The 72,089-nt window shown below is 41.5% G+C and overlaps 1 protein-coding gene and 1 pseudogene across 1 annotated transcript; one reads left to right on the top strand and one right to left on the bottom strand.

Annotated features, from left to right (window-relative positions):
* Positions 1 to 35,559: 35,559 nt before the first annotated feature.
* Positions 35,560 to 36,831, top strand: LOC129402003 (transmembrane protein 184C-like). Its single transcript, XM_055125943.1, has one exon. The coding sequence runs from the start codon at positions 35,560 to 35,562 to the stop codon at positions 36,829 to 36,831; it is 1,272 nt and encodes a 423-aa protein (XP_054981918.1).
* Positions 36,832 to 41,866: 5,035 nt separating this feature from the next.
* LOC129402001 (40S ribosomal protein S4-like) lies at positions 41,867 to 68,504 on the bottom strand (annotated as a pseudogene).
* Between the last annotated feature and the right edge of the window lie 3,585 nt (positions 68,505 to 72,089).

The following is a 72,089-nucleotide window of genomic DNA, read 5'->3' as shown; positions in this document are numbered from 1 at the left end:
ATCAAAAGGGACAGCAAAGGTCATTTTCTGTTTATCAAGGGATATGTACAACAGGAAGAAATCACACTCTTAAACGTATATGCTCCTAATGAATGACCGGCTAAATATTTAAAACAACTCCTAACAGACTTCAAAGAGGATATCACTAACAGCACAATTGTAGTCGGAGACTTCAATACGGCCTTATCGCCTCTAGATAGATCCACAAGAACAAAACTCAACAAGGAAACACTGACTCTGAAAGAAGAAATAGAAGAGAGAGGCCTAATAGACCTATACAGGGTCTTACACCCCAAAAAGAAAGAATACACATTCTTTTCCAGTGCACATGGAACATTTTCTAAAATAGACCATGTACTGGGCCCCAGAACATACCTCAATAGAATCGGAAAAATAGAAATTGTATCAACCATCTTTTCAGACCACGATGCGCTGAAGATAGAAGCTAACCACTCACAAACACGGAAAATCAAATCAAACACCTGGAAATTAAACAATTCAATGTTGAACAATGAGTGGGTCAGGAAGGAAATCAAGGAAGAAATCAAAAGATACTTAGAAACAAATGAGAATGAAGACACGAGCTACCAAAACCTATGGGACGCAGCTAAAGCCGTGTTAAGGGGAAAATTTATAGCTCTCCAAGCATTCCTCAGGAAGGAAGAAAGGACCCACATAGATAGCTTGACTTCACGACTCAAGACCTTAGAAAAGGACCAGAAAAAGGACTCCAAACCAGACCGAAGGAAAGAAATAATAAAAATTAGAGCAGAAATTAATGACATCGAAACCAAAAAAACAATCCGAAAGATCAATGAAACAAAGAGTTGGTTCTTTGAGAAAATAAATAAGATTGATAAACCGCTAGCAAGACTCACAAAGAAAGAAAGAGAGAAAACTCTAATAAATCGAATCAGAAATGAAAAGGGGGACATCATAACAGAAACCAGTGAGATTCAAAAGATCATTAGAGACTACTTTGAAGGTCTTTACGCCACAAAAAAGGAGAACCTAAAAGAAATGGATGGATTCCTTGATTCCTACAATCTCCCAACACTGAAGAAAGAAGACCTGGAATACCTGAATAGACCCATCAATGTTAAGGAAATTGAAACGGTAATCAAAAACCTCCCCAAAAACAAAAGCCCAGGCCCAGATGGTTTCACTGGCGAATTCTTCCAAACATTTAAAGAAGACCTATGGCCTGTTTTCCTCAAACTTTTCCAGGAAATTGAAAAAACAGGAACTCTCCCAAACAGTTTCTACGAAGCACATATCTCCCTAATACCAAAAGCAAACAAAGACACCACTAAGAAAGAAAATTACAGACCAATTCCAATTCTTTTTATATGGTTCAATATTAAATTCCAAAAAGGATTCACAGAGAATGGGTAGATTCTTCAAAGTTTCAGTTAATCATCATGAGAATGTTCTTATAGTACCAATTAGCAGACAGAGGACTTTAAAGACATTTAGAAGATTTGTGTCATGGGATACAGAAAATACAGTGTTGGGGCCGAAGTAATAGTAAAATAGTAAAAAGTGTAGGACTTTTGCCTTGCACACGGCTGACCTGGGTTCAATCTCCAGCATCCCATATGGTCCCCTGCTCCTGTCAGTGGTGATCCCTGAGCACAGAGCCAGGAGTAAGCCCTGAGCACTGCCAGGTGTGGCCTAAACACCCCCTCCCCAAAGTAACTAAATCCTACCCACACCAATGTAATTTATTAATGCTCTGTGAAGTAAAGTGAAAATTTAGATATCTTATTGTGTCTAATAAAACTGCACTGCACTGTCGCACTGTCATCCTGTTGTTCATAAATTTGCTCGAGCGGACACCAGTAATATCTCCATTGTGAGACTTGTCGTTACTGTTTTTGGCATATCGAATACGCCATGGGGAGCTTGCCAGGCTCTGTCGTACGGATGGGATACCCTCGGTAGCTTGCTGGGCTCTCTGAGAGGGACGGAGGAATTGAACCTGGGTCGGCCGAGTTCAAGGCAAACACCCCACCCGCTGTGCTAGAGGATAAATATTTGGGGCCTATGAACAATCATAAATTTGGGGGCAGTTATATTAATTTTTCTCTACCATTATATATGGCAGAGTTTATAACATTTATCCCTTTTCTGTGAGTTAAAAATTAGAAAGAGCTCTCTTGATGATCTGTCACTGTCATTGTCACTGTCATCCCGTTGCTCATCGATTTGCTCAAGTGGGGACCAATAACTGAGATTAAAATATGAAGTAAACTATCTCTGCAGTCTCTGAAAGCCACATCTGCACCCCAGACACACTGTTTGCTCCTTCATTCCCCAGGTGAGGTTGACCCCCTGGGTGACACCTTAGGGGTCTTTTTCAGAACTGGAAATCGATTCCCTTCCCTCCCACCTCACATCCTAGTAGCCCCTATGCCTGCCCTCTGCAGCCCCACATCCACACCCCACACATGTAACTCAACTCTCTGCTTCTGCACCTGGTGGCTGTGCACAGCAGATTCCCTCATCACACCTTACACTGTACATACTTACCCTCCTGTTGCCAGAAGAGGACTAGCAGGAAAGGAACACAGCAACAGCCAGCCTAACCCTCACAGATTCCCATGAGGGTGGACTATAGAGATTCACCCTCATAGCACAGCAGACACAGTGCAGAAGCTGTGTGGAAACCCACCAGGCCCGTTAAGTGAAGGGAATAGCATAGGAATCTCTGCCAGTACCTGTAGGATAACATGGGGTTTGTCCTTTTAGCCTTGCCACAGGGAACTTAGTTTACCTTAAAGCAATGTCCTTTCTGTATGGACACAGGAAGACAGTTAATAATATGCTTTGTAACTTGGGAGCTGATTGACTCCAATAATATTTACTCCTGGGCATCTGCTTTCTTCACTCAGTTGCCCTTAGTTCCTAGCACCCCAAAAGCAGTGTCCCAACAAGGGACAGGATGGATCCAGGGCAAGCTGTGAGCTACCCTGGTATAGAAATGGGCCAGGCCAAAACACCACAATACTCAACTATAAATTGAGAGCATGGCCATAGACAAATGCTGTCATGATCCAAAAGTAACAACGAGACTAGGACCCTGCTGGGGTTAGGAAGACTAACCTGGCCTGAGAGCTGTGGTCTAGAATATATAGTGAATGTCTTCAGGAAGAACCAAACTTTAAGTCTGATATATCTCTTACTGTGCTCATACAGAATGACATTGCTAGAAATATTAGAAGTAAATTTACTATAACTATTTAAGCAGATTACTAGCTCACACCCTGACACACCTTTGTTTGGACCCCACCCTTGAGTGGATCTCCTTAGATGAGATTTCCTTAGATTAGATTCTATTAATCTCCTCGAGAAATGATCTTACCCTTCTTTGTTGATTTGTTGATGTTCAACCCACCTTTGTGTCACCACCTTATGTAATATGCTATATAAACTGAGACTATGGGAAGACAGAAGGAGAGACAGAAGAAGAAGAGGACACAAGACACAAAAGGCACGAGGAAAGACACAGAAGCGAAGGAGACAACACAGACAGAAGAAGACACTGAAGCAGAGAGAGGTTGGAAGAGACCAGAGGAGAGACTACAGAGACAGAGACAGAGAGACAGATAGAAGAGAGCACAGCGGCACACACAGAAGCAGAGCAAAAGGAGGAGCCATTCCCATCCAGTCCTTACACAGCGGCTTGAGAACACCAAACGCGAGCCGCACATGCGAGAGAGAACTGCCCCGAGGGCCCTCGGACAACAGAATAACACCACACATCATTGCGTCTCCCTCACCCGCGCGCGCGCCACCCTTGAGATTTTTTACAAGTACCAACCAGCTCTATAACCATTCAGAGTCACCATGGTGAGGATGTTTATGGATTGTATTTTGGTTTTTTGGTTTGTTTGGGGGCCGGATCTGACTGTGCTCAGGGCTTACTCCTGATCTCTGCTCAGGGATCCTTCCTGGAAGAGTTTACAGGATCATAGATGGTGCTGGAAATCAAATCAGAGTCAGACATATACAAAGCAAGTGTCTTAATCCCTGGACTATCTCTTTGGCCCCAGTGAGGGTGTTCGATGAGCTCAAAGAAATTATGGTTCAGGGAAATATGAGAGTAAAAATTGAGAAAACTGCAATCAGAAGAGAGAACTGGAGTATAGTCGGTGAAATTTAAGACTCAAAAGATCAGCAGCAAACAGCAGCTAAGGAAAATCTCAATGAGCTACAAGATGAGGCTCAGGAAACCTCTACAAAACAAAAGAATATGGAAGAATGTTTGAAAAGAATGAACTATGGAATTAGTTCAAGAGGACCAATGTGAGATTCACTGGAGTCATCCCTGAATAGTTAAATTAATCTCAGATGAGAATACCCTTGAGTGGTTAATGAGTGCAAGCAGCCCTATTCAAGGGACCCAAAGGGCACCAGTAATAATAAATGCAAATAGAAAAATTTTAAGATATATTGTAATAAGAATGACCAAAACCAAGACAGAAACAGAACACTGATAGCAGCAAGATCAAAAAAAGGAAATATATACAAAGGGACTCCCATAGAATTTATAGCAAATCTATCAAATGAGACTCAAGGGGCCAGAAAAAAATGATAGGATAAAACTCAATGAAATGAACATTCTACTGAGAACACCCTATCCAGCTAGATTATTCATATTTTAAGTAATAATTAAAATCTTTATGGACAAGCAATAGCTTAGGGTATTTATAGCATTGAAGCCAGGTTTGCAAGAGCATTAAAGGGTAACCTTTCACTATTTGTATTGCAAACCATAAAGTTCAGAAGGTGGAGAGAAAGAGGGAGAGAAAGAAATACAGAGAGTGAGGGGGGAGAGAGAGAATGAAAGAGAGAGAGATAATAAGAAAAATGTTTGCCATAGAAGCAGGCGGGCAGCAGGGTGTGGGAGGGAAACTAGGGGCATCGTAGTGGGAAATATACACTGGTGAAGGGATAGGTGTTAGAATACTATATGACTGAAGCCAAATCATGAACAACTTTGTAACTATGTATCTCACTGTGATTCATTTTTTTAAAAAAAGAAAGCTTAAAAAAGTGGAGCCTTAGCTAAAAGGCAAAATAGGTAAGGAAGAAGTTTAATATAAGTGTGTGAACCTATATGGGGAAAAGTAATGACACACTGTATTATACTTAAAAGAGTCAGTAAAACAGAAAAAGATAAAATGGGGACTGTAGGGATAATAGGGAGTTGCAGGAGAGAAGTCACTAAGATGGTGAAATGATAGAATCACTGAGGAAAGAGCAAGCCTCAAGGAAGAGCACGCTCAATTAGCTCAGTCACAGGAGAAAAAGAAGAACATATAGAGACAAATAAAGGAAAATAAGAAGTAATGGGGCACTTGGAAATTCTCTTTTGGTTGTCTTATTTCTCGAAGAAACAAAGTGCAAGTTCCTTTGCTGAGATAGACCTGATGGATTCCATGTTAGAGATTTGATGTAAAAGAATGGGGTAACAGCCCCTTAGGAGAACGGGAGCATGACCAGATTTGGGAAATATGAAGCGAATGTTGCAGCCTCTGGAGCGCTCTGGGGGATTCAAAGTGAGGCAGGGCAGGATGGTTGTAGGCTTTTACTCCAGCTGCATTCAGAGTGTAGGGGCAGGTACGCTAGAAGAGAAAGACTGGATCTGAAGGATGTGGTGTCATGGGGAATGACAATGCAAGGGTGGTGCATGTTTGCCTGTTGATTGTGATGAATGTAGATTCCATTTGTGTGTGGAGCATAAAGAAATATTCAATAGAAGTACCTTATAATTTTTTGTTCTGCATACTGAAATAGTGATTTTAAAAGCTGTGCATATCATATATATGTATTTATGATTTATTATTAGAAAAACTTGACAAGAAGGGGGTGTCATGTTTTCAGATTACACTAAAATTTTTTTTGAAAATATGTGGACAAGTCTGCATCCCAATAGAAGTGAAAATGGTCTGATTACTTTAATGGTAGAATTTCTTTTCTTTGTATTGATGCTCAATTCATATCATTAAATATTGATTGAGTGGTGATGGGGGGTGTTTAAATCTATGACTGCTATTATGTTACTGTCAATATCTTCCTTTAGTTCCATTAGCAATTGTTTCAAATATTTTATCTCTAGGTGCATATGTATTTAGGAGTGTCAGTTTTTTTTCAAGTGCTTATTAAAAAGTCATGATTTACAAAGTTACTGGTAGTTGTGGTTTAGGCATACCATAATTAAACACCAATCTCTACCCGTGCCAAGTTCCCTCCACTAGTGTTTCCAGATTCCCTTCACCCAACCCCCCTACACTCCCACCTGTCAGCCTGATAGGCTCGTTACAAACTTTCAATACTTGCTGCTTAGATCTCATGTTTTCAGTTCTGTTGAATCTGTGGTTTGGGCATATGACTATACCCCCCCCTCATATCACTGTGAGGTGTAAATGAAGCCCAATGCCTGTTAACTCATTACTTCTTGTTCTCTTCTTCTTCTTGATTTCTTTCCTTCTCTCTTTCTCCTCTCTAAATTCTGGGCTCAAGGGTAATCTAAGCATCTTCCCTTTATTAAAATACATTTCCTTATCCAATATTTTGTATTCCATACATAAGTGAGATGATCCTGTGTTTGACTTTCTTCTTCTAGCTTACTTTCTCAGCCTGATAGCTTCCAGTTCCAACTAAGTTTCGGTAAATTCCATGAATTCATTATTCCTTGCAATTGCATAGTATTCCATTGTGTATTACACCACATCTTAATAATCCATTCATCTGTCTTTAGACACCTTGGCTGATTCCATATTTTAGCTATAGTACTGAGTGCAGGAATGAATAATGGTATGCATATGTCCTTTTTGATTATGCATGTACATATGTCCTTCTGAGAGACTAGTTTTGTTTGTTTTACTGGTTTAGAGGTCACACCTTGCAGTTCTTAGGATTTACTTCTGGTTCTGTGCTCAGGAATTTCTTCTGGCACTGCTCAGGGAACTATATAGGATGCCGGAGATTGAACCTGGGTTGGCTATGTGGCGGCAAGCATCCAACTCACTGTATTATTTCTCCAGCCCCAAGATAAAATGAGTTTTATCATAACGCAAAGTATCTGTCCCCATAATTCATCATCATAACTATATGTGCATACGATTGTATGCAAAGAGAGCTAAAAGACCCATTGTAAAGCCAATGAATATTATTAACAGAATATTACCAATGAAAGTACTACTCAAGCACTTTGTGGCAGGATCATGTTTTCAGATATCAACTAATGTCCTCAGCCCCCTGCCCATTAGCTATTTTCCCCCCTTAGTGGAGAGTGCTTGAAAATAATGCTTCTTCCTGCATTTTCACTATAAGAGCACATGGGTTCTGAGATGGGAGAAGACAGTTGAGAAGGCAAACAGAAGTCCCCACTGCTCCATGAGACTGGGTGGGAAAGAGGTGGGGAAGAATACATGGTCACTGAAGACAGCAGGAAGAGCCTGGGGTTGGGAGTCAGGAGTAGGGGCTTTGCAGACTTGGTTTGGGGACCTAGCAGCTAGTTGGAAAACAGAGGGTGAATATGGCTCATCACTTAGGTGTGGGGCAAGACCAGTTAATCTATGTATTGGAATCTGTGAAGCCTTTGGGCTGGAGTGATAGCACAGTGGGTAAGGCATTTGCCTTGCACGCGGCTGACCTGGGTTCGATTCCTCCGCCCCTCTTGGAGAGCCTGGCAAGCTACCGAGAGTATCCCACCTGTACGGCAGAGCCTGGCAAGCTCCCCATGGTATATTCGATATGCCAAAAACAGTAACAACAAGTCTCACAGTGGAGACGTTACTGGTGCTCGTTCAAGCAAATCAATGAGCAATGGGTCGACAGTGCTACAGTGCTTCACTAAGGCATTGGAGGAGGGGGAAAGTGAAGCAGGCTGAAAGGCTGGAGAAAAACTGGGGATATTGATGGAGAGTAGTGAGCACTGGTGAAGAGACAGGTGTTGGAACAATATACATCTGAAACTCAATAAAAAATATATCTTTGTAAGGGCCAGAGAGATAGCACAGCTGGGTTTTTCCCCTTGTACGCAGCTAGTCAGAGATGGATCTTTAGCATCCCATATGATATTCTGACTACAGCCAGAAGCCCTGAGCTCAGAGTTAGGAGTAAGCCCTGAGCAGCACTGGATGTGGCCCATAAATTATATCAAACAAAAAATGTATACATTTTTGTAACTTTGTATATCATGGTGATCAAATAAAAATAACAAACTTTTCATTTCTTCGCATCCATTCAATAAAAAAATAACAAACTTTTAATTTCTTGTCACACTGAGATGACTTAGGAGATACCAATGGCCATCCATACTTGTTAAAAAAAAAACAGCGTATACTTATAATAACATATCTTGGATCACACTAAATATGGCATAAGTATTAAACTTTTTGTTTTGGGGGGCCACATCTGATGATGATCAGGCTTTACTGCTTTTCCTGTCCTGAGAGATCATTCCTGGCTCTGTACTCCAGGTACCATATGCAGTGTCAGGGTTTAAATTTATGTCATTTGTGTGTAAGACAGGCAGCTTAACTATGCAATATTTCACTCCCAGTATTAAACTTCTAAATAAAATATTTTATGGTTCATGAGAAACTTGAGTTTGCATCTAACAAACTTGAAATTTTTATTGAAGTATATTTTATATAAACAGCTATACCTATTTAAAGTGTGCCGTTTGATGACTTTTTAACAAATTGATACATCATTTCTCTTAAACATCAAAATTTCTTTTTCAAATCCCATGGAAATTTCTTGTGATAATATTGATAGATTTAAATAATAGATTAAATCAAAGAAAATGACATTACTAGATTATTGTTGGCCTTAAAATATTAATTTCCTATGGTTCATCCTCACAGAACTGAATGATGTCTGATTAAATGCTTCAGAAAAATTCTGAAACTTTTAATTCTAACATGTATAGATGATAAAATAGTAGTCATGTTTTGTTTTGCTCATTGGGTAGTTCAAGGGCTAGTGGGTAGCTCAGATGCTACTTTCAGCTCTGTGCTTGGGGTTAGTTCCTGGTGGTGGCCAGGAGACTTTGTGATGCCAGGGATTATACCCAGGCCTCAGAAAAACAAAACATGAGCTCAGTCCAAGGTTCTATCTCTCTCAGATCCTAAAGTAATATTGATTGTGTCCCATATAAGCCATTTTGTTTCATTTCACTAAAGACCTTTGCTTTAATTCTATCACACTTATTTATATATACTTACAACACACAAATGCACACAATGTGTATTTTTTTTAATTTTATTGAATCACTGAGATAGTTAAAGCTTTCATGTTTGAGTTACAATCTCACAATGATCAAACACCCATCCCTCCACCAGTGCACATTCCCCACCACCAATATCACGGGTATACCCCCCCTTTCCCACCCTCCCCCTGCCTCCATGGCAGACAATATTCCCCATACTCTATCTCTACTTTTGGGCATTATGGCTTGCAACACAGACACTGAGAGGTCGTCATGTTTGGTTCATTATCTACTTTCAGCACACATCTCCCATCCCGACTGATTACTCCAGCCATCATTTTCTTAGTGATCCCTTCTCTATTCCACCTGCTTCTCCCCTTTGCTCATGAAGCAGGCTTCCAGCTATGAGGCAGTCCTCCTGGCCCTTATGTCTACTGTCCTTGGGTGTCAGCCTCATGTGATGTTATTCTATAATCCACAAATGAGTGCAGTCCTTCTGTGTCTGTCCCTCTCTTTCTGACTCATGTCACTTAGCATGATACTTTACATGTCTATTCATTTATAAACAAATTTCATGACTTCATCTTTCCTAGCAGCTGTATAATATTCCAGTGTGTAGATGCACCAAAGTTTCTTTAACCAGTCATCTGTTCAAGGGCACTTGGGTTGTTTCCAGATTTTGGTTATTGTGAACAGTGATGTAATGAACATACAGGTACAGATGTCATGTCTATTGTGCTTTTTTGTATCCTTGGGATATATTCACAGTAATGGTATTGCGGGGTCATATGGAAGCTCAATTTCTAGTTTTTGAATGACTGCCCATATGGTTTTCCAGAAAGGTTGGACCAGTCGGCATTCCCACCAACAGTGAAAGAGCATCCCTTTTTCCCCACATCCAAGCCAGTACTAGTTGCTTTTGTTCTTTTGAATGTGTGCCAGTCTCTCTGGTATAAGATGATATCTCATTGTTATTTTTAAATAAAAATAACATTATTTCTAAATAAAAATAGCATCTCCCTGATGACTAGCGATGCGGGGCATTTTCTCATGTGCCTTCTGGCAATTTTTATTTCTTGTTTTGAGGAAAATTCTGTTAATTTCTTCTCCCCAATTTTTGGTGGGGTTGGAGGTTTTTTCTTGTACAATTCTACTAGTGTCTTGTATATCCTGGATATTAATCCCTTATCATATGTGTAATGGGTAAAGATTCTTTCCCATTCTGTGGGCTCTTTCTGTATTTTGGTCACTGTTTCTTTTGAAGTGCAGAAGCTTCTTAGTTTTATGTAGTCCCATTTGTTTATGCTTGCTTCCACTTGCTTGGTCAGTGCTGTTTCATCCTTAAAGATGCTCTTAGCTTCAATGTCATGGAGAGTTCTGCCTACATTTTCCTCTATATGCCTTATAGATTCATGTCTGATATTGAAATGTTTACTCCACTTGGATCTGACTTTTGTGCCTGGCATTAGACAGAGGTCAGAGTTCTTTCCCAGCACCACTTGTTGAAGAGGCTTTCCTTGTTCCACTTCACATTTCTTGCTCCTTTGTCAAAGATTAAGTGGCCATATATTTGGGGGTGTGTGACAGGATATTCAACTCTGTTCCATTGGTCTGCAGGTCTGTTTTTATCCCAATACCATGCTGTTTTAATTACTACTGCTTTGCTGTAGAGTTTGAAGTTGGGGAAAGTGATGCCATACATCTTCTTTCTCCCAAGGATTGCTTTAGCTATTCGTGGGGGTTTATTGTTCCTTATGAATTTAAGGAGTGTTTTGTCTATTTCTTTGAAAAATGTCATGGGTATCCTCATAGGGACCACATTAAATTTGTATAGTGCTTTGGGCAGTATTGGCATTTTGATAATGTTAATTCTCCCTACCCATGAGCAGGGGATGTGTCTCCATTTCCTAGTGTCCTCTTTTATTTCTTGAAGTAGTGGTTTGTAATTTTCCTTGTATAGGTCCTTCACATCTTTGGTTAAGCTGATTCCAAGGTACTTGATTTTTTTGAGGTACTATTGTGAACTGGATTGTTTAATGTCTCTTTCTTCTCTTTCATTATTTTTATATAAGAAAGCCATGGACTTTTGGGTGTTGATTTTGTAGCCTGCCACTTTACTATATTGACCTATTGTTTCTAGCAGCTTTTCTGCAGACTCGTTAGGGTTTTCTAAGTATAGTATCATATTGTCTGCAAAAAGTTATAGCTTAACCTCTTCCTTTCCTATCTGTATGCCCTTGATATCCTTTTCTTATCTAACTGCTATGGCCAAGAATTCCAGTACCATATTGAATAGGAATGGTGAAAGCCGGCAACCTTTTCTTGTGCCTGATCTTAGAGGGAAGGCTTTTAGTTTTTCCCCATTGAGAATGATGTTTACAGTGGGCTTGTGGTAGATGGCTTTGACTATACTGAGGAAAGTTTCTTCGATGCCCTTTTTGCTGAGAGTTTTCATCATAAACGGGTGTTGGATCTTGTCAAATGCTATCTCTGCATCTATTGTATGATTTTTATCATATCATTTTTATATTGATATGGTTTTATTATTACTTTTATTGATATGATGAATTATGTTGATTGACTTGTGAATGTTAAGCTATCCTTGCATCCCTGGGTTGAATCCTACTTGGTCATGGTGTATGATCTTTTTGATAAGTCATTGGATTCTATTTGCTAAAATTTTGTTGAGGATCTTTGCTTATTGAGGATCTGTGTTTATTAGGGATATCGGACTGTATTTCTCTTTCTCTGTGGTATCTCTGTTTACTTTTGGTACAGGGTGATATTTGCTTCATAGAAACTGTTCGGAAGTGTTTCTGATGCTTCAATTTCCTGAAAAAGCTTAACGAGGACTGGGAATAAGTCTTCTTTAAAGATTTGGAAGAATTCAGTAGTGAATCCAGCTGGGCCAGGGCTTTTGTACTTGGGGAGACTTTTTATTACCATTTCAATTACCTTGATGGTGATAGGTCTGTTCAGGTATTCCAGGTCTTTTTGGCTCAGCCTTGGGAGGATATAGGAATCTAGGAATTTTCCATTTCCTGGAGGTTTTCATGCTTCGTGGCATAAAGCTTCTCAAAGTAATCTCTGAGGAACCTTTGTATTTCTGTAGTTTCTGTTGTAATGTCCCCCTTTTTATTTCTGATTCGGTTTATTAGGGTTTTCTATTTCCCTTTTTTTTGTGAGTCTTGTAGAGGTTTATTGATCTTGTTCATTTTCTCAAAGAACCAGCTCTTGGTTTTATTGATCTTTCAGATTGTTTTTTGGATTTCCATCTTGTTAATTTCTGCTCTGAGTTTTATTATTTCCTTCCTCCTGTTCGGATTGGGCTCCCTTTGTTGGCCATTCTCCATGCTCATAAGCTGTGAGGTTAGATTACTTATGTGGGCTAGCTCCTCCTTCCTGAGAAATGCTTGTGGAGCTATAAACTTTCCTTTTAACACAGCTTTTGCTGTGTCCCATAAGTTTTGGTAATTGGTGTCCTCATTTTCATTCATTTCCAGGAATCTTTGATTTCCTTTTTGATTTTCTTTCTAAGCCACTCGTTGTCCAATAGTCAGCTGTTGAATTTCCAGGTGTTTGATTTAGTTTTCTGTTTTTGTGTGTGACTTACTTCTAATTTCAGCACATCGTGGTCTGAGATGATCGTTGATACAATCTCTATCTTCTTAATTTTATGGAGGTATGTTTTGTGGCTCAGCATGTGGTCTATCTTGGAGAATGTTCCATGTACACTTGAGAAGAATGTGTAATCAGGTTTTTGAGGATGAAGTGTCCTGTATATATCTACTAAGTCCCTTTCTTCCATTTCTTCCCTCAGATGAAATATGTCCTTGCTAAACTTGAGTCTGGTTGATCTATCAAGAGGTGATAAAGCGGTGTTGAAGTCTCTGCTATCAATGTCTTTCTTTGAGTCTATGAGTAGTTGTTTTAAGTACTCTGCTGGTCCCTCATTCGGTGTATATACATTTAGTATTGTAAGTTCTTCCTGTTTTATAGATCCCTTGATCAATAAGAAATGACCTTCACTGTCTCTTGTCACCTTCTTCAGTCTGAAATCAATGTGGTCTGATACTAGGATGGCTACCCCAGATTTTTTATGGGAGTTGTTTGCCTGTAGGTTTGTTTTCCAGCCTTTGACTTTGAGCCTGTGTTTTCTCTGTCTGTTGAGATGTGTTTCTTGCAGGCAGCAGAATGTTCGGTTCAATTTTCTAATCCATCCTACTACTCTGTGTCTTTTAATTGGTGCATATAGCCCATTGATGTTGAGAGAAATTATTGTTACGGGGTTTTGTCCCATTTTTCTGCTGAAATTTGGTGTATTTGAGTGTCCTATCTTGTCTTAAAGTACCCCATTCAGTTGTTCTTGTAACCATAGTTTTGAGTCTATGAAGTTCCTGAGCTGTTGCTTATCTGTGAAACTGTGTGTTGTTCCTTCTGTTATGTATGAGAATCTAGCTGGGTAAAGTGTTTTAGGTGAGGCATTTATTTCACTGAGTTTCTTTTTTTTTTAAATAAAAATTTTATTTTATTAAATCACCATGTGGAAGATTACAATGCTTTCAGGCTTAGGTCTCAGTTATACAATGCTGAAACAACCATCCCTTCACCAGTGCCCATATACCACCACCACCAACAAAAAAAACATACAGTACACCTCCCATCCCGTCCCCCCACCCCCCACCTTGTAACCGATAAGTTTCATTTTACTTTCTGTTTACTTTGGTTAAATTCAATATTTCAACACAAACATCACTATTGTTGTTAGGAGTACTCCACAAGATTCAGACCTACTGTGAAGACAAATGAGGTCGCGCGGCCGCTAGTGCTGGTTTTGAATTTCCATACTTTAACAACTAAGTCCAGGGAGATTTCTTCCAGATATTGGATCATTGCAGGCTTGAAAATCCAATCTGTGGTCGTCTTAATATGGCGGACACCGCGCCCTTCATCCCCGGAGAGAAAGAGGCGAGAGAGCGAAATACCTTTCCCCTCCTGGGCGGGCACGGGGCCGAGGCTTAGTTCTCAGGCTGGAGACATTCTGCGAGGAGTTGCCTATGCCGAAAGAAATTTTGCTGGGTCTGGATTCACACTTGTGCAGCTGCGGAGAGGCCACACATGCGTGCGGCCCCCGGGATCACATCTTGGCGGTGGGCTCACTGAGTTTCTTTTACTATATCCCATCACTGTTTTCAGGCCGTGAGGGTTTCCTCAGACAAGTCAGCTGTGAATCTTAAGGATGCTCCTTTACAGGCCATTTCTTTCTTTGATTTTGATGCTTTCAGGCTTTTGTCTCTATCTAAGGTTTTGGTAATTTTGATCAGGATATGTCTTGGGGTATTTGTATTTGTATTTCTTCTAGCTGGTACCCTTCGGGCTTCCTGAATGTGATTGAGTGTTTTCTTCAGCTCTGGGAACATTGTAGCAGTGATGTCTTTGAAAGTTTCTTCCTCATCAGGATTTTCTTCCTGTCTTTCTGGACTCCAATAATTCTTATGTTACTCCTCTTGGCTTCATCACAATCTTCTCTTGCCATCTGTTCCGGGATTGTAAGTCTCTTTTCCATTTTCTGCTCTTTTCTAGAGAGTCTCTGGACTTCATCTTCGAGTTCACTGATTCTGTCTTCAGCAGCTGTTACTCTGCTGCTGAGGCCTTCCACTGAGGAAGTTTTTCAATTTTTGAAAAAATTTTTTTTCAATTTTTTGAAAAAACATTGAATTGTTTTGAATTTTTTTGAGTTTTTCAATTTGCCTACAAGGTTTTTCAGGTCTGACATTTCTGTTTGTAATTTTGTTTGCATTTTCACATTTCTATTTTCAAATCCTCTTGTATTTTATTGGCATTGCTTTCCATTGTTTTTTTTAGCTCCCTAATCATCCTCAGTAGCTCCCCTCTAAATTCCTTGTCAGAGAGGTTGTCTAGGACTTCATTGAAAATGTGTTTAAAATGTGTTTTACGTTTCAAACGTTTTGCACACTTTAGAATTTAAAACATTTTCAATATAATCTTTAGGTATACGAAAGTAAGGAAGCTATTTTAATTAAAATAGGAATATCCTTTAACAAATCTGCAGGCTGAGAATATTTGCAGAGTAAAAGTCATTTTAATTCAAGCATTCTTTTACTTTGAATGCCAACACACTTTGATATAAAAAGTGTGGTACTTGTTCTCATGCTTCCCTGAAGGCTGGAGCCACTCAATGGTTTAGGAGTGTGATTGTATGATCATATATTGAGGGGTTTGTATTCTTCTAGATTCGTTATAGATTCCTTACTCACAATTAAATTCAGAGCTCTAAACATTTACATATGAGATGAGAATTTCTCTCTGCATGAAACCAAGATTTCAGATAAAATTTGTGATGTGTAGAGCCTCATGAGTGCACAAATACTTGCAATGTTTTCATCACATTTCATCACAAAATCTTAATTTGTTACCTCAATGATCCATCAGCAGTCATCTTGAGATAGCAGGAGCAGAAGGGTGGCACGCCAGATGAATTTAGCCCTCACTTTAAATCCCACCCTTGGAACAGGTAACCAATTAGAGTAGATAATGTGATGACTGGGGGTAGGATATGGCAACAATAAGAGGATGACCCCAGTCCCATCTCTCTGTCTTCTTGCTCCCTCACAGACCATCCCTCTCTTCAGTGTGCAATATCAGTAGACTGAGCGCCCGGACAGATGCCCCAAAATGCTCAGAATCAGGCAGGGCTCAGACACCCAAGTAGTGACAAAGTGCTAAGCACAGGAATCTCGCCCACGAGCACATGGCCATGGCTGGAGACTCAGAATAGCATTCCTGGGATAGAGAGTGATGCAGGGATGAGACCTGGCGTTTACTTCTGGGAGGCGAGTAGACTCCATGGGACAAGACAGGGAGGTCATTCATGGGATGGGACAGTGTCAGGAATAGGACAGGTGAGATAATTCATGGGTAAAGGAGGGATAAAGGAGATGTCTGAACATCTGGTGGGGGGGGGGGACCTGGACCCATATGCTTTAACATACAACTTTAATTTCCTGAGTTGTTACGGAAATCATTCATACAATTTCCAAGAGCCCACCAGCCTAGGAAAAGCCACTTTGAGGCTAACAGTCTGATATGATGCTTTGCAGAACAAATAGTTTACTCCAAGTATTTTATTCGAGCCATCTAATACAGCTGACTGACACAGTTACTAATAGCTGCAGTTATATCAGTCAATTGATAAACTGAATGAGTATTTTTTCATGATATGGAATGCCTTCTGTATGTATCATTATAGAATCATATAATGATATTTTAAAGAGTAGCGTAAATTAACTTACCATTTTTCTTTTCAGTGGTCCATTTAGGCTGTCTCTATGCAAGGAGATAAAAGAACAGTTCTGAATTTGTGTGATGTGAGGTATTTAAGTTTTTCTAACTTTGTAACCAGTATTCTGCTCGTGTCACCAATCTTATGCAAGAACCCTACTTTTAATTCTTTTTACAATAATCCTAGAAATAATTGAAATATGCAACATATTCTATTTAGTAGTAGATGTTGGGCTGCGGTGGTATTGCAAGCAAGCAAGCAATAGAGACTCTGTCTAATTCTCTATATATTTATTTCTTAGATACTCTCATTCTCACTGGGTTTTGCTCTGCATCTCAATCCTCAGGGATGCTTTCATTTACTATGTGTTTAATGTTCAAACTTATCTAGCTATGGATGGAAGGAAAAGAGCAAATACTAAACCCTCCTTAGAGATTCCTGAACTTTTTCATACAGTCCCCTACAGGTGGATGTTTGATGATTATCTTGAAGTTTTACAAGAATGGACTACCATTTCTTAGGGATATATTAAACCACCGAGTAAAAGGTATCCAACAAAAGCCTCTGGAAACTGAACCCACTTTCACCTGATCCATACCAGATTTTTATTTTCACTTATTTTTTCCAACCATCATAAAACACTAATCCCACACTGGGAGTAAGCTGGTTTGGGTGGAGAAGAATTCCACCATATTCTAAGATTGCTTGTATATAAATAAATCAAGGATATTTTTGGCACAAACTTTTGTCTTTAAAATTTTGACTTTCAAGCTGAGAGCAGCCACATTTGGGTGTAGTAATATTGTTATTTGCATGGAGGTATTATTTCAGTTGCGGATTCTAAAAATGAGATTTAAGTTAAACTGAAGAAGAAAACACTAGGCAGACAAATCCAAATTTGAGGAATTCATAATGAATTTCTAATTTGTGACCCTGAATTTTTATTGCTGTTTTTTATGAATTAAGAGCTTTTTAAAATTTAACTCAAGGCAAAAGTATGTTCTAGAAATAAATATGTCTAAAATTTATACATATAAAAATGGAATTAGATGCAAGTATGATTTAATTATATCTTTTGACCAATATTGTTATAGATTAAATTTCCTCTTTAGAATGTTTTAAAACAAATTGTGGGGAAGAATCTGGGGACATGGTAGAGGAGAAAGTACAAGAAATCTCTCTGCACAGATAATTGCATTGATAGATTCTGTTTGGTGTAGCTATTTTGGAACTCTAAGTTCTGTGGAGTTGTTTTTCAACTTACAGAGGAAATTTGGGCATAAAATCCTAAGTTTCAGTCAATTTTAGTCAGTTTAAGTATAATATTTGCATTCCTATCCCTTTTTGTTTGAGGAAGTCCTATTGACAGAGTTTGACAGAGTCCTTTGACATTTTTCAGAACTTGCAGGACCCAGTATGAGAAATACTGATCCTGTACTAAAATATCATTGATATGTGCCCTTTTTGTTAATTTGTGATTTTTCTCACAGAAATATGGACAAGGAGGTGGTGACATTTTTTAAATTGAATCACTGTGAGATATATTTACAAGGTTGTTCATGATTGCGTCTCAGCCATACAATGTTCCACCACCCATCCCTTCACCAGTGTACATTTCCTACCACCAATGTCCTCTGTTTCTTTCCCCCACCCCAGACTACCTCTATGGCAGGCACTTTCCTTCTCTCTCTCTCTCTTTCTCTCTCTCTCTCTTTCTCTCTCTCCCCCACCCTCTTTCCTTTTAGGAGTTATGGTTTATAATACAGGTTCTGAAAGGTTATCATGTTTCTCCCTTTACCTCCTTTCAGCACTCAGTTCTTATCCAGAGTAATCATTTCTAACTATCATTGTCATAGTGGTCCCTTCCCTATCCTAACCTACCCCCACCACCACTTTAGGCAGGCTTCCAACCATGGACCATTCCTCCTGACTCTTGTTTCTACTGTCCTTGGGTATTAGTCTCATATTATGCTTTTTTTATATCTCACTATTGAGTGCAGTCATTCTATGTCTGTCTCTCTCCTTCTGACTCTTTTCATTCTCCATCTCCATTCATTTATACATGAACCTCATGACTTCATTTTTCCTAACAGCTACATAGTGTTTCATTGTGTAGATGTACCAGAGTTTCTTTATCCTGTCATCTGTTCTCAGAAGGCACTCTGGATTTTTACAGATTCTGGCTATTGTGAATAGTGCTGCAATTAACATAGAAGTTCAGATGGTTTTCTGAGTGTGTTTTTGGGCCCCCAGGGTATATTACCAGAAATGGTTATTGCTGGGTTGCATGAAAACTCAATTTCTAGCCTTTTCAGGAATTCCCATATTGTTTTCAAAAAGGCTAGACCAGTCCACATCCAGAGGTGGTCACTTCTGTTGTATTTCTTCATTCTTACCAGCTGCTCACCTCTAGTCAAAGTGAGTTCAAGGAGATTGAGAGAATCAACACCAAAGTAGATAATGGACTTGGACCAAACATGATGACCTCTCAGTGTCTGTATTGCAAGCCATAATGCCCAAAAGTAGAGATAGAGTATGGGGAATATTGTCTGCCATGGAGGCAGGGGGAGGGTGGGAAAGGGGAGGTATACCCGTGATATTGGTGGTGGGGAATGTGCACTGGTGGAGGGATGGGTGTTTGATCATTGTGAGATTGTAACTCAAACATGAAAGCTTGTAACTATCTCACAGTGATTCAATAAAATTTTAAAAAAAGAATCAGCACCTCCCTTTTGTTCTCTCTCCTCATTTTTCTTTTTCCCCTTTTAGGGGCCAGCCAAGAATATTTGAATATTTTAAAAGTACAACCATATATGGGGCTGGAAAGATAGCACAGCGGGTAGGGCATTTGCCTTGCACACAGCTGACCCGGGTTCGATTCCCAGCATCCCATATGGTTCCCGGAACACCGCTAAGAGTAATTCCTGAGTGCCTGAGCCAGGAGTAACCCCTGTGTATCACCGGGTGTAACCCAAAAAGCAAAAAAAAAAAGTACAACCATATATTTAAAAAATAAGAAAGTTTTGTACTGTGCATGCCCACAGAAAAACAACTCAGGGAAAAACCTGAGATTTCAATTTACATGTTAAGCTGATCCTTTCAGAAATACAAAAGAAAGAATAGAAACAAAGCCCTGCAGAAAGCTGTAACTCCAACTGCATACCTCAGCCCCAGCATTTCTGGGCCCATGTGAGGGGCAGGTCTCCCCAGTAATTGATTTTTTTGCCAATATGAGCACCAAATCCTTTCTGGCCACCTCCCACCGCTACCCCACCATCCCGAATCTGAACCCCCAGTTGCATGATCTGCTTTGTGAAGACTCTGTCCCCCTAACATGGACACACTCTCACATCCTACTGGAAGCCCACAGTACTCACTGTGACGTGATGCCCATAGCTCCTCCACCATTAGACCACCAGACTTCATTCTGCCCCTGTTGCTTTCTGAGGAGAACTTAGTACAAAGCAGCAATTGCACACAAATAGCAACAGAGACATAATTGATGGTTCATACTCATCAACAGAAAATCTGATTACTACTCAGATCCTCTAGAATTCAAATTCTCACTCTTAGTATTTAGGAAGCTTAAAGAACAGTTCTTCTCCAGTGTCTAAAACAGCATGATGTGAGCCTGCTCCTCGGACCTGGAGCACGCCAGCCATCCCGTCCACCCTCCCCACCGAACTGCCGCCCCCAAGCACCGCAGCCATTCTGTCATCCGGCACAGGTGTGTGCTATTGTGGGGGAAGGGGCGTGGCCTAATTGCAAGGGGCGTGGCCGAGGCAAAGTGGGCATGGCCTCTTTTGGGGCTGCAGATATTCTCCTAAAACCCATCAATATGTTGTTTCATCTCAGCCTTCATTACCTATGTCATGGCCAAGAGTAGCATCCTAGCTATCCATAAACAGTAGGACAATAAAACGCAAGACTTCGCATAAGGATTGAAGGAACATCTGAGTGGGAGGCCATGTTCTACAAGGGGAAAACAAAAAGGCAAGCACCATTGACCGAGCCCATCCAGAATTCTTTTTCGCAACAAGAGGGAACAGGGATACTGATCTTGAAGGTCCCTCTTCTATACCACCACAACAACATGAAGAAACAGCGCAAACCCCCACCACAAGGAGAGGACGATAAAAGGAGTCCAGAAATCTCAATAGGCGTTTCCTGCAAACTTGAGCTCTCTGATAAAGAATTCAGAGTTGAAATCCTCAAAATGTTTAATGAATTCAATGGAAACATTGACAGGTTAAAGGAGGACCTGACAGAAATGATGCAACAGACATCCGAGAAATTATGAGAAGAAATGAGAGCAGAAATAAATAACCTACAAAAAGAAATGAAGGACTCAGTAGATTAAATAAAAGAACTCTGTGGCTGCCCTCAACAATAGAATGACTACAGCAGAAGAAAGAATCAGTGAGCTTGAAGATGAGCTGGAAGAAGCTTACAGGCAACAACAAACAATGGGAAGAAACCTCAAAATAGCTCTAGGGTGACTCAGAGTCCTAGGGGATGATTTCAAAAGGAACAACATAAGAATCATTGGAGTACCAGAAGACAGGAAACCAACCCTAACTAAAAAGCCACAGTCAAACAAATCATTGCTGAAAAGTTCCCAGAGCTGGAGAATGCAGGCATCCAGATTCAAGGCACCCAAAGGGTGCCAGCTAAAAGAGACCCTAACAGAAAAACCCCAAGACATATCATAGTTACAATGATGGACATCATGGATAGAAACACAATACTGCAAGCAGCAAGGTGGAAGAAGGAAATTGCATACAAAGGAGCACCCCTCAGATTCACAGCAGACCTATCAGAGGAAACCCTCCAGGCCCGAAGGCAGTGGTGGGATATAGTGAAAAAACTCACTGAAATGAACACTTCACCAAGAATACTTTATCCGGCTAAACTCTCATTCAAACTCGAAGGAATGATACACTATTTGGGGGATAAACAACAGCACAGGAACTTCATAGACTCAAAACCAAACCTAAAAGAAGCACTAAAGGGGCTATTGTAAGACAAGAACCCCAACAAGCACAACAAACCCTTATAGAAAGATGGCACAAAATCCCATAACAATAATCTCTCTTAATGTCAATGGTCTAAATTCACCAATTAAGAGACATAGAGTGGCAAAATGGATTCAGAGACTGAACCCAACATTTTGCTACCTGCAAGAAACGCATCTGAATAACCAGGACAAACACAGACTCAAAGTCAAAGGATGAAAAACAATCCTGCAAGCAAACAACTCTCTCAAAAAAAGCTGCGCTGGCCTTACTAGTATCAGACAACATAGATTTCAGGTTGAAAAAGATTAGAAAGGATAGGGAAGGTCATTTTTTATTAATCAAGGGATATGTACAGCAGGAAGAAATCACACTCCTAAACGTGTATGCACCCAATGACGGACCAGCCAAATTCCTACAACAGCTGCTAACACCTTAAGAAGGACATCTCGAGCAACACAATAGTAATTGGAGACTTCAACACTGCCCTATCACCCCTGGACAGATCAAGAAGATTAAAACCCACCAAGGAAATACTGGCTTTGAAGGAAGAAATAGAAGAGCGAGGGCTAATAGATCTATACATGGCCTTATATCCCCAAAAATGGGAATACACATTCTTTTCCAGTGCACATGGAACATTTTCCAGATAGACCATGCGCTGGGTCACACAACATACCTCAACAGAAGCAGGAAGATAGACATTGTATCAGCTATATTTTCAGACCATGATGCACTGAAGATAGAAGTTAATTACACACGGACACAGAAAACCAAATCAAACACCTGGAAATTAAACAACTCGATGTTGAATAATGAGTGGGTCAGGCAGGAAATCAAGAAAGAAATCAAAAAGTACCTGAAAACAAATGAGAATGAAGACACGAGCTACCAGAACCTGTGAGACACAGCTAAAGCCATGTTAAGGGGAAAATTTATAGCTCTCCAAGCATTCCTCAGGAAGGAAGAAAGGGCCCACATAAATTACTTGACCTCACAGCTTAAGATTTTATAAAACAACCAAAAAAAGGAGCCCAAACCAGGCAGAAGAAAAGAGATAATAAAACTTAGGGCAGAAATCAACGACATGGAAAACCAAAAGACAATCTGAAAGATCAATGAAACCAAGAGCTGGTTCTTCGAGAAAGTAAACAAGATTGATAAACCATTAGCAAAACTCACAAAGAAAAAGAGAGAGAACTCTTATTAACAGAATCAGAAATGAAAAAGGGGACATAACAACAGAAACCAAAGAAATTCAAAAGATTATCAGAGACTACTTTGAAAAGCTGTATGCCACAAAAAAAGAGAACCTAGAAGAAATGGATAAATTCCTGGATTCCTACAATCTCCCAAGGCTGAACCAAGAAGACCAGGAATACCAGAACAGTCCTATTAATATCAAGGAAATTGAAATTGTAATCAAAAGTCTTCCCAAAAACAAAAGCTCAGGTCCAGATGGATTCACTAGTGAATTCTTCCAAACATTTAAAGAGGACCTGTTGCCAGTTCTCTTCAAGTTTTCCAGGAAATTGAAAAAGTAGAAACCCTCCAAACAATTTCTACGAGGCTTATATCTCTCTAATACCAAAAGCAAACAAAGACACCACAAAAGTAAGAAAACTACAGGCCAGTATCCTTGATAAACACAAATGCAAAGATTCTCAACAAAATTTTAGCAAATAGAATTCAACAACTCATCAAAAAGATCATATACCACGACCCAGTGGGATTCATCCCAGGGATGCAAAGATGGTTTAACATTCAGAAATCAATCAACATAATCCATCATATCAACAAAAGAAAAGATAAGAACCATATGACTATATCAATAAATGATAAGGGGTTCAAGGATATCAAGGATATACAAGGATATCAAGGATATACAAGGCACTGGTTGAACTCCACAAAAAGAAAACATCCAACCCCATCAAAAATGGGGTGATGAAATGAACAGAAACTTTTCGAATGAATGAACAGAAGAAACCCGAATGGCTGAGAGGCACATGAGAAAATGCTCGACATCACTAATCATCAGGGAGATGTAGATCAAAACAACAATGACATATCATCTCACACCACAGAGACTGGCCCACATCCAAAAAAACAAAAGCGACTGGTGTTGGCGCGGATGGGGGAGGAAAGGTACTCTCCTGCACTGCTGGTGGGAATGCCGACTGGTTCAGCCCTTTTGGAAAACAATATGGACGATTCTCAAAAAATTAGAAATTCAACTCTCATTTGACCCAGCAATACCATTCCTGGGAATATATCCCTGAGAGGCAAAAATGTATAGTAGAAATGACATTTGCATTTGTATGTTCATTGCAGCACTGTTTACAATAGCCAAAATCTGGAAAAAAACAGAGTGCCCCAAAACAGAGGACTGGTTAAAGAAACTTTGGTACATCTACCAAATGGAATACTATGCAGCTGTTAGAAAGCATGAAGTCATGAAATTTTCATATAAGTGGATCAACATTTAAACTATCATGTTGAGTGAAATGAGTCAGAAAGAAAGAGACAGACATAGAAAAATTGCACTTATATGTGGAATATAATGTAGCAGAGAGGTACGAGCTAGCAATGATGCAACTTCTGGCAGAAATTTCTCTGGACTTAGTTACTAAAATACTAAAATACAGAAATCCAAAACCTCACGGTCTCTATTGTGGCCACACGACCTCATATCTCTTCATTCTCAGCAATGGAAAACAAATTATCAAATTCTTCCTTTCCAGCAGGTCTGACTTTGGGGTGGGGGAATCTCCAAACAATAATAGTGAGTTTTTTGTTGAAATATTGACTGTAATCAAAGTAAAGAGAAAGTAAAGTGAAATTTATCAGCTACACAGGCGGGTTGGGGAGCTCGGGGGCAGAGTGGTGGGTGGGAGGTTTGTTTACTGTGGTTCTTGGTGGTGGAATATGGGCACTGGTGAAGGGATTGGTGTATGAGCATTGTGTAACTGACACTTAAGCCTGAAAGTTTTGTAACTTTCCACATGGTTATTCAATAATAAATAAATAAATAAATGAAACACCATGATCTGATCAATGCCTTCTCATCTTGGTCAATCCAATGATGTCATTCTTGATCTTCTGTGTTTGCAGTATCAGGTCTTCTATGGATGCTTCCAATGTCAGTGTATGTGCATTAAAAGTGAAGACAGTCATTTTAGTCCTTCTTTGTTTTGAAAGCCTAGGTCGGCCCTGAGATTTTAGCAGTCTCTCCTTGTTCATCCTTCTCAATGCTGCCGTATTGGGGACTCTTCCAGAGTCAGGGGAATGAGGCCCATTTTTGTTACTGTTTTGGCATATTGAATATGCCATAGGTAGCTTGCCAGGCTCTCCACGCTAGTGGCATGTTGTAATCATATATTGCTAAAATATCTAAAATCATATCTAAAGGTTGCTTATGCTGCAGATAATTAATAGGACAGGACCCTTCAGAATAATGGTTCCATTAACTAATGATCAAATAAAAACTTTCTGAAAATTAGATGAAGATTGGCAAATTACCTGTATAAGTTACTTGGGAAGAATTCATAACACCTTTCCTAAGAATAGGAAAAAAGATGCTTCTATTTCTAAAATTTGCAAATCATGACACTTAAAGATATGCTCATTAAACAAAAAGGGGGAGTATATAGTACTGGTAAAAAAATCTTTAAATTTGATTGGATGAAACTCAAACAGCTGCTGAGTTACATATGGACAGTCACAAAATTCAAGAAAAGAATAGAAATCCCCCTTATTTGAGGGAAGGTCCCTCTGAGAATTACAGAGTGGCACAATATAAGGATCTTGTAACTCATGAACAGGTCCCTGTGAATGTCATACACTGGGGAAGAGGCTTTGTTTTGTTTCCACAGATAAATAAACATTTTGGTGCAATTCAAAAAAGGGCTCAAACTGATCAACAATGCAGGTAAGTCCATCAACAATTAACATGGCATACTGGGCTTACATTCCTAAACCCCATTACTATGGGGAATATCCTGGCAGGAGGAAATGATACTTGTTTATAATAATGAAACCTCTTGGCTGCTTGGCCCATATGACAATCACAAGCTGCTAAAACATGAGGAAGAAGGAACAATTCTTTTCTGAATATGAGCCAGGAAATGAGGGAGTTCCTATTTGCATTGGAGCAGGAAACCATTGTCTGCAATTGACTAATAAGATCTGGCTGGTGTCATATTCCTTCAATAATAAGCTTGGGCAATGTAGACTTTTAATGCTTTCAGCCACAGGCTTCAGCACTGTTGGATTGGCTACTAATATATCCATCCCAACCATACCTCCATGCAGACTGGAGGCAGTACAAGACTTGTATCATTGGGTCTCTTGGCAAATTTATAGAGAACCAGTTGTAGACATTTATATTGATGATTCTGTTCAAATTATAGATTGGAGTCCCGAAAGTTATGCTATTCAGAAGAACAAGAGATGAACAAAAAGAAACCTGAAATGGGGATTCAAGGGTGATCAATGTATGGATGCTGTATCACAAGACACCATGTATTGGGAAAATGTGGTATTTGCCCCTCCAGCACTCTTTAAGCCAGGATTTGCAAAATAAATTCATCTTTGAAAAATTGGTTCTGCTCTATATGAGAGCTTGCATCTTGGCAGGGCAGTCAAGGTAAAAATGGCACTACTGAGGTGATGTATTTCAACCGAAATTTAACCTGCCCTGTCTTAGCTTGTGTGCCTCTTCCTTATGTGATCTTAAAAGGAAAAATTAATTGGGATAAATATGAAGGAATTATTTTCTGCAGACAGTGTACCATGCATACTTGTAGTAACCCCTCTATGAGACTCCTTGAGGGAGAAAATTTTTATTTCCTCAGAGCCCGAATGGGAGTCTGGATGCCGGTGAGTCTCCACGGACCATGGGAGGAGAATCTGACCATGGGAGTGCTTCATTAACTGCTTGTCCATATGTTCCGACAGACCAAGAGATTTCTGGGCCTGCTTATTGCTGCTGTCCTGGGGTTCATTGCTGTGACAGTGACGGCGGCTGAGGCAGGCATGACTCTGAAGCAAGGGACACAGACTGCAGAATTCGCCCAGGAGTGGCACGAGAACTCTGAGAAATTATGGACTGCCCAAAGGCCAATTGACTCTGAACTCCAGGCCAAATGGCTGATGTGACTCAAACTGTTACTTTGCTTGGAGACCAGTTGGCTAGTCTCCGCCAACAACTGTCTTTAAAATGTGATTAGAATACTACTTCATTTTCTGTAACACATTTACCATATAGTGAGACTGAATTTCCATGGGTGTAGGATAACATAGCCTCAGGTAGTTTAGGTTTATTGAGTTACTCCCGTTACAGTGTTCCTATTCCTCTTTGTTTATTTATACCTTCTTTCTTAGTGTTCTGTTGACTTGTATATATTGTTTTTCTCTTCTCCTTGAGTCCTTTGCATAGTTTATTCAGAGCCATGTCCTTTTTGTATGGACACAGGAAGACTTAGCAAATGCCATGTTTTTGTAACCTGGAAGTCATTTGACTCTACATGATATTTTCCTCCTGGGCATCTGTTCTCTTGACCTAAGCCTCAGCTGCCCTTACTTCCTAGCACCCCCAAAATCAGGGTCCCGACGAGGGACGAGACGGACCCAGGGCAAGCGGTGAGTTGTGTGCTACACTGGCATCGAGATGGGCCTGGCCAAAGTGCCTAATGCTTAACTATAAGTTATGAGCTTGGTCATGGACAAATGCTGTCATGATCCAAACAGTGATAACTAGATTTGGACCCTGCTGGGGTGAGGAATGATTAATCTGGCCTGAATGCTGTAGTTGAGTCTGGCAAGACTGTCTTTTCTTTCTTTCTTTCTTTCTTTCTTTCTTTCTTTCTTTCTTTCTTTCTTTCTTTCTTTCTTTCTTTCTTTCTTTCTTTCTTTCTTTCTTTCTTTCTTTCTTTCTTTCTCTCTCTCTCTCTTTCTTTCCTTCCTTCCTTCCTTTCTTTCTTTGTTTCTTTCTTTCTTTCTTTCTCTCTCCTTCCTTCCTTCCTTCCTTCCTTCCTTCCTTCCTTCCTTTCTTTCTTTCTTTCTTTCTTTCTTTCTTTCTTTCTTTCTTTCTTTCTTTCTTTCTTTCTTTCTTTCTTTCTTTCTTTCTTTCTTTCTTTCTTTCTGTCTTTTCTTTCTGTCTTTTCTTTTCTTCTTTCTCTTTGTCTCATGGTACATTTAAAGATCATCTCCCTACTCTGGTGTCTCCAGAAGTATGGCAAGGAATTTCTGATGGTTTAAGTTCACTCAACCCTAGGACCAACATTACTGGGAGGATCTATGGGAATGGGTGCTCTGCTCTTGTTTGTGCCCAGTCTTATATTTTAAGTTTAAGTGATACAAAGTTAAGACCCAGCAAAGAAAAGCAACTCAAGTTGTTGAATGGCTAAAATCTGTCATAAACAAAAAGGGAAAACATATTGGGGACCAACCAGACTGTCAGGATAAGCCCGTGGGGACTGACCCACACACGGACAAGAGCGCAGGGACCCATGAAAATGGGCGAGTCTTGACTCCTGTGTCCAGACTGGACTGAACAGGGTTAGCATCTCTCCCTTTGTCTGCCTTTTAGCTCTGAGTATCACATAGAAGCAATCTTCCCTTTCTCACAGATCCCTAACCCAGCTCTGCTTTGGAATGCAGACATTCTTTCACACTCTCTTATTGCCCCAGGTGCTGGGCTATAACCCTTGGTGTCACTTTGGTTTTGCATTCCCCTCCTGAGTTTGTTGACTATTTGGATTACAGATTCAGCAGGACAAAATATTCCTTGATGTTTTATTGTCCCTCCTCTAAACTCCTCCCCCCCTTTAATGATTTCTCTGTAGTGAGTGTATTAGATGTGTATAATAGGATAGTAAATAAAAGAGGCCGAGGGATGTTTCTCACAGCTATTCTTGCCAGAATGAACTGATTAGCCCTCCAGATTAATTAATAATTCTTCTCGAGGTTCTACCTCTGCGCCTCTGACCAAAAGAATATTCACACAACACTTTCCCCTTCTCTCTCCCTGTCTCTGTGTCTGTCTGTCTCTCCCTTTTGGTGTATTGTGCTTTGTAATACAGGTACTGAGAGGTTATCATGATTGTTTCTTTACCTATTTTCATCACACAGTTCTTTTTTAAAAACATTTTTATAAGTGAATCACCATGAGGTACAGTTTCAAACTTATGAACTTTTGTGTTCGCATTTCAGTCATACAGTGAGTGTTTACCCATCCACCACCATTCTCCTCCATCAGTCTTCCCAGGATGCTTCCCACCACCCCCACCTCAACCCCCACCACCCCACCCTGCCTCTGTAGCAGGGTATTCCCTTTTGTTCTCTCTCCTGTTGGGTGTTGTAGGTTGCAGTAGAGGTATTGAGTGGCCATCATGTTCGGTCTATAGTCTACTTTCGGCACACATCTTTCAGCCCGAATGGGTCCTCCCAACATCCTCTACTAGGTGTTCCCTTCTCTATCTGAGCTGCCTTTTCCCCCTGCATGTGAGGCCAGTTTCAAAGATGTGGGGCAGACCTGGTTCTTACCTCTAATACTCTTGAGTGTTAGTCTCCCATTCTGTTACTTTATATTCCACAGATGAATGCAATCTTTTTATGTCTATCTGTCTCTCTCTTTCTGACTCATTTCACTCAACATGATACTTTCCATGTTGATCCACTTATATGCAAATTTCATGACTTCATCTTTTCTAACAGCTGCAAAGTATTCTATTGTGTAGATGTACCAAAGTTTCTTTTTATTTATTTATTTTTTTATTAGTGAATCACCATGAGTTACAGTTACAAACTGGTGAATTTTCATGTTTGCACTTTGTTTATACCCATCCACCAGTGCCAACTCCCCTCCAACAATGTTCCCAGTATCCCTTCAACCATCCACCCCATGCCCCCACCCTACCCCACCTTTGTGGCAGGGTATTCCCCCATGTTATCTCTCTCTCCTTTTGGATGTTGTGGTTTCCAACAGAGGTACTACATGGCCATCGTGTTTTGTCTATATTCTACTCTCAGAGTGCATCTCCCATCCCGTGCAGGTCCTCAAACTACACTTTAACTGGTGTTCTGTTCTCTATGCGAGCTGCCCCTTCCTCCAGCATGTGGGGCCAGCTTCCAAGACTTGGAGCCAACCTCCTGGTACTTATCTCTACTATTCTTGGGTGGTAATCTCCTAGTCTGTTATTTAATTTTATATCCCACAGATGAGTGCAATCTTTCTATGTCTGTCTCTCTCTTTCTGACTCATTTCACTTAGCACCATACTTTCCTATTGATCCACATATATGCAAATTTCATGACTTCATCTTTTCTAACAGCATCATAGTATTCCATTGTGTAGCTATACCAAAGTTTCTTTAACCAGTCATCTACTTTTGGGCACTCTGGTTTCTTCCAGATTGTGGCTATTGTAAACAGTGCTGCAATGAACATACAAATGCAGATGTCATTTCTACTATACCTTTTTGCCTCTCCAGGATATATTCCCAGGAGTGGTATTCCTGGATGAAATGGGAGCACAATTTCTAATTTTTTGAGAATCGTCCATATTGATTTCCAAAAGGGCTGAACCAGTCGGCATTCCCACCAGCAGTGCAGGAGAGTCCCTTTCCCCCCACATCCGTGCCAACACCGGTTGCTTTTGCTCTTTTGGATGTGGGCCAGTCTTTGTGGTGTGAGATGATATCTCATTGTTTTGATCTGCATCTCCCTGATGATTAGTGATGTCGAGCATTTTCTCATGTGCCTCTCAGCCATTCGGGTTTCTTCTTTGAGAAAGGTTCTGTTCATTTCATCACTCCATTTTTGATGGGGTTGGATGTTTTCTTTTTGTGGAGTTCAACCAGTGCCTTGTATATCCTTTATATCAACCCCTTATTGGGTGGGAATTGGGTAAATATCCTTTCCCATTCTGTAGATTGTCTTTGTATTTTGTTCACTGTTTCTTTTGAGTTGCAGAAGCTTCTTTGTTTAAGGTAGTCCCATTTGTTTATCTCTGTTTTCACTTGCTTGGCCAGTGGTGTGTCATCTTTGAAGATACCATTAGCTTCAACGCCAAGGAGGGTTTTGCTAACCTTGTCTTCAATGTATCTTAGGGACATTCTGGTCTGATGTGGAGGTCTTTAATCCATTTTGATCTGACTTTTGTACATGGTGGTAGGTAGATATCTGAGCCCATTTTTTTGCATGTAGCTGTACAGTTTTGCCAGCACAGTTTGTTAAAAATGCTTTCCTTGGTCCACTTCACATTTCTTGCTCCCTTATCAAAGATTAGATGATCATATATTTGGGGGGGTGTATCAGAATATTCAATCCTATTCCATTGGTCTGTGGCTCTGCCTTTGTTCCACTACCATGCTATTTTAATTATTACCGCTTTGTAGTAGAGTTTGAAGTTGGTGAGGTTGATTCCTTCCGTTTTCTTTTTCCCAAGAATTGCTTTAGCTTATTGTTTCATATGAATTTCAGGAGTGTTTGCTCCATGTCTTTGAAGAATGTCATGGGTATCCTTATAGGGATCGCATTGAATTTGTACAATGCTTTGGGGAGTATTGCCATTTTGACAATGTTAATTCTTCCAATCCATGAGCAGGGGATAACTTTCCATTTCCTCGTGTCCTCTTTTATTTCCTAATGTAGCATTTTGTAGTTTTCTTTGTACAAGTCCTTTACCTCCTCAGTTAAACTTATTCTAAGGTACTTGATATTTTGAGGTACAATTGTAACGGGATTGCTCTTTTCATGTCGCTTTCTTCTCTCTCATTATTTGCGTATAGGAAAGCCATGGACTTTGGGTATTGATTTTATAGCCTGCAACATTACTATACAAGTCTATTATTTCTAGGAGTTTCTTGGTAGAGGTTTCAGGGTTCTCTCTATGTAGTATCATATCATCTTCAAATAGTGAGAGCTTTATTTCTTCCTTTCCTATCTGGATGGCCTTAATATCTTTTTCTTGCCTAACCGCTATTACAAGTACTTCAAGCACTATATTGAGCAGAAGTTGAGAGAGCAGGCATCCTTGTCTCATCCAGGATCTTTGAGGGAAGGCTCTTATTTTTCCCCATTGAGGATGACAGCACACAGTTCCTATCCAGAGTGATCATTTCCAACTATCTGCCATGGTGGTCCTTTCTCTACCCCAACTGCCGTCTCCCTCAGTGTTTGAGATAGGTGTTCAACCGTGGACTAATTGTCCTGGCCCTTATTTCTACTATCATTGGGTATAGGTCTCATATTATAGCTTTTTTATACCCCACAAATGAGTCCGATTATTTTACATGTATCCCTCTCCTTCTGACTCTTTTCACTCAGCATGATATTCTCCATGTCTATCCATTTATAAGCAAATTTCATAACTGTATTTTCCTAAAAACTTCATGGTATTCCATTGTGTAGATACATCATAGATTCTTTAACCAGTCATCTGTTCTCAGGGAATTGGGCTGATTATCCATATTAAGCTATTATATATATTCAATGTAGTACCCATCCAAATTCAGATGACATCCTTCCAGCAACTAGAGAAATCAGTTATAAAGCTTGTATAGAACCAGAAAAGACCACAAATAGTCAGAACAATAATGAAAAAGAATAAATTGAGAGTTATTTCATTACCTAATTTGGAACTGTTTCATAAAGCTATAGTGATAAAAACGGCATGGTACTGGAATAAAGATAGATTCTCCAACCAATAGGTCTGACAAGAGTACCCTATGACAAAACCTCACACATATGGGTAGTTAATTTTTGATAAAGGAGTTGAGAACATGAAGTAGAGTAAAAATAATCTCTTCACAAATGGTCTGGGAAAATTGATAATTGCATGTAAGAAATTAAAGATGGATCCATATCTTATACCTCACACAAAAGTTTATTCAAAGTGATCAAAGACCTTGACATCTGACCAGAAACGACAGTACATTAAAGAAAAATAAGCAGAACACTTCCTGAGGAAATTTGGTATGTTTGTCTTGCCTTAGAGTCGCCCTTTCAGTTTGGTTTTGAGTCTATAGAGTTCCTGAGCTGTTGTTTGCCCGTGAAGTGATGTCTCTTTCCTTCATATCTAACTGAGAGTCTAGCTACATACGGTATTCTTTTTCTTTGTATCTGATACAGCATCCCTTTCCCTGAGTTTTTTTTTTTCCAGTATGTGCGTATGGGATATGCCAAAAACAGTAACAATAAGTCTCTCAATGAGAGACGTTGCTGGTTCCCGCTCAATTATGATACAGTGATATCCCACTACTGTTTTCAGGCCTGGAGGGTTTTGTCACCTGCTTTTTAGGTCTAAGAGATGCTCCTTTGTATGTGATTTCCTTCTTTGGTCTTGCAGTATTGTGCCTCTATGTTATTTGTCGTTCTGAATCTGATATGTCCTGGACTGTTTTTCTTAGTGTCTCTTTTAGCTTTGGGCTTCTTAGGTCTGGATGCTTGAATTCTTCAGCTCTGGGAACTTCTCAGCAATGATGTCTTTAACTGTTACTACTTCTTTGGCGTTGCCTCCCTTTCCTTCTGGCACTGTGAAGTATCATATTGTTTCTCTTGAATTCATCCCATAAGTTTCTTACCTGCCTTTGAGCTATTTTGAGGTCTTTTTCCATGTCTGTTGTTGCTCTTTGCTTTCTGCAGCTCATCTTTAAGCTCACTGATTCTGTCTCCAGCTGTTGTCATTCTACCGTTGAGGGCACGCACTGAGATTTTAAATTCAACTACCGAATGTTTCCTAAGTGCCATATCTGTTGGTAGCTTTCTCGTTTCTGTTCTAATTTCTTCCTGAATTTTGTTGGCTGTCCATTCCACTGCTTCATTCATATCCTCCTACATTCTATTGGATGTCCATTACTCTGTTTCCTTGAGCTCATTTAAATTCCTCACCGTTTCTTCTCTGAATTTTTTTTTTATCAGAGGGAATATGGATGTGTGTATTCCCTGGAGAGGCTTCAGGGCTCTTTCCTTCATCCACTCCTCGTGGTGGGGATCTGTACTGTTTCCTCACGATGCTGTAGCAGTTGCAAGTGAATCCCTCTAGTTCACTCTCAGTGTCCCCTTATCACCGCCAGGGAGGAGTCTGCGTAAGCTCGTTTGACAGTGGTCTCCTCTTTCCTCTTCAAGGATGTTACCTTCTTCTTTGGTGCTCCTTTGTGCCCTTTGTCTTGAGATTATGTGGGGCCTCTAGCTCTGTTTTAGGGGAATGTGTTCTTTTCGGTTGTTTGTACAAATTCTTGTGTTCACCATAATTTTGGTGAGTTTGGGGGGCATTTTGATTGGAATAGGTTAGTGGACTATTGGCCTGATATGGTTGGGGTAGACAGGCTGCCCGGGTTGGGTACAGGAGGCTGAGCTGGGGAACCAATGCACTAGGAAAGGGAAAACGAACTGGCAGCCCTGTGAGTTGCTGCCTCCATGGTGGCCATGCCCCTGCCACCAGTATACCTGTTGGGGGAGAGTCACTGTTTTGACACAGATGCTGGGTTACAGATCGAGTTTCACTTCCTGCACAGTTGTAAAACCGCAGGTGTCACCTCTCACCGACGCTGCCATTTGGGCACAGGTGGCCGTGGAAAGGCCTCCCTGTTTGCTGTTGCAGCTCAGTCAGGCGCCCCAAATTGTGGTTGAACTCTAGTGGTATTAAATGTAGATTATTTGAGGGGCTGGAGCGATAGCACAGCGGGTAGGGCGTTTGCCTTGCACGCTGCCAACCCGGGTTCGAATCCCAGCATCCCATATGGTCCCCTGAGCACCGCCAAGGGCAATTCCTGAGTGCATGAGCCAGGAATGACCCCTGTGCATTGCCGGGTGTGACCCAAAAAGCAAAAAATATATATATATATATATATAGATTATTTGAATATGGGTGATTGGTAAGGGAACATTGCTTCATTTTGATTCTTGACGTAATTTAGTAATTGGATTTTGAGGATTGAGTTTTCTCTTAACAGGCTCCTTACATGATTTTTAAAAAGTTTTCACCTTGAAAGTGAAGTTTTAGGTGAACGCAAGACTTGATGCTGCACATAGGGCAGAGCCTGTGGGCTTCAACATAGCTGTCAGCCGCACTGGTCTTTTGTGTCCACATGTTTACATTCTTATATTGGTAATTTTGGGGTTCTTCCATATTGTTTGGAAAATTTCTGCCTGTCTAATAATAGCTGCATAATAATACCTAGGTTTTGTTTCACCTGATTTACCCCAAATTTTCTGGCCTTTATCGTGACTGAAGTGCTTAGTACTATGTAGGACATCCTTTCCCCACGTGTTTCTATTTATTTGTAGGATATATCTCATCTGCTTACATATTAGACAAATGTGTAATCATGTTAGTGCATCAGGTGTTAAATGATGTCTACTTGACTTCCAGTTTTCAAAATAGATGTGCTTAATGAGGCAGGAACCCCGTACGTAGGTAGATGATTCCACAGAAACGCGAGGCCGGGAAAGCAGATGTACCCAGGCACGGGGCAACCAGGGCGCTCTCCCCTGATGAACCGGGCTCCGAGTTTGTGGGTCCAGGCAGAGTAAAGCCCGGGATTTCCTTAGAGCCCCGCAGAAGCAGCTCCAGAATCTCCAAAGAGCCCGGGGAGGTGCCAGGGAGTGAGGGGCCCTCTTGGGTCTCACCCCTGTCTACCAGCAAGATTAGACCCAAGAGCCCCGCCAGCAGCCAGGGTGGACGCCTGGCCCTGAGAGAAGGGGTCGCGGCCATTGAATGCAGGGCACTGCTCTCCTCCCAAGGCCAGACAGAGCGCAGGGGCTCAGGGGGCAAGGCTTCGCCAGGGGTGCCAGGACTTGGCAAGGGGCCAGGTGCGGGCAAGCAGCGAGGATGACGCGGACGAGCAGCGCCCCCGGCGGCCGCAAGTGGAAACGCGGGGGCGGCGCCCAGCACTAGCCCTGACGTCACACAACGGCTTTGTTCTGTGGCCTGCGCGTCCACCGCCACCTGGCGGAGCTCAGCGCAGGGGCCTCAGAGACTTTCTGCGCTCTTACCCTTGCCACTCGGAGAAATGCTCGACGCGTGCGTGCTCACACTTAAGAACTGGAGGCGTTGGATCCGGCCCCTGGTGCTGACCCTCTACCTGCTGGGCGTGGTCGTGACCGTCCCCCTGGGTGTGTGGTACCTGCGGAAGCAGGAAGTCAGTGTCCACACCAAGGTGTGGTTCATCGCCGGCATCTTCGTGCTGTTCACCATCCCCGTGACCCTCTGGGAGATTCTGCAGCACCTGGTGCACTACACGAGGCCGGAGCTCCAGAGGCCCATCATGCGGATCCTCTGGATGGTGCCCGTGTACAGCATCGACAGCTGGGTGGCTCTGAAGTATCCGTCCATCGCCATCTACGTGGACACCTTCCGGGAGTGTTATGAGGCGTATGTCCTCTACAATTTTATGAGCTTCCTGTTCAACTACCTGAAGAGCCAGTACCCCAACCTGGACGCCATGATGGAGGCCAAGGAGAAGCAGCGGCCCCCGATACCCTTCTGCTGGTGCCCTCCCTGCCCCATGGGCGAGGTCTTGCTGTACCGGTGCAAGCTGGGCGTGCTGCAGTACATCACCCTCAGGCTGATCACCACCTACATCGCTGTGATGTGTGAGATCTTCCAAGTCTACAACGAAGGGATCTTCAACTGGAACAGGGCTTGGATGTACCTGGTCATCATCAACAACCTGTCCCAGTTCTTTGCCATGTATAGCCTCCTGGTATTCTATAAAGCCCTGAAGGAGGAGCTGAGGCCCATCCAGGCCATGGGCAAGTTACTTTGCGTGAAGCTTGTGGTTTTTGTTACATTCTGGCAAGCAGTGGTGATTGCTTTGTTGGTGAAATTTGGTGTGATTTCCCAGGACTCCACCTGGGAGTGGCAGACAGCAGAGTCAGTGGCCACCGGGCTGCAGGACTTTATCATCTGCATAGAAATGTTCATTGCTGCCATCCTCCACCACTACACCTTCTCCTATACCCCTTATATGGGAGATGAACAACTGGGAACATGCTTCTCGTTGTTCCTCGAGATATGGGATATCTCTGACATCGGAAGTGACATTACCAGGCAGGCTAAGAACATTAAGAAAACTCTAGGGGGGAAACGAAAGAAGAAAAGTGTTCCAAAGATCGAAGATGTTCCTGAGCAATTCAACCTGTTGTCTTCATCATCAGACACACAGTCGGCCGCTTCTTCCACCTCATGGCCGCACATTGGCAGTCATCAAGAAGAGCTTGGAGACACAGCCATACCACAGAATGCGCCTTGTACAGTTATACAGATGCCTGAAGACCTGTAAAAGGACACAGACGAACACATGGAAGAAGCCGAGCCTTCAGCATCCACGGTCCAGGGCTGCACTGTGCTGCATTCCTCTGCCGGAGCCGAGGGCCCTGGGTCGGACAGCCAATCTATGGAGAAGACTTCAGACAGAAAGGACGGTCAGTTCCAGGTACATGGTCCAGTTCTGCCCAGACTCGTTAGGCTCACCTTGACCTGCCTCCACGAGGCGCCCACAATCCTGGGCAAGCAGACAGGGAGTGTCCCAGTGTCTGCCCACAGGAGCTGAGCGGGGGAGGTCTCTTTCTTTCTTTCTTTCTTTCTTTCTTTCTTTCTTTCTTTCTTTCTTTCTTTCTTTCTTTCTTTCTTTCTTTCTTTCTTTCTTTCTTTCTTTCTTCCTTTTTTTCTTTCTTTCTTTCTTTCTTTCTTTTTTCTTTCTTTCTTCCTCTCTTTCTTTTCTGTCTTTTTCTTTCTGTCTTTCTGTCTGTCTTTCTTTTCTTTCTGTCTTTTCTTTCTGTTTTCTTTACTTCTTTCTCTTTGTCTTGTTCTTTCTTGCTTTCTGTCTTTCTGTCTTTTCTTTCTGTTTTCTTTTCTTCTTTCTCTTTGTCTTGTTCTTTCTTTCTTTCTTTCTTTCTGTCTCTTTTCTTTCTCTTTTCTTTTCTTCTTTCTCTTTGTCTTGTTCTTTCTTTCTGTCTTTCTTTCTTTATTTCTGTCTGTCTTTTCTTTCTCTTTTCTTTCTTTCTGTCTTTCTGTCTGTCTGTCTTTCTTTCTGTCTTTCTGTTTTTCTTTCTTCCTTTCTTTTTTTTTTTTACATTTGTGTTAATTTCTTTATTTCTGGAATGATGTTTCAATGCAACAGTAGATTAGCCGTCTTGAGAAAACAGGACAATAACCATGGGAAGAAGACTGTCCCAAAGGAATGATTTGTTGTTATGTCAGAAAAATAAATCCCTATTTGATAGACTAATAAATATTGGAAGTAGGTGAGGAATATGAGATAAAGGAAAAGCAAGACTAGGAACATAAATGAAATAGAACTAAGAATGTGCTTAGCACAGAGAAAATATACAAATGGTCTGCTCTTTCTAAGGATAGCTCATAGAATGGCATCTAGATATCTATGAGACAAGAGGAGAGGCAAAGTGGTCAATTACATATTTTTGTGCTAGGGAGAAAATGTCCTTAGAAGAAAATTTTTTTTCTTAATTACAAGAAAAGATAGATATTTCTTACTTCTTCTACAGGGACAGCATTACATGGTAAAAAAATGTCTTTGTTAACATTCTTTTTTTCTCGTTCTTTTTTTCTTTCATTCTTCCTTCTTTCTCTCTCCCTTGTTTCTTTCTTTTCCTTCCTTCCTTTCTTTCATCCTTCTTTCCCTCCCTTTCTTTCTTTCTTTCTTTCTCTTTCTTTTCTTTTTCTTTCTCTTTCTTTCTGTCCTTCATAATTTCTTCCTTTCTTTCTTTCATATTTCTTCTTTCCTTCCTTTCTTAATTTTTCTTTCTGTCCTTTATTCCTTCTATCCTTTCTTTCTTTCTTTCTTTTTCTTTCTCTCTCTCTTTCTTTCTGTCCTTCTTAATTTCTTCCTTCCTTTCTTTCTTTCATATTTCTTCTTTCCTTCCTTTCTTAATTTTTCTTTCTGTCCTTTATTCCTTCTATTCTTTATTTCTTTTTCTTTCTTTCTCTCTCTTTCTTTCTGTCCTTCTTAATTTCTTCCTTCCTTTCTTTCTTTCATATTTCTTCTTTCCTTCCTTTCTTAATTTTTCTTTCTGTCCTTTATTCCTTCTATCCTTTCTTTCTCTCTCTTTCTTTCTCTCTCTTTCTGTCCTTTTTAATTTCTTCCTTCCTTTTTTTCTTTCTTTCATATTTCTTCTTTCCTTCCTTTCTTAATTTTTTTCTGTCCTTTATTTTTTCCTTCTATCCTCCCTTTCTTCCTTTATTTCTTCTTTCTTTAATACTTTCTTTCTTTTCTTTTCTTTTTCTTTCTTTCTCTTTCTTTCTTTCTTTCTGTCTTTCTTTCTTTCTGTCTTTCTTTGTTTCTTTTCTTCTTTCTCTTGTTCTTTCTTTCTGTCTGTCTTACTGTCTGTCTTTCTCTTTTCTTTCTGTCTTTATTTCTTTCTTTTCTCTTCTCTTTCTTTGTTTCTTTCTGTCTGTCTTTCTGTCTGTCTGTCTTTTCTTTGTCTTTTCTTTCTGTCTTTATTTCTTTCTTTTCTCTTTCTTTGTTTCTTTCTGTCTGTCTTTCTGTCTGTCTGTCTTTTCTTTCTCTCTTCTTTGTCTTTATTTCTGTCCTTTCTCTTTTACTTTGTTTCTTTCTGTCTTTCTGTTTTTCTTTCTTCCTTCCTTTCTTTCTTTTATTTGACATTTGTGTTATTTTCTTTATTTCTGGAATGATGTTTCAATGCAACAGTAGATTAGCCGTCTTGCGAGAACAGGACAATAGCCATGGGAAGAAAAGACTGTTCCAAAGGAACGTTTTGTTATTATGTCAGAAAAATAAATCCCTATTTGATAGACTAATAAATATTGGAAGTAGGTGAGGAGTATGAGATAAAGGAAAAGCAAGACTAGGCACATAAATAAAATAGAAGTGAGAATGTACTTAGCACAGAGAAAATATTCAAATGGTCTGCTCTTTCTAAGGATAGCTCATAGAATGGCATCTAGATATCTATGAGACAAGAGGAGAGGCAAAGTGGTCAATTACATATTTTTGTGTTAGGGAGAAAATTTCCTCAGAAGAAAAAATTTTTTTTCTTAATTACAAGAAAAGATAGATATTTCTTACTTTTACAGGGACAGCATTACATGGTAAGAATGTCTTTGTTAACATTCTTTTTTTCTCTTTCTCTTCTTTCTTTCTTTCATCCTTCCTTTCTTTTTTCTCTCTTTCTCTCTTATTTCTTTCTTTTTCTTCCTTCCTTTCATCCTGCCCTTCCTTCCTTTCTTCCTTTCTCTCATATTTCTTTCTCTCATCTTTCTTTCTTTTCTTTAATTCTTTTCTTTCTTTTCTTCCTTTCCTTTAATTCTTTTCTTTCTTTCTATTTCTTTCTTTCTTTCTTTTTCTTTTTGTCTGTCTTTCTCTTTTGTCTGTCTTTCTGTCATTTTCTTTTTTCCTGTCGTTTCTTTCCTTCTCTTTCTTTTTCTTTTGTTTTCTCTTTCTTTCATTCATTCATTCTTTCTGTCTTTCTGTCTTTCTTTTCCTTCCTTTCTTTCTTTTTCTATTTTTCTCTTTCTTTGTTCTTTCTTTGTTCTCTTTCTTTCATCCTTCCTTCTTTCTCTCTTTTCCCTGATTTCTTTCTTTTCCTTCCTTCCTTCCTTAGTTCCTAGCTTCACTTCTTTCTTTCTTTCTTTCTTTCTTTCTTTCTTTCTTTCTTTCTTTCTTTCTTTCTTTCTTTCTTTCTTTCTTCCTTCCTTCCTTCCTTCCCTTCCTTCCCTTCCTTTCCTTCCTTACTTCTTTTCTTTCTTCCTTCCTTCCCTCCCTTCCCTTCCCTTCCCTTCCCTTCCCCTTTCCTTCCTTCCTTCCTTCCTTCCTTCCTTCCTTCCTTCCTTCCTTCCTTCCTTCCTTCCTTTCTTTCATCCTTACCTTCCTTCCTTCTTTCCTTCCTTCCTTCCTTCCTTCCTTCCTTTCTTCTTTCTTTCTTTCTTTCTTTCTTTCTTTCTTTCTTTCTTTCTTTCTTTCTTTCCTTCTTTCTTTCTCCCTTCCCTTCCCTTCCCTTCCCTTCCCTTCCCTTCCCTTCCCTTCCCTCCCTTTCCCTTCCCTTCACTCCCCTTCCCTTCTTCCCTCCCTCCCTTTCTCTCTTTCTCTCTTTCTTTCTTCCTTCCTTCCTTTCTTTCTTTCTTTCTTTCTTTCTTTCTTTCCTTCTCTCTTTCTCCCTTCCCTTCCCTTCCCTTCACTCCCCTTCCCTTCCCTTCACTCCCCTTCCCTTCACTCCCCTCCCTTCCCTCCCTCCCTTTCTCTCTTTCTCTCTTTCTTTCTTTCTTTCTTTAATTAAGTTAGCTTACTGTAGAGAAAAAATGGTTCCATGTCCTTCCCTAAATTCCCAAGCCTCACCTTTACCTGTGAGCAATGAACAGGTCCTATCCATGACACTGCCTGGACCTGTGAACGACTCCCCTGTCCTGTCCCTGTGCTGCTCTCTACCCATCTAAGCTTTCCTCTGTCTCCAGCCACAGCCGCCCAGGCAGATGAGATCCCTGTGCTCTGATCCCTGTGGAGACCATCCAAGGGCCTCCCAGCTCTACCCCAGCAGTTCTCGTTGTCTAGTCCTTGTTTGCCTACTCTCCGGCCATGTCCACGTGTGCGTCGGTGAGAGTCTTGTGCTCAGTGCCTTGTAACTACAGGGCATCTGATCCCAACCTGGGCCTGAACCCCCGTCTCTGACCTTGGGAAAGAGGAGAGTCCAGAGAGTGTGTGCTCAAGAGAAGGAGAGAGAGAGAGCGCGCAAGCTAGAGAGCTGGGGGTGGGGGCTTCCTTTTATCTACTGCCAAGTCCCACCTCAAGCCGTCCTATTCTATGTTCTGATTGTCTTACCTGGTCCATAGGCAGAGATTGAAAGTGACCTAGCACTCTACACCTCAGCTTCCGCTACAGCATTTCCCTGTCAGGAGTGATTACCCGAAATTCTTTTAGGAATGGGGCCAAAAGCCCATCTTCTGATGAACGTGTGGCTGCTGGTCTCTTTGGACCCCTAGGATGTTCCAGAACTGGAGCTGTGGTGAAGGAGCCAGTTTCTATGATGTTGGTCGAATCATCATTGGGGTCATTGATCCCAAACCATAAAACTCTGGAGAGGCAGACACGGTTAGAAAGACCGGGTAGGAAAGACTCTGTGAAACGTACAGCAAGTTTATTATCATCCAAGCTGGTTTGTATAGTCTTATTTTAGCAATAGTCAGCAGGTTTAAAAAGCTGTGTAAACAATATTAACTAGGCTGCGTAAGCAATTTTATTTTGTAAGTTTTACTTATTTTCTGTTCCTCATCTCAGCATTGACAAACAGGAATGGAGATGTGGCCTTGGGCCTGACCAAGGCAGATAGGGGCTAGCCTTCCCTTCAGCCTCCTATCAAGTCCAGTCGCCAGAGCATGGTGGCCCTTCGGCTCTTCTCTCGAGTCTGGTCGCCAGAGCATGGTGGCCCTTCGACCTCCAGGCTGGCTGCCAGAGCGTGGTGGTCCTTTGGCCCTCTGTCAAGGTCGGCCGTCAGACCACGGCTCACCCTCACGCCAAGTTTCTCCACACCCAGTCCCTGTTTCCAGGGACAAAGGCAGGGAGTGCCTGGGCCCGTCCCCAACATCTCTCCCTTTCCTTTTTCAAAGTTGAATGGGTTGCTCAGGCCTGAGGGGCAGCACATGTGTGTAAAAACCATAATATTTTGACATTTGAAACAACATCTTTTAAGCAAACGAAGTAGAACAATAAGAAAAATGTAAAGAATAATCATCACAACATTGCCCAATCCTATCAATGAGTGAAGTACACAGTTGGGATTTATAACTTTTGAAAAGCCAGCAAAAAATAAGACACTATGCCCTCTTCGTTTTTTGGTAGGTCAAGACCCTCGTGGTGTCATTGTAATAAATAGAAGCTAGTATTTGCTTAATGCCAAAGACCAAGCACATGATTCTTAATTTTCCCCTGGGATATTGAGTATCATTATACTTGGATGAGTAACACAAATCCATAAATATTATTATGACCTTTGAATACCTTGTTTTAACTTTCAACACAAGCACTTTGTCTCCAATGAGTTGTACGCTATCCCATGGTGTGGGAAGTCTTTCTTCCATTTTTCCATCTATGTTTTCCTGTATTTCCAATGCCTTGCCAATAGTTCTATTCTAGCAATAAACATACCGATAAATCTTCTTTCCTTACTCAATACTTTGGTAATGTCCTTCCATAATTGTACCCCGCTCTCATCTACCCAATCCTCAGAGAGTGGGGATGAACAGAAAAGTTGGTTGATGGACAAGCAGAACTTGATTCTCTGGCCCTATGCCTGTACCTAATTGGTCAAGGTACAATTTTGACAAGCAATCTTCCATCCATGATACTGATATTTATCTTACCAATCATTATTCCATAAAGGAACACATGCTTTTAGAGATCCCCCCAAATGACGGTCAGTCCCATTAACAGACACCTGGACATTGACTTCTCTCTCCCCATCTGGTTCAAAGTTGTCCCGGTTGTCAGGAAGGGAAGACTTAGCTTAGTCATGGCCAATGTCCAAATATTCTGTTTCAGTCCTTCACCAAGCACCCCTCAAGGGGAGTTAGTTGTCCAAAAGTAGCCACTGCCAAACTGTCCATCTCCCCGGAGATGCCAAGGAACCCATGTGATGTCTTTGATCTTATAGACGGTTGCATGTGGCTCAGCAACAAGGCAAGGTAGGCATCCTGTGACAGCACTTTGTGTCCTGGTTTCTTGGTCAATGTCCTCAAAGGTCTTTGCCTTTTTCTTTTCCACTGGCCAGACCAGTCTCTCCAGACTCCATCTCGCTTCATGCGGGGACCTAGAAAACATACAAACGTGTCCCCTGTCCCAGGTGAGTAAAGGGTCAGGGACATTCCATTGATTAGTTATAGGATCCTTCCAGAGGAACTCAGGCATTTGACATTGACCCGGGGAGTGTATCCAGAGCTTATCTATTGGTGATAGGCCATTTTGACCCAAATTAAAAATATTCAGTGTTAAAAAGACATGATTTATCAGATTGTGCAGCATAGGCCTGTAATTCATCACCATCTCCCCCTTTTCTCTTTTTAATTTTTGTAACATAATCTTGAGGGAGCGATTGGTACCCGGACAGTTGCTTGTCCTTGAGGATTGTCAGGAATATGGGCAATATGTTTGGCACCAAAGGTTTCACAAAAGTTTGCAAATGCTTTATGAACATAGGCAGGACCATTGTCGGTTTAAATTGGTGTGGTACTCAAGAGAAGGCATATTGAGCTATGCAATGGCATGCAACATCTTTAAATGCTTACCCTGTTTGCAAAGTAGTGAGGCGTGTCTGTACCTCCTGGCAGCATAGGCTGCCTGGATATACAGAGAAAGTTTCAAATATTAGGCTTGATTCCAGAGGTTAGTCTAGAACCACTGAAAGTGAGATAGAAAGTCGATTGAAATCAAGGACACAGGACACAGAGTACACAAGAAAGAATCAAGCCCGAATTGATGTTGCATTTGAGGGCTTCAAGACCAGCTCAAATGGCAGATGTTACTACTGCCATCAGGAAGGGCATTGGAAATGTAAATGTCCAAATAGACAGAGCAAACCTCTGCAGAAACCCATTTCCATGATAATAATAGTCACTGATTAGAGGACTACCCACTAAAACCCAGGTCACAGAAATAATTGCTTTGGATTCCAACACAAACCACAGGGGCAAGAACTATGAAGCACAAAATTTGGAAGATGCAAATTATCTCTTCGAGGCTAATAGTTAAATGTGTTCTTCACTTGTAAATAGTTCGATATCTTTCTATGGGTGTTAAGGGATATTTTTATATTTTATATTTTCTGTTTCTTGGGAATACTTTCTCCAAAGTTCCCTGGTCTTAGTGAAATGGTTTTTAGTAGACACGGGTCTGACCATGTTGGCATCTCGAGTCTTGGAACCCCACTAATTATATGACCAGCCATCATAGAAACCGGCTACTCCACCACTGCTCAGTTAGGAAGCAAGAGTGGAACCCTAGGAGTCCCAAGCGAAATGAGCGTCCACATGCCAGCAGAAAGAAATTTTAGAAGAGACGCCTTTGCCAACCCGTAAAATAATTTAGGGTAACCACTCCTGAGGGGGAGGGGAACAACACAGCAGGAGCTGAGGTGTAGAGCCCCAGGTCACTTTCCATCTCTTCCCATGTAACTGGTAGCCAATCAGAACACAGCATGGGAATGTTGAGGGTAGGATTTGGCAGCCGATTAAAGGACGCCCCAAGTTGGCCCCAAGTTGGGGCTCTCTCTCTGTCTCTCCCTCTCCTCTCTCTCTCTCTCCCTCTCTCTCTCTCTTTCTCTCTTTCTCTCTCTCAGCCTGTTTCTCTGTCCCTTTCTATATCTCTTTGCCTGTCTCTGTCTCTTTCCCACGTTGAGAACATGCATTCTGGATACCTTCCCCCCAGGGGATCAGATAGCGTGGTGCCCCATGAGACAGAGCCCAGTACTGTTTGTGCCCAGACTCAGGAAGTTAGAGGCAGGGCTCTGATGCTCAGGATAGTTCAGGTACAGGCAGGGCTCATACACCCAGGTAGTTACAAGGTACTGAGCACAGGACTCTCACCAACAGGCATATGGCCCTGGCCAGAGTAGCAAAACCAGGAATATAAGAGACAAAGAGTAGCAAACCCAGAACTAAAAAAGACAAACTGCTGGGGCACAGCTGGGAGGTCCAGTGATGGTGAGGAACATAGGGATCTTGTCCGTGTGAGTGGCAGTGGCCTCACGTGGAAGAAAGGGTTAGAGAGCAGCTCCTGCTGCACCACTATCAATCTGGCTCCTCCAACAAAAGTAGCATCTCTCTGGCCCATCTCAGTTTTGTGAAATTGAGTGCTCAGGGATCTGCCTGGGTCTGCCCTCAGCAGTTACTTCTCAGGGAATCGTATGGGATGCCGGGAATTGAACCCGGGTTGGCTGTGGGGAAAGTAAAGGCCTTACCTCCTGTACTATCGCTTCATCTTTTCCTCCTCCCGCTTCTTGATAAGGTCTTTGGATAGTTGTCATTGATCTCTTTGAGTAGTTTAAATATCCTGGAGATCAACCCTTTATGACACGTTTAATACAAGTTTCTTACGAAAAGCTGTCTTTTCGTTTCAGCTTTTTATTTTGCCATGCAGAAACAATTTAATATAGTCCCATTGTTTATTTTTGATTCTGTTTCCTTCTACAGTCATATCATTGAAGAGCATTCAGACTACTCTGCCCATATCTTCCTTAGTGTACTTTATAGTTTCCAGTCAGATCTCAAGGTCTTTTATCCACTTTGATTGGCCTTTTGGATATGGATCCAGCTTTAATGCTTTACCTGTGGTTATCCAATTATTCCCAGCACCATTTGTTGAAGAGGCAATCTTTACTCCTTTTCATGTTCTCACCTCCTTTTATCAAAGTTATCTCTAGAAATATATTTTTCCCCTTGGGTATGCAATTCTGAACATTGATCACCAAACCTAACTTTAATCCAGTACCTTACAGTACCTTTATCCCAGTCACTTGGATAAAGTCTACCTTTATTCCGTTACCTTGCAGTTTTAATTCCTATCATTTTATAATATTGTTTCAAATTATTGGTAATGAGATACTACAAATCTCTTCTTTTTCAGTATGGATTTGGCTTTTCGTGGCTTCTTGTGATTCCATACAAACTATATTGCTGACTTTTCTAGGTCCTTGCAGAATGGCATCTGAATTTGGATGGGGATTATGTTGAATATATAAGAGCTAGGGAAGATTAATAATTTTAGCAATATTGAGTCTTTCAATCGATAATTATGCATGGAATGACCTACGAAGAGGTCACATCCCATAGGGCGACGGGGTGAGAGCTGGTTACATATACTTCCAAATAAACATTAGCAGTCATTTTGTATCAACAATGAATGTACATAATCTTTTTATCTAAAACTTTACGTTGAGCTCAAATGGTCTCAGAGCTAAGAGGTTAGAGCAGGATGGCTAGTGTGGGAACACCTGGTCCTGCCCCCAAACTACAGGCTTCAGGCACGTTTGTTTTCGCTTTTCCAATCCCTTAGCTTCCTTGTCAATTGCTTCCTTTCAGCCTGTTCCAAAATAGAGCCATTATCCAATCACAGTTCATGTGGGGCCTGACACTTCTCCCATGGAGAAGCCCGGGTAGTGTAGTGCTTGTCTCAGGGCCATCCAGGGAGGTATTAGGAATTAAGATCAATGTAAGGAAACGGAAGCTTAAAATAAGTGAATTCGGTGAGAGCCCAGGTGCGTTAATCAGAGTCCACCCGCACGCCAGTATTTTAGAGTTAGAGTTAATTAACTTCCATGGTGATTCATACAAAAAGCATAGCTTTATGTTTTGCTTGTCCAGCAAAACAAGAGATTGACATGAGCAAAAACACACAAAAGTCATTAAGGAAAGATACAAGCAAATATCTCACTGACATCCTGATGTGCAATACTCAGGTAATTAACCGAAAGACACAAAAATTTTTTGAATTCACTTCAAACATGTGATATGATCATGCACCAAATTATTTAAATTTATGCTCATCTTCAATATTTTGTTACACAGATAACAAAATCTTTTTCTTTTCTATTCTTTTATCTTTTTCTCTTCTTTTAGTTTGGTTAAAGGTTGTGGGTGGGGGAGGGCATGCACACCCAGTGGCGCTGAGGCCTTGTGCCTGGCTCTGTGCTCAGGAATCCTGGCAGGACTCAGGGGACCACGTAGGGATCAAACTGGTCTGTCACACGCAAGGCGAACACTCCACCTGCTGTATCATCTCTCTGACCTCCTTAATTTCTTTGAAACTTTAAAATTGTATAAAAACATTCTATTTGATGTAATATTTAGCTTAACCACACTTCCCCCCCATCTGCAGTACACAGTTTAGATAATGTCAGACACCGTTTATATTTACTTTTTAATTATTTTTTTATTTTGTCCATTTTTTAAAGAAATTTATTTTATTGAATCACCACGTGGAAAGTTACAAAGTTCTCAGGCTTATGTCTCAGTTATGCAATGCTCAAACATGCGTCCTTTCACCAGTGCCCATATTCCACCACCAAACAAAGAGAAAAAACCAAAACCAAAACAAAACAAAAATACCCAGTATACCTACAACCCTCCTAGCCCCGCCCCCCCCTGCATAACTGATAAATTTCACTTCCTTTTCTCTTTACTTTAATTACATTCCATATTTCAACACAAAACTCACTATTGTTGTTGGAGTTTCAACACAGAACTCACTATTCTTGTTGGAGTTTATCCCCCTTTCCACTGATGAGAATGAAGAGATACAAAGTCGCAAGGCCAGAGTAACGGCCGCGTGGTTTAGGATTTCTGTATTTTAGTAATTAATCCAGGGAGATTTAAGTTGGAAATTGCATCATTTCCCTTCCTGGGGCAGCATGGAGCAAAAGCTTAGTTCACATTCTGGAGACATGGCTGCAAGCACTCGCTGGGACCCCAAGTAATATAGCTGGCTCTGGATCCTGGTCATTCCGCAGCAAAGCGGCTGCGCAAAGGCATGCCCACCCGGGTCGAATCTCGGCGGAGCTCGAGCCGACACCAGACACCGTTTATATTTATATCTTTAAAACAGTCCTTGAAAATTAACACCCATTTTATGAAAGGGGACAACATTTAAAATCAGTTATGTCTACCTTACTTTGAAGTCAAATATTTCTTCTAGCTTTCTATTTTTCCTCCTTTTTATTAAAGGCCATTTTCACATGAGACAATATCTTCTGCTACAATATTTAAAACCTCAAGTTCCCTTTACTATAAGACACACTTTGTTTTCCTAAAACTCTCTATTCATAAAGCACTCAAACTGTTTTTAAGAATATCATACTATAAAGCCATGACCAGCCTGAGTTGGTAATATCTCAGTAGTCCCAGCTCTCACTTCTGCTAAGGGGAGGGGGGCTGACTGTCATCAGGTTGTGCTCCTTTTTATTTTGCCATCTTATTTGTTCAGTGGAACCCTCCTACGAAGAGCCCATGTTGTGGTCTCATGTCACCTATCACCTATCTCTATACATGTGGTCTCTTGGAGCAATAGAGTGGAACCCTCCTACGAAGTGCCAGTGCTGTGGTCTCATGGAGTAATAGCAAAGCACGGACACATGGATTCTCATCCTACCAGAGTTCTGAGTGTAAAATAGTGGTGACATTCACAAACCTGGTTTAAGATCCACCGTTTCACAGTGTCTAACACATGCATAGACCAGACAAATATTGATATATAGAATATGACAAAACTTTCGAGTGTAACAAAAACCAAACAGAAGCACACCATTCTGTAAATAGCCAAAAACCTTAGAATACTTACAGTTGACGATTACATACTACAGTTTTGCTCCAGCAAACTTTGCTCCTGTTGTAAATTAAGCCGAGCTTATTTTGTATCCTTAAAACCAGAATTTCTAGGAAATCATATATCAAAGAGTTTAAAACACTCTTGATAGGTGATCATATCAAGCACTAATTTCAGATTTATGCCTAGGACTTAAGTCATGACTGTCTTTCAGACCTGGTATCAAAACTACCATAAAAGATAATTTGTCTTAATGAAATGCATTTTTATGCTTTATGCAAAATAATTAGCAGTACAGTCTTAAAATGCTTATTAAAATTATGGCTTTTGCCTTGCACTCGGCGAACCCGGGTTCGATTCCTCCACCCCTCTCGGAGAGTCCGGCAAGCTACCGAGAGTATCCCGCCCCCACAGCAGAGACTGGCAAGCTACCCGTGGCGTATTCGATACGCCACAGACTAACAACAAGTCTCACAATGGAGACGTTACTAGTGCCTGCTCAAGCAAATCAATGAACAATGGGGCAACAGTGACAGTGCTACAGTGCTTTAATGAAACTGCCAGGAAAGACAACTTCCAGGCTGCTCCCATATTAAGGTGGCCTCTTCCAGTTAGGGTCAGGGCTGACTCTTCACAAGTAAACTGTAAGTCCTCCAGGGTGCGGGCTGCCTTGTTCTCCTTTCAACTTCACTAAGTTGCTGGGTGGAGTCCTTAGTCTACAATCATTAAAAATATCTCCAAAACCAGATATTTCTAAATATTGGTACATATGACTTCACAACTGAACTCCAGCTTGTACTAAGGGCCTTTAATTCTATTTCAACCTGGCTCTAACTTTCCAGGATTTCACATACATACAGTACATTGACTACAAAGATAGTGTCTCTCTCTCTCTCTCTCTCTCTCTCTCTCTCACACACACACACACACACACACACACACTCACACACTCACTCACACACTCACTCACACACACTCACACACTCACTCACACAGACACGAACACACAGGATTTGAGAGACACTTAAAATGTTTTTGTATTGAATCATCATGAGTTACACAGTTATAAAGTTTTTCATGATTGGGTTAGAGTTATAGTGTCCCAACACCCATCCCTTCAGCAGTTTGCATGTTCTCAATGTGTCCCCAGTTTCCCTCCCCCCTCCCCCCATCTGCCTGCCTCTATACCTCTCTCTCTCTCTCTCTCTCTCTCTCTCTCTCTCTCTCTCTCTCTCTCTCTCTCTCTCTCTCTCTTTCTGCACTTTTTCTTTCTTTTTTTTCTTTCTTTCCTTCTTTCTTTTTCTTTCTCCCCTCCCCCGCTCAGCTCCTGTGGGCAGACACTGGGACACTCCCTCTCTGCTTGCCCAGGATGTGGATGCCTCATGAAGGCAGGTCAAGGTGAGCCTAATGACTCTGGGCAGAACTGGACCTGTACCTGGAACTGACCGTCCTTCTGTCTGAAGTCTTCTCCATAGATTGGCTACCGACCCATCGCCCTCGGCTCCGGGCAAAGGAATGCAGCACAGTGCAGCACTGGACCATGGATGCTTAAAGGTTCGGCTTCTTCCATGTGTTCGTCTGTCAGTTGACAGGTCTTAAGTTATACATCTGTATAACTGTACAAGGCGCATTCTGTGGTATCAGTGTGCATCCAAGCTCTTGATAACTAGGAGTGGGAGGTGGAGAAGCGGAAAAGAGCGACGACCGGTGTGTCTGGTGATGAAGACAACAGGTTTGATTTCTCTTAATTATCTGAAGAAGTAAAAAAAACTGAAGAAAATTTCATTCTTCAGTTTTTCCTTAGAATTTTAAGAATGTTCTTAGAAATGTGACATGTGATGTCATGCCACATTTCTAAGAACAAAGAGGTGCACACTCCTTCTTGCCAGACGGTAAGATAAACACAAGCTTCACATAAAAGAACGTCCCCATTGCTGGATGGGTTCAGATCCTCCTTCGGTATTTAATAAACCATCAGGAGACTGTACAGGGCAAAGACCTGTGACACACTGGTGACGATGACCAAATGCCCGCAAGCTCTCGACAAGCTCAAGTTCGCCTACTTGTAGATGTTGCACGTCTCACAGGTCTCAGCAATAATGGTGGGGACCAGTCTGATCCTGACACACTGCAGCATCCCCCCTGCACCAGGGCAGCAGAATTTCTCCCCTGGGCCTTGTAGGCAGCAGCAGAAGGGAAGTGAGGACCTGTGCTTCTCGGTCCTTTCAACATGGCTTCCAGGTTGAAAACTGGCTGTTCAGGAAGGTGACTAGGAAAGTCATCAACTTCAGAGACGCCCAGCTGTGTGAGCCCTACACCGGCAACATCCTGATGATGGGCCTCTGGACCTTCGGCTTCGTGTAGGGCACCAAGTGCTGAGAGCTCCCCCGAGGCACATGCGGGTGGTGAACACACAAAGGTGCCCAAGATGGACCAAGTCTGCAGCTGCCACACTCAGGGCCACGGCATGGCTACGGCCATTAGAGGGTCAGCACTGCAGCTTTAGGCTGCATTCAACCGCCTCCAGGTTTTCTTCTTTTGGTTTAGTTTGTTTCTTTCGCGGCCACACCCGGCAGTGCTCTGGGCTTACCCTGGCTCTGCATTTCAGAGATCTCTCCTGGAGGCCTCAGGGACATCTGGGGTCCCAAGGATTGAACTCCGGTTGGCCTCGTGCAAGACTCTGGCCTTTGCCAGAAGTTCTTGCACGCGCACGCACGCGTGCTGAGCATCTTTTTGCTATTATGCACCTCCATGGAGCGAGGGTAGAGCGCAGAGAGGCTCTGCGGACTCAGGCCGCTGTGCTGGGAGTCGGCTGGTGCTGACTGGACCCACACCTCACCTTAGAGGCTGTGTGACTTCAGGGGCACAGCACGGCGTTGCCTCTGCTGTCCCACCTGCGGCCACTGTGGGAGTTGCAGGCCAGCATCCTGGCTGCCTGCCACCATCTGACCCCTTGCAGAGCCCTGGGATCCCTGGCGGGTCCTCGCCAAGGCTCCTGTGCCCTTGTTGGCCTCAGGAGGAGAGAGCACATCTGGATTCAGAAGACTGCGGCCCAGCAGTTCCTTCAAACGCTTGGCACTGGTGGTGGGATTCGTTTTGAAATGATACATGGGTAAAGCTCAACTATCAATAAGTTTGCAAAATCACAGCTCTTTAATTAAATTAAATATTACTATAAGTTTTTTTTTTTAAAAAAAAGAACTGATCTCCCACTGGTCATTTGGTGGAGTTCTTAATTGATTTTATAATTTAAAATTTTTGATTAGTCACTGTGAATTATAGTTACTCATGGTTGGGGTGGAGGCATATTAGTATCTTAACACCAGTTCCTTCACTAGTGCACACTTCCCTCCGTGAATACCCTCACCACCTCTTCACCTTCCACCAACCACTCAGTCTGCCTCTATGAGAGGTGTTTTTTTCACTTGAGTCACCGTAAGATCCATGGTTAAAAAGTTTTTCATCATTGGGTGTCGGTCATACAAGATTCCTTCACCAGTGTACATTTCCCACCAGCCATGTCTCCCGTTTCCCTCCTGCCATCCCCACTCCCACCCACCCAACTTGCCTCTACAGCACTCACACACTCTTCTTCCTCCCTCCCTCTGTCTTACCTTTTGGGTTTATGGTTTGCTATAAATGATTGTCATGTCTGTCCCTTTATTCTCAGCTCTCAGTACTTGTGGGGAGTGACCTTTTCCAGCTATCATTGTCATAATGGTCGTCTCTCTCTCCTAACTGCTCCCCCGAGCCCACACACACACTGCTAGCAAGCTCCCAACCACGGACCAGACCTCCTGCCTGAGAGGAGATATTTTAAAAATAACTTTAAAATTTATTGATTGATTGATTGATTTTACTCAATCACTGTGACATACAGCTACTAAGTTGTTTGTGATTGGGTTTCAGTCACACAATGTTCCAACAACTGCTGCACAGGATGGGAGGCCCAAGAGAGCTCCTCACTCCTTCCAGTCCCCTAAACTACTACACAAACTCTGGAGATTTTTCTACAGGGCTCTAGAAAATAGCATCCTCTACTATGCCTGTTCCTGGAAGAAGGTCGGGGCTGTTCCTGGAAACGTGAACCCAGTTCGTTGGGGAGCACAGCCCTGGTTGCCTCATTTCCTGCTGCAGACCAGTTTCCCAGACCTCACATTTCCGTGGACTCACTCGCTGCACTCAAGGTTCCTGCCTCTCCAGCACCGGTGCTCAGGTCTCCTGGACACATGGGTGCATGCAAACACTCATACAGGCTTCCTCGGTAAGTGTTTTGTCTACGGCTATTGTGGTCGCATTTGCTTCTCCATTTTGGCTATTATTTGCATGGGAAGTCTTTTTCCATTTTTTTGACCTTTGTGTGTCTGTAGAGCTGGAGAATTCCCTGTAGACAATATAAAGTAGGTTACTGGCTTTTGTATTTGGCTTTTTGTATTTGGCTACTTTATGTTTTTTTTTTATTGGGGAAAGTTAACTTTTATTAAAAGTAATTGCCATTTGAGAAGGAGTCACTGTTGCCAGTAAGAAAAATAATCCTCTGTCCAGAGCAGTGATTCAGATCCTTGAGAGCATGTTTTGCACATGGGTCTCCTGTGTAGGGTCCCTGGCACCTCTTGGCCCCCTAAGTTCCACCAGGAAGTCCCCAAGCAAACAGCTGGGACTCATTCTCAGGTACCACTGAGAATGGCCCAAATAGCAGAAAGGGAAAAATGTCATGTATGTCTTACTTTTCTTGGTTTTCTATTTTTCTTACTGCCTCTGTTTTCTGTATGTGTATGTTAGCATAGTGTGTATCACTTATTTTATTCTGTGTATACATTATAGGGTTCTTTGTTTGTTTGTTTCACAGATAAAGCATTTTCTATCTAGTGTTATGGTGACATGGTGTAATCTGAAGTCAGCTTCAATCAACATTTGTTTCTTCAGTGCATCGCTTCCCAAATCTGTTATGGATGTAACAATATATTGAGAGCACTGTTATTCAATAGAGTTCTGCAAGTTGCTGCCACAGAAATTAAGCAAGAAAAAATTAAAGTGTTCAAATTGGCAAAGTCAAATTTACTATTTACAGATGACATATCAAGAACCCTGAGACTGCAAAACCAATCACAAATTAAACACTCCTAGAAGCAATAAATCCTCACAGTAAAGTAGCAGCTTACACAAGCAAACAGGAAAATCTTTTGTGATTTTATATGTAAGCAATGTTATAAGAGGGATATAAATTTAAAAATCCCGCTTCTAATTATGAAAAAAATTAGGTAACACTGAATCAATTTTTAAAAAGGAGGAGGGGGAAGATTTACTTATTAAAACCTGCAAAGCACTGCAAGAAATATTGTATGTATGAACCCATAAAGGCTTCTCTGAATAACTCCTCAAAACAATATATTTATATAGTAAAGTAGCAAGCTACAAAACCAATACACAGAACCATAATTTATTCTTACATGTAAACAAACAAGCAAACATAAATACAGAATAGTAATAAACCAAATTGCAATTATGTGAAAAACAAAAACCCCTCAGTTTAACAAAGGAGTTAAAAGACCTATTTAGTTCAAATTTCAAAACTTCTGAAAGAAATTTAAAGTGAAATACTCAGCCACTGCTATGCTCCAGGCCACTTTCCGGTACACAGCTTAGGACACTTACTACCTTTTTCCCATAATTTTTGCACCATATTTGATGGAGTTCAAATATGGTGTGAACCATGGGAACACCTGTAAGGGTGATTGGAAGCCCCTCTAAAAGTCTCCATCCCTCACTGAGAGCCCGGCAATCTACTGAGAGTACCCCGCCAGCACAACAAAGCCTGTCAAGCTATCTGTGGTGAATTCGATATGCCCAAAACAGTAACAACAATGGGCCTCATTTGCCTGACACCGAAAGAGCCCCCCAATATGGCAGCTGTAAGAAGGATGAGCAAGGAGAGCCTGATAAAATCTCAGGGACGAACTAGACTGCCAAAACAAAGAAAGACATATATGACTGTCTGTTTCAAAGCAAGTACACTGGCATACGGAGCATCCACCAAGGACCTGATGGTGCAAGCACAGAAGATCAAGTATGACATCCTTGGTCTGACTGAAACAAGAGGGCATCAATCACATCAGGCCAATTTCCACACTGGAGAAGAACTGTCCCTTGGAACATGTGACAACAGAGGCTTCGGTGGCGTCAGTGTCTTTGTCAACAAGAACTTAGCCAGGAGCATTGATTGATTCAAATGCCTAACAACCTGAATCGGATGATTATGCTTGAATAGATGTGGCTCACTGCTGGCAATTTCTATGTTTGTCACCTATGCATCAATATACAACTACGATGAAGAAGAAATTGAGAAGTTCTACATGGAGCTGGAGAAGTCCTATAAAGAAGACCACACCTTCTACAAGATCATTGTTCATGACGTTAATGCCAAGATAGGACCGAGAAGGTCGCCCAAAGAACTCACATTGGGTCCCATGGCCTAGAATGGAACGAACAGGGTGAGAGACTGAGTTAATCATGTCGACTAAGACCATCCACAGTAACTCACAGTTCCAGAAGGCTGAATCGAAACGTTGGACATGGAAGTCTCCTGGTGGACAGTTGCACAACGAAATTGACCACATCATATTCAATTGAATGTTTTACCTGACCGATGTCACTGTTGTCCCGATATTCCAAATGGGATTGGACCACCTTCATCCAAAATTCTGCTTCACAGAGCAGGGAGAAAGGACTGCAGAGTTTAAGTTTACGAAGAAAACTCCCAGAATGACCACCGACTGGGAGCTCTTTGGCACTATTGAGGCAACGTGGGAAGATGCTACCGTTGACAACATCGATGAGGAATACGATCTACTGGTTCAGCACCTCCATGATTGCGTGAAATATGGCAAGATTGGGAAAGACACAAACCGACTCCTGCCTTCGGAAGCTCTCGAGCTCATTTGCCAATGTGGTTTGGCACGAGCCTCAGGCAACCAGAAGCTAATGTCCAAGGTCACAAAGCTGTGTAGAAAAGCAATAAAGGAAGACCTCAAAGAGAGAAGAGCAGCAGTATTGGCCAATGTGGCAGGAGCCAGAAAAAGTATTCACAATGCTCACCTGTCCTTCGCCATCTACAAGACCAAGATGACTGCTCTCCACCATCCTTATGGATCTATCACATCTTCCAGAAGGGCAATGGAGAGGATTACTCATGACTTCTACTCTGATCTCTTCGACAGCCATGTCCACCTGCCCACATACCAAATTCCGCAGGATGGATATGTCGTTCCCAACGTCCTCCCTTCCAAAATCTGACACGCCATTTTGTCGGTAAAGACAAGTACGGCATCTGGTCCAGACAAGGTCAGACCCAAACACCTGAAGAATCTCCCATCAGTACTCGTCAATACCCTTGCTCAGCTCTTCACACGCTACCTGTCCGAATGCAAGTTTCTGTCCCCAAGGAAAACCAGCAAGACCATTCTGTTGCACAAGAAGGGAGACATCCACAACATTGGCATCTATTGCCCAATCTGCCCGTTACCCATCGTCTACAATTTGTTTACTCGAGTCATCCTGAATAGAATAAGCAGAACACCAGATGAACCATGTGAGCAAGCTGGGTTCCAAAAAGGATTCAGCACGATCAACCATATCCACACAGTGACCAAACTCATTGAAGTTTCACGAGAGTTCAAGATGCCACTCTGTCTAATGTTCATCGATTTAAAGAAGGCCTTCGATTCTGTTGAGACTGAAGCAGTCATCGAAGCCCTAGCCACACAAGGCGTTCAAAGTCAGTACATCAGGATCCTCCTCGAGCTGTATGATGGATTCACCACCAGGATCTCACCATTCTACAAGGAAGTGAGGGGTCGGCAGGGTGATACCATGTCACCGAAACTCTTCAGGGACACCCTCGAGAACGTCCTGCGATGACTAGAACGGGAAGGAATGGGAGTGAAGATAGACAGTCGGCAACTACACCACCTCCGCTTCGATGATGACATCATTCTCATATTGCCAAATATTAGCAAAGCGGCACAGATGCTGGCCGACTTCAACCACGATTGAGGAAAATCAAAATGAGCCTGAACCAGGTGGCAAGAAGGAAATAATAAAACAGTAGAAATTAACAAGCTGGAATCTCAAAAGACAATCCAAAAGATCAATGAAACAAAGAACTTGTTCTTTGAAAAAAATAAAGAAAATAAATGACTAGCAAGACTTAAAAAGAAAGAGAGAATCCCAATAAACTGAATCAGAAATGAAGGGGGGGGACATCACAATAGAAACCACAGAAAATCAAAGGATCATCAGAGATTACCTTGAGAATCTTTATACAACAAAACAAGACAAACTTGAAGAAACAGATAAATTCCTATATTACTGTAAACTCCCAAGGCTGAACCAAATTTGAAATACCTGAACAGACCTATTACTATTGAAGGAATTGAAATGGTAATCAAAGTTTTCCCAGAAACAATAGCCCAGGCCAAAATGTATTCACCGGTGAATTCTTTTAAACCTTTAAAGAGGACCTACTATCAATCCTTTCAAAGTTTTTCCAGGAAATTGAAGAAACACTCCCAAACAGTTTCTATGAGAAAAATATCACCCTGATAACAAAAGCAGAGATAGTAAAAAAAAGCAAAACAGTGAATATTATATTCTGATATCCCTGGTGAGCATAAGGGATGATCCTTAGAGAAGATCCTTAGCAGTTCATCAAAAAGATAATACACCACGACCAAGTAGGACTCATACCAGGGATGCAAAACTGGTATAACATTTGCAATTCAATCAACATAATACACCGTATTAATGAAAAGAAAAGATGACAATCATATAATCACATCAATAGATGCAGAGAAAGCATTTAACAAGATCCGGTACCCATTCATGGTAAACACCCTCAACAAAATGGGAGTTGAAAGAAATTTCCTCAATTCAGTCAGCCATCTCACGTAAGCCCACAGCAAGTATTATTACAGATGGTGAAAAACTAAAAAGCTTTCCCTCTGAGATTAATTACAAGACAAGTTTGCCCTCTCACGACTGCTATTTAATATAGTACTGGAAGTATGTCCTGTAGCAATTAGGCAAAAACAAACAGAAAAAAGATATCAAGGGCATCCAGATATGAAAGAGAGAAGTCAAGATTGAACTATTTGCAGAAAATAGGAAAAAATTCTACAAAAAAAAAAAGCTCCTAGAAGAAGCCATATTTGGGGCTTGAGCAATAGCACAGCGGATAGGGTGTTTGCCTTGCATGCGGCTGACCCAGGTTCGATTCCCAGCATCCCATATGGTCCCCTGAGCACCACCAGGGATAATTCCTAAGTGCAGAGCCAGGAGTAACCCCTGTGCATTGCTGGTGTGACCCTCCCCCCCAAAAAAGAAGGCATCTGCGGAAATTCTCACATCTTTGGAAGGTAAGCAGTTAAAAGGAACTTTGAATATTTTTTAACTAAATTGTTAGTGATTAATGCCTCTGAATTACTCGTTCTAATTTTGACATTCTTTTTATGTTTTGTATCCCTAAATCAGATATGTAAATAGTTACACTACCACTACCAATTTATTTATTGGATGGGGGTGTAGGGAGAGAAGTCCACAGTCCCTTATGGTGCTTAGGGTCTACTCCTGACTCTGGGTATGGTGCTACTCCTGGCATTTCAGAGAGGATGTATGTGGTCCTGGGGAATAAACCTAGGTCAGACACATTGGAAGCAAACCTCTTAACTCCTGTGCTATCTCTGTTCCCCCGTTTTCTAACAGATGCATTTGATTTCTGAGTTTTTCCTGCTGGCATTGCTTTACTCACAATGACTTTTTTCATGTTCATAATTTAAAAGATTTTCTAACTTTACTTGTGACTTCGTCTCACCATAGTTATTTAGAAGTTTGCTCATTTTGGTGATCAATGCATTGTGGTTATAGAGTGATTTTCTCTATCCATGATGTTGTTCTTATTCTGAAGTTCATTCTGGTAGCAATCTAGCCAGTTCAGATTTCACTGATTAGTGTTTGCATGGTATGCCTTTTTCAGTGATTTTTTTGTTCCTTATTTTTCTTTCTTTTTCTTCCTTTCTCCCTTCCTCCCTTCTTCCCTTCCTTCCTTCCTTCCTTCCTTCCTTCCTTCCTTCCTTCCTTCCTCCCTCCCTCCCTCCCTCCCTTCTCTCTTTCTTTTGCTCTCTCTCTCTTTCTTTCTTTCTTTCTTTCTTTCTTTCTTTCTTTCTTTCTTTCTTTCTTTCTTTCTTCCTTTCTTTCTTTCTTTCTTTCTTTCTTGGCATTTATAGTCGGTTTCTTGTTGGCATCATTTATTTTGCTATTGATTTTTTAAAATCAACTGTTAGATAATTTCTGACTGATATTTGTAGATAATTTTAAACCTAGTTATTCATATGGCAAAATTAAAATTTGCTAATTATTTCTATTTTCTAATTTTTTCTTTGATCTCTTCCACCTCTTACTGACAGAGGAATAGTGTTATTCTCTATCCTTCTTAGGGTGAATAGATGATTCTGTGTTACCCCAAATTTCTCTTTGCTTGAAAAACCATTAAGATTTCTTTGGTTCATACAGATTTTTTTTGTCTTTTTGTTAAGGGTTGGAGCGACTCTCTGTCTCCATGTTTTTCACCATAGGCGCAAGCAGAGCTTCTATAGACTTTTTTGAACCTATCTCATATCTCAAACTACAATGTCTTTGTTTCCTGACTTTTCTGAATTCTGTAGTTTGGAATTAACCTTCTTACTTGATGATTCTTTAGCCCTCTGACTTGCATCCCACATCTTTAAAGTTCAGGAAAAAAATGTAATTAAAGTTTGCGCATGGCATGTTCTGTTTATCTGAAATATTTTTAAAGTTTTACCTTTGCTATTGTTTCTGCCTTTTGAGAGAAAAGTTTATTTTTGGCTTGGGGCCCACCCTGAGAACTACTCAGAGATTAATCCTGATTCTGACACTGTGCTCAGGAATCATGCCTGGTAATGCTGGGGGCCCGTAGGGATTTGGGATTTGGAACCTGGTTTGCCACGTGAAAGCTGAGTGCCTGAACCATTATGCTTTCTTTCTGGCTATTCTACCATATTTAACTAGTATTGCACATATTAACTTATGTTGCATATATTTGTCTAACATGCAGATGATGCGGGACAAACACGTACACTAATAGGATACTCCTTTGAAGAATTATAAATTACTAAATGAAGTAACTTGGTTTTATGATCTACAGAGGATAGTTATCTACTACTAACACTAGTTTAAAAACCTTATAGATTTTAGTAAAGGTGTTAAAATTGGTGTCTAATTTTTTAAGGATTTAATGTGGGGAAGATTATTTGAATGTGGATATTTAGCTGGGAGTGATTGCTTTATTTTATTCAAGATTTCATGACTGTATACATAAATTTTGACAAGTGAATTTTCATTTTTCAGGCTCTGTTTTATTACCAAAAATGAGTTTTCAGCTTCAAAATGTATTATTTTGTGGATTCAACAATTGGTGCTGCATATACAGAAAAGAATGTGTTCGACCTTTGATTTAATTTAACTGCTGACTGCATCAAAGTAATTTTTGTCACAAAACTTTTATATTTCATATTGGTAAGCAAATTTTTGTTCTTCAATGCTGGTTGGAAAATTGCTACGTGTCTAACATGGTTGAAAAATACTAATACCACAATTTTATTTTTTCTAATTTTTAAAAATAATTTTATGCTATTTATCATGACTGAAATGGTTAGTACTATATAGAACATCGTATTCACATATAAGTATGCTAGTTTTTTGGAATATATATTTTATATATTAATATATACTATATCAAATGTATGCACATTATTTATTTATTATTTTATGTATTGTGTGTCAACTGACATGACACCTGACTTCCATTTGCATACGTAAAATCTAAATACATTATTGAAGTTTGTTTTGGCCTCACACCCTCATGTACGTAATTATATTTTTTTACTGTATTAACTTTTAGAAACGTTATGGGTTTAGTTGTCATTTTACATACTATCATCTTAAGGTATTTGTTTTATTTTTATTGTTTTTCTGCTTTTGAAAATTTTGATGTGAGGCTATATTTTCCCTGTGCCATACCTCTTCTGGGATGTCAGTATTCTCTTTTAATGCTGCTAATGTGTTTTGTTGCAAGAGCCAGAGTTGGTTCTAATTAGTAGTTGTGGTTTCTGTAGTTATTTTAATTCAGATTGTCATTTAGTGTTTTCTAATGACTAGAGCTATATTTTGTGCACAAAAAGGAGTAAAGACAAAAAACCAATTCCTTCCGTCTCTTTCTTCTTTCTCTTTTTTTCTTTCTAATTCTGTTCTCTAGAAGTTATTGTCACTAAACCCTGTGGCATTAGTAAAAATTACAGAAAAAATAATCTTTTCCTAAACAACAAATCGTAAATGATTATTTTCTAAATGTAAAAATTAAGTCTACTTATAAATATATACTTTATTGTCTTTAAGTATAAGACCCTTCATCACCCAATTTTGCCCCTTAGAAGGCTTTTTTCGGGGGCTGGAGCCATAGCACAGCAGGTAGGGCATTTGCGTTGCACGTGGTCAACCTGAGTTCAATTCCCAGCATCCTATATGGTCCCCTGAGCACCGCCAGGAGTAATTCCTGAGTACAGAGCCAAGAGTAACCCCTGTGCATATCCGGGTGTGACTCAAAAAGAAAAAAAAAAAAGCCTTTTCACTCACTGCTCTGCTTGGCTCAGTCTTTAGTCTCTCTCTTCAGCAGTGGTGAGGCAGATGTCTCTGCCTTGGGAAGAGAAATTTATGGTTTGTTTCCCTTACCAAGCACAAAATATGTTGGAGAGGCGGGTGGGGTGGCAAAGCTATTGCTGCTGGCATCTTCCACATGGATATCTCTCTCTGTTGGTGACCACCGTCCTTCCTAGATTGCCCTCCAGTCACCATGCAAAGGCTACCAGTGTCAAGTTTGATGAAACCTGTGCCCTTGCCAGTTTCCAAATCAATCTGAATGGTGTCATTTACCTTCATGAGGGGATCTGGGTACTGAATGGTGCGAGTACTGTGTTGTGGAGAGCCTCCATGGAACCGTGCTTCGTGAACACCTGTTTCTTGTTGGTTGCACCGTGCTTCGTGAACAACACCTGATGGGGAATCAGGATGTCTTGTCACGCTCACAAGTTATGGCTGGTTTATCAGCTGCAGACACTTGAGGGCAAACAGGCAGGGAGAAGTATATAAGGGGGGAAGTCACCTGGCTGGTCGGTTCTCCCTCATGCGTCCCCTTTTCCTCCTTACTCCACGTCCCCGTTCCTGATTTTTTCTCTAACGCATGAGAAAGTTCCTGAATAAATCGCAGCCAAAAGGATCTCCGAGTTGCGTGTTTCTTCGCTGGACGAAGCGGCGCGCGACAGCTGGTGGCCCGTACGGGGAACCCGACCTCCAGTACCCCCCCGGTAGATTCAGAACTTGCTGCGATTTATTCAGGACTAAGGTTCACGAGAAATCGTGACGATCCGGTTCCTGTGGTAAGTCAGGACTAAGGTTCACGAGAAGTCATGACGATCAAGTTCCTGTGGTGAGTCAGGACAATGGTATCCATGGATGTGTATGTTTCGTTTGTTGGTTGGATGTTTGTTTGTCTTTCCCTTTGTCTTTTCACTTTTGCTTTCTATGATTACTTTAAGGATCAGAAGTGCGATAAGGCCGTAAGATCAGGACAAGTAGTGTTAGAAGACACAAAGAAGGACAGAGGCAGCCGTCATGGCATTGTAGCCTCTGAGCCTGAGGAGGGTTCGGATGTGGAAAGCGAGGCCTCTAGGGGAACCCCGCTGATGGAGGGACGAGCCCCAAAAAAGAAAGGAAGGCCCCAAGAACCATCCATGACCCGTCCGGCTCTTTATCCCTCGCTACGTCAATTTCAGCAGGGACGGGCTAACGGGGATTCTGACCCCCCTATTGAAGAGGAAGCTGCGATACATGATAGTGACCGATACTTACCGCTAAAGGGCTCTAAGGATGATCCGCCCCCTTACTTTAACAAAGCGGAAGGCGGACTTTCTTTTGCAAAACCCGGGCTCTGGGCAGAAGTTAGGCGAGAGCTACAGTTAACTTACCCAGTTTTTGAAGATAATAATCAACAGCGATATCATGAGCCCCTAGATTTTAAAATAATTAAGACCTTGGCAGAATCAGTAAAGACTTATGGAGCCAACGCCGCATTTACTATAACTCAAATAGAAGGTTTATTCAGATACTGTATGACCCCAAATGATTGGCAACAGGTGGCTAGAGCGGTGTTGACTCCTGGACAATACTTGGACTGGCGCACCTTCTTAATGGAATTCGCAAATGAGCAAGCAGCAACCAATCTAGCCCAAGGAGGGGCACGAGCAGTCTGGGACAGGGACATGTTATTAGGACTTGGCAGATTCGCCAATCAGCAGACCGGGTACCCCCCAGAAGTTTATACGCAGGTGAACCAAATAGGATTGAAAGCGTGGAAAGCTCTACCCAACAGAGGGGAAGTCCGAGGCAACCTTACTAAAATAGTTCAAGGGCCCCTGGAACCGTTTTCCGAATTTGTTGCCCGTGTAGTCGAGGCTGCCGGAAAAATCTTTGGAGATTCGGACACTGCGATGCCTCTCATAAAGCAGTTGGTATTTGAACAATGCACTGCTGAGTGTCGCAAGGCTATCGCCCCCTATAAGAGTCTGGGACTGGAGTATTGGATGAAAATATGCCGAGAAATAGGGGGTCCCCTAACCGCCACAGGCTTAGCTGCGGCTGTCATGGATATTACCAAGAAAGTTACGGGACTCGCTGTAACCTGCTATACGTGTGGAAGGACAGGGCACCTGAGGAGACAGTGTCCTGTCAATAACCAAGTTGTAGGATCTAGACCCAGACTTTGCCCTAAGTGTAAAAAGGGAAGACATTGGGCAAGTGAGTGTAGGTCAGTGAGAGATGTCCACGGCCATAGGATATCTCAAAGCAATATAAGAAGGGATTCAAAAAACGGCTTACGGGGCCCACGTCCCCAGGGCCCTCAAATATATGGGGCGGCGCAAGTTTCCGAGGAATGGCCATCTCTGCAACATCCCAGGGACTCGGGGGAGCCTCTAAGGCCTCCCCCGCTGTGACCCTACAAGCCGTCAATCCCATGGTCCTCACTCCGAGAATGGGAGTACAGATTTTAGAGTTAGGGAAACTAGCCCCTTTACCGAATGAAGTTATAGGATTGCTAATAGGCTCCCCTGAAGCAGTTTTGAAAGGCTTGTGTGTATATCCTGGTATAATTGATCCCAACCATTCTGAAAGTGTGAGAGCCCTGATTGAGTCTCCCCGTGGGATTACTGCTATCAGCCCAGGGGACCCTGTTGCCCAGGTTATTCTCCTTCCCGCCGTGGGTGGACAGACATGCAATGGTAAAAGGGCTTTAAATCAGGAACAAATTGAGGGAGCTTTTCTTGCATTAGGTATGCATACCAGACCCATGATGCAATTAATAGTAGAAGGAAAAAGGATCATGGGACTCCTTGACACTGGAGCAGACCGTAGCATAATAGCCACTAAGGATTGGCCTTCTGCCTGGCCCACACAGGCTTCTGCTCAGCAGTTGCAGGGCCTGGGGTACCTCAGTACCCCAGAAGTAAGCGCACGTCACCTCACCTGGAAGGATGACGAGGGACACCAGGATAGCTTCCAGCCCTTTATACTTAATTTGCCCTTTTCCCTTTGGGGACGAGATGTTCTGGCTAAGATGGGAGTTAGGCTTTGCACTTCTTCGCGCCCTACTGCTGTTTCTGCTGACCAAAATTTATTGTAGGGGCCGCTGTGGAAATCATCCCCCTAACATGGTTAACAGAGGACCCGGTGTGGGTTCCACAGTGGCCTTTGTCCTCTGAAAAGTTGGATGCAGCTGAAGCCTTAGTTAATCAACAATTGTCAGCTGGACACTTACGTCCTTCTGTATCCCCTTGGAATACTCCTATTTTCGTAGTTAGAAAGAAATCCGGTAAATGGCGTTTGTTGCATGATCTTCGAGCTGTTAATGCTCAAATGCGCGTGATGGGGCCTGTACAACGTGGCCTGCCTTTATTAGCCACTTTACCAAAAGATTGGCATGTAATTGCCATTGACATACAAGATTGCTTTTTCTCTATCCCGTTACATCCACAGGATATTCCCCGTTTTGCGTTTACATTACCCTCTAAGAACCATGAGCAACCAGATAAGCGATATGAGTGGGTAGTCCTCCCACAAGGGATGACAAATAGTCCCACTCTTTGCCAGCTATACGTAGGTTCCATCATAGCTCCTTTGCGAAAGTGTTTCCCAAAAGTACAATGTGTGCATTATATGGATGATATCCTGCTGGCAGCAAAATCCGAAAACGCTCTTAATAATGCCCTACTCAAATTAACCTCGCTCTTACAAAGTGCCAATTTAATTATTGCCCCTGAAAAAATTCAGAAAGGAACAGTTGTCCAATATCTAGGCGCTAAGATAACCCCCAAAGCAGTACATCCCCAAAAAATTACGCTTCGGCTTGACCACTTACACACGCTTAATGATTTCCAACGTTTGTTGGGAGACATTAATTGGATAAGGGGATACCTTAAATTACCTAACTATGACTTAAAACCTTTATTCAATATGCTTCAAGGTGATCCTTCTCTTTCTTCCCCACGGACTATCACACCCGAAGCTAGAGAAGCCCTTTGCAAAATTGAGCAAGCTCTTACTGCTGCTGGCAATACACGCGTGCAGCCTGAGTTTCCTATTTTACTTTGTGTGCTTCCAACATATGGGCAACCTACTGCAGTCCTATGGCAGGAGGGACCCCTTCTGTGGATTCATCCTAGGGTCTCTCCGGCAAAAGCCGTGGAATTATACCCTGCAGCTGTAGCCCGTTTGGCTATGATTGGTATTCAGGACTGCTTGCAATACTTTGGAAAACTTCCAGATACTCTTATTACCCCCTATAATTCCACTCAAATAGTTTCTTTGTGTAACTTACATGATGATTGGGCGATTCTCCGATTTTCTTTTCCCAATGTTATTGATAATCATTATCCCAAACATCCACTAATGACCTTCTTTAAAACCCATCCGGTAATTTTCCCCAAAGTCACCTCTTATGTACCCCTTCGGGATGTTCCAAACATTTATACTGATGGTTCAAGTACAGGCTGGGGGGCTTATATGATAGAGGGTCAAGATCCTATTCGTATGCAATTTCCAACTACGTCTCCTCAAGTTGTGGAACTCCGCATTGTCTTGACAGTGTTTGAGCATTGCCCCTTTGCTTTCAATTTGATCTCTGATTCACGATATGTTGTAAATGCTCTTTGCTCACTTGAGGTGGCAGGACCCATAAAGGCCTCCAGCTCGATAGCCTCTTTGTTATCTGCTTTACAGCAAATTCTTTGGACCCGTGAAAAACCATTTTTTGTCACACATATCCGCTCTCATACAGGCCTTCCGGGTCCCTTAGCAGAAGGCAATGCTTGTGTTGATGCACTCACTAGACCATCTTGTTTTGTTATTCGGTCTCCTTTACAATTAGCAAAAAATTTTCATGACCGTTTCCATGTTTCTTCTCGGACCCTTCAACATAGATTTCAAATACCTCGAGCCGAAGCTCGGGCAATTGTTTTACATTGTCCACACTGTGTCCCTTTTCTTCCTGCCCCCTCCATGGGCATAAACCCTCGTGGTCTTGTGCCTTTACGCATTTGGCAAATGGATGTTACACATTTCTCGGAATTTGGCAGGCTCAAATATCTCCATGTATCTGTGGACACGTGCTCCGGTATCATTCATGCCACTCCCCTTTCTGGGGAGCGGTCCGCAAATGTTATCTCTCATTGCCTTGAAGCATGGGCAGCCTGGGGCATTCCAGCCCAACTGAAAACAGATAATGGTCCGGCATACACCTCTGCTAAATTCACCGCATTTTGTGCCCAGATGGGAGTCTCTTTATCTCATGGCCTCCCATATAACCCACAAGGACAGGGCATCGTTGAGCGTGCTCATTCCACCCTTAAAGCATGCCTAATAAAACAAAAAGGGGGAGTTGGCCTGGGACGGCCCCCTCGAGAAAGAATCTCTATTGCACTTTTTACTCTAAATTTTTTGATCATTGATGATAAGGGCACCTCCTCTGCAGACAGGCATTCTTCAAAGATTCCTGTGTGCCAAGGATATGTTAAATGGAAAGATATCCTTTCTGGTGAATGGCACGGCCCGGACCCCGTGTTAACCTGGGCCAGAGGTTCTGTTTGTGTTTTTCCACAGGACAGGGCAGAACCAGTGTGGATTCCTGAACGTCTGACACGAAAGACCGCACCTCCAGTAGACCAAGAGGTGGAAACTGGTGCTCCTGCTCAGCCTGGTTCCTGTGATGATACGAGCTGAAGAAGCAGCTTTTTGGGCCATTGCTACAACTTGGCCTGCTCTAATCCCTTCCGTTCCCACCTTAATAAGACCTGAGTAGAAGTCCCCTCTATTTTATCAAAGAGTGGGTGGAGGCGGGAGTAGTACTATCCTTATTGCTTCTCACTGCTTTGGTTTTTGCCTGGTGTCTATATAATATGCAGCAAGTACAACTATTTACAAGGGCGTGATATTTGCAGGTATCCCGGCCCTGGAGGCACAGCAATCCCCCAAGCTTTGGCTTGCAACTTTGAATCAATAATCTCGCTGAGAACAATCAAGTCTAGCTGGATGTAGCAAAGGTATTGTGCAGCTGAGAACCCTTAACTGCAGGGGACCTCCTGTAGTTGAGGAGTTTGAAAGGGTGCATTATACCCACCTGACCCTTGGACCAACCTAAGACAGGGACCTACAAGCGAGAGGGCTCCCAATGACGGGTAAGGCCAAGGGGGCCGAGGTCGCTACACAGACTTGCTGTTCTAAAACAAAAAGGGGGAACTGTGGAGAGCCTCCATGGAACCGTGCTTCGTGAACACCTGTTTCTTGTTGGTTGCACCGTGCTTCGTGAACAACACCTGATGGGGAATCAGGATGTCTTGTCACGCTCACAAGTTATGGCTGGTTTATCAGCTGCAGACACTTGAGGGCAAACAGGCAGGGAGAAGTATATAAGGGGGGAAGTCACCTGGCTGGTCGGTTCTCCCTCATGCGTCCCCTTTTCCTCCTTACTCCACGTCCCCGTTCCTGATTTTTTCTCTAACGCATGAGAAAGTTCCTGAATAAATCGCAGCCAAAAGGATCTCCGAGTTGCGTGTTTCTTCGCTGGACGAAGCGGCGCGCGACACTGTGTGTCACTAAGTGAGGGATTCCTTTGATGCCCACAAAGATCTCACACACTTTGCACAGCTTGTACTTAGCCTCCTTAGTAGTAATGCGATGAACAGCAAAGAAAGTGACCTCTGGTCTCATAGGTCAGCTGGAAATTCTCTTCTATCTTATCAATACTGTTGACATCCATTAAAGCTGCCAGACAGGTTATATCAGTTTGAAACTTGCCATCAATCTTAACCAACCACTGAATGCAGATGATCTTCCCCTTGTCTCCTGTTAAGAACATACTTAAGTCTGTTTCTTAGGAAAGGGATGTGTTGGAAGATACTCTCTCAGATATTGGAGGCCAATGTGTGGACGAAGAGCAAATACTGACCATGATAATTGGTCAGTTTATCAACCATCCAGTGCTTTGGAGCTGCCATACACTTCTTGGGACACAAACCATGGATGTGCTAGAAAGGGAAAGAGTAACTAAATCTCTTTCTTGTTTAGTTACTATCACTAGAGCATCTTTTCTAGAATCCAGAAGTTAGGTCACCAAAGAGCTCTTTTTTTATCTATTTATTTGTTTATTTATTTATTTGCCTTTTGGGTCACACCCAGAGATGCTCGGGGGTTATTCCTGGCGTTTTACTCAGAAATTACTCCTGGCAGTGCTCAGGGGACCATATCGGTTCCTGGGAATTGAACCCGGGTAGGCCGCCTGCAAGGCAAATGCCCTACCCGCTGTGCTGTTGCCTCCAAAGAGCTCTTTTAAAGGTTTTTGTTTTTGTTTTTGTTTTTAGTCCTAAAGCTTCTGTCTCTTGTTTGGTAACTGGAAATAAAGTGATTAGCCAGGGAAGTGAAATAATAATGAAAATAGATTTCAGTAAAACATTGCCAGGCCCTCAGTGTTCCCTTGTTCCAAGGACTTGCTTTATAATTTTCTACTCTGTTTCTATATCCTCGTGTTCCTCAATATCAAGTCCAGAAAATTCAGGACTCATAGATTATGGTTATGCTAGGAACATTTTCCTTATAAAGTTAAAAATAACTACCAATATGCACATAACAAGTCTTATAAACAAATAACCTTAGAATATAATTGTATCACTTTGTAGACTTTCATAGACAATTGTCAAGCAGCTAACCGAGCTTTGTCTGAGGGAGCGTCGGGGCTGCAGGACTGACTGGCGTCCAGGGGCTGGCACAGAGGAGCACTCGGCTGTCATTGGACAGCAGCCCCCAAGCCCTGTCGTGCTCATCCCACAGTCTCCAGTGTCAGAAAATGTTTCTGCGGCTTGTTTTCGACTGACTATAACGACAAATGTTTTGTCTATGATAACAGAGAGGCAGAGTAACATGCCTATTGGTACAGACACAATAAAGCTGAGTCAAGTGCGCCTCTACAGGTAAGATCTCACAGCACACTTGTTAGAACGAAAACTTCTCCATGGGGAAAGCTTTGGTATTGGGACTATTCCGTCACAGTGATTTTATTTTAAATAGAATCATTTCTAAGATTGAAGTCACATCAGTTCACACAATGTTTACATAATATAAACTTTCAGAGTTTCATTTTTTAGCTGGACAAAAGGAATAAAACACACCAGAGCCTAGTAACCACCAATTTCTCCTTCTGCCTCTTCCTCATCTCCCAACATTTCTAGTAACAACCAACTTTGGGTGAGACTCTCAAGGTTTCTTTTTGTTCATTGACTTTGTTTAGAGTGATGCAGGAGTGATGCCATAGGCAATTGTCTTTCTCTTTCTGACTTCATTCCTTTAGCGTAATCCCCACAGGCCCTGTCCTGTCCATGTTAGTACAGATCTACACTGGGTGGTCTTTAGGGGCTGCTCTGGGTTCTGTGCTCGGGGGTCACTCCTAGTGGTGAATAGGGTCACTCCTAGTGGTTCTCAGGATTGAAGAAGGGTTATTTGCATGCAAGGCAGGGCATTAGCTCTTGTACTATCTCTTCTGCTGCTGTGAAATCCTATTTAAAAAATTATTTTCTCTTCAAATTTGAACAGTAAGATGGAATATCTTTTATTTTGGCATTTAGATTTAAAGTTTCAAGTACACTTTAATCAATTTAAGACATATAAATTTATTGATTTCTATGTGTATGGAATGTTATGTGAATATTTTTACTATGCAAGTGTATATGAAAATATTTAAAACAATTTTACTTCTATTTATAGGACTCAAGTTATGAGTGATGCATGTCAGAAAGTATTGGATTTCTTTATGCCTTTCAATCATGTGGAGGTAGTAGGGAGAAATTTATCCTAGGTGTGGTTTCAGGGTATTCCCTGATTTAATATAAATGCTCCGCTAAAGGCTGACCAGAGCCGATCTGGGCCCTAGCCCTAGTAGCTCAGGCCTTTGTGGGTGCCAGCTTGCTACATGTCTCGGAGGGCACTCACTGGCACAGGGAAATGGCTCAGTTCCAAGCACAGCTTCCTAGTTCTAGTGAGTTTGTGGGACAGGGTCATGATTTTCTTAAGCTATACCTATTCAAATAGTATAATTCAGTTCAATATGTCATATAAACTTATTCACATGAAATAAGAAAATCACTTAAAATGTTCAGTATTGCTATTCTAATAATCAAATTTCCAAAATTTTATTAAATCAAAATGCTTATTCACTTAGTCTATTTCAGTGCCTACTCTCACAGAATTTCTTTTTAAAGCAGTACCCTTGAGGCCTAGAAATAATACAGTGGGAAGGGTAGAAGGCACTTGCTTGCATTTAACCCACATGGGTTGGAACCCCATCAGTAACCCTGAGCATTGCCAGGAGTGACACCTGAGCATAGAGCCAGATATAAGCCCTCAGCATTCCCGGGTGGGGCCCCAAAATCAACCGGCCAACCAACCAACCAAACAAACAAACCCCTTTACCAAATTTTAAAAAAATAGAGAAGATACAATCATGGGAGTAATCATTTTACAGTTGATGTTAATTATTCATATATATTTTTAAACGGATGTTAGAAACAATAAAATAGATCAATTCAGTATACTAGTCAAAAGTGAATCAAATTTGTATAGAAGAAAAATCAAGTGACTAAAATACCAAACTAATGATCAACTCTGGATTGTCACTTTTTTTCTGATTTATAAGAAGTTTTTTTGATGATGACTAGAGGGGGGTTAATTTTCTCAGCAATACTCAGAAAGATTTCAGTATAGCAGATATTGCTTATGCAATTCACAAATGGGAAAGAAACTTACAAAATTTAAAAGGGTTGAAACATTTGTATGAAGAATTATTGCAATCTTTGAACTCATTAATTAGGTATGTAAACAGTCACTAAGATATATTTAATTTATATTAAAATTAGTTGTTTGAAGTATATTTAAATTTAATACTTATTTCACATTATTTTAGATTATACTAAGACTAATATTTAATGATTGCCTATTTGAGTAATTTGTTGAAGTTATTTATTGTGTTGATTTAAATTTTCTGCAGGTTTAGTTTACATTATAAAAAGCAAAGAAGGTACTCTATCATTGTATGACTGAAAAGCAAGCACGAAAGTTTGTAAATCTGTAACTGTACCCCATGGTGATTCACTAATAAATGTCAAAAAAAGCACAGAAGTTTCTTGATCTCAAGATTAAGAGGAGCGGAGGAAGACCACTTTTAGTGGAGGCCATGGTGCAGTGCGGTGGAAAAGAACATTTTTAAAGTAATGCCTATGCCTGGCCCATCCCAAATCCCGGTCAGAAAAGAAGTGGGCATCGTTTTGGAGAGAACAACTTCTAATGCCAGTTAATCTCACCTTCCATATCCCGTAAGACCCACACCATCATCTAAGACTTTTATGATGAACTTTCACCAGGGCAGTCCGGCTACCCCTTACATATTAAGCCAATTGCCCTTTTGCCCCTACTCTAATCAATGCCAATCCAAAATAATGGTGAGCGCGAGAAACAATATAGCCCCAATCAAAATGTAACTGTTTAGGCCAAAATCAACATTCACTGAATCAGCACAAGAGGCCCCACACAAGATA

The sequence above is a fragment of the Sorex araneus genome, chromosome 1 (genome assembly GCF_027595985.1).
Source record: "Sorex araneus isolate mSorAra2 chromosome 1, mSorAra2.pri, whole genome shotgun sequence".
Lineage (NCBI taxonomy): Eukaryota > Metazoa > Chordata > Mammalia > Eulipotyphla > Soricidae > Sorex > Sorex araneus.
This window is presented reverse-complemented; position numbering and strand designations above follow the sequence as displayed.

What these genes read in the sequence shown, in the direction of transcription:
- LOC129402003 (XM_055125943.1), top strand. Translation starts at nt 35,560, where the DNA reads ATGCTCGACGCGTGCGTGCTCACACTTAAGAACTGGAGGCGTTGGATC.